This window comes from Strongylocentrotus purpuratus, unplaced genomic scaffold (genome assembly GCF_000002235.5).
Source record: "Strongylocentrotus purpuratus isolate Spur 01 unplaced genomic scaffold, Spur_5.0 spur5_scaffold_18, whole genome shotgun sequence".
Lineage (NCBI taxonomy): Eukaryota > Metazoa > Echinodermata > Echinoidea > Camarodonta > Strongylocentrotidae > Strongylocentrotus > Strongylocentrotus purpuratus.
This window is the reverse complement of record NW_022145603.1, coordinates 12,830,505-12,902,593: the sequence shown is the minus strand read 5'-3', so window position 1 is coordinate 12,902,593 and position 72,089 is coordinate 12,830,505. Positions and strand designations below refer to the sequence as shown.

The window sequence follows — 72,089 nt, the reverse complement described above, 5'->3', positions numbered from 1 at the left end:
GTTCTTGGACCTCGTCTCTTTCCTATATACATACATGACGTGCCAAATGGTCTAGCATCTAAAGTTCGCCTATTTGCCGATGAAGCGATTTCCTACACGACCATAGAAACCATCATCATGCAAACAATCTTCAACAAAACCTCAGCAGGGGACCGTTTCACAAAGCTTTTTTTCGATGACAAATGGTAAAAATCAGTGACAAGTCTGCTGATAACCAATCAGAAGCAAGGATTTCAGTAGCTCATAACAAAAACTGTAATTTGTCACTGATGGCAGGTTTTGTGAAACGCCCCCCAGGATTGGAGGCTGGGCTGAAAAATGGATGATGGTTTTGAACACAGACAAATGCAAGGTACTCACGATCTGCGGGAGAAGTAGTCCAGAATCTGGCCTATTTAATTTTGATCTCCACCACACCAACGTAACGCTACCTCTCCCTACTTACTTGCTACCAGCCGATGATGGCGTTATCATTAAACCGGCTGGGCTGGTGAGCAAAATTATGAGTTTGTTGATAACGTACGCCATCTTCGACGGCTTTCATCAAGTGTGTAGGAGATTATAAGGACCGGGCAGATTCTGGACTACGGGAGAAGAAGCAAGGTCCAACGTGTGTATCATCTGAACAAATCCCCCTTGAAACCGTTGAAGTATTTGGGTGTTACCAGTAATCTCAAGTGGACCCAACATAATTGCAATGACGACCTTCGTCATTGCCTTGTTTTCGTTCACATTCTGCCCCATTAATATTTTCCTTTTCCTTGTTTTCCTTATCGTCCAGAAATCCCATTCGTTTTGCACGTAGTGTTTGTTATTCCTAGTTAGGTGCTTTCCTCATGTCCTTTTCCTTTCAAATTTCATAGGCATAGTCTCTAACATCTCATCAAGGTCACTACATTCTTCGATTTTCGAAATCACTCATGCATAACCGTCCAGACGCCATTTTGTCTGTTTCTGGTCCATTTTAAGGCCTTTCTTTCTTCCTTCCTCTCTCCACTATCCTAGATCCTACAAACTTCTAACAAATTCCTCTAGATAGTCTAAGAGATGTTCTTTCATCTGCGACGTATAACTTGACCTTCAAAATGCCATCTTCGTACCCAAAATTCAAATCTGAAACTGACTCCGTCAAAAATCTCTCAAATTCTTGAAAAATTGACCCCTAAAAATCTAAAAACTGCCATAACTTTCTCATATAAATTCCGTTTTGTGTTTAAATCTCACATTATCTTTATCTCACAATTGCACATAGCCATGCCAAATTTCACGCTCCAATGGCTTTGCACAACATAAATAGCGCCCTCTAAAGTTCTGGGAATTGGCTTTCTCTCTGTGGCCGTATCTCCATAATGGCTTGGCAAACCCGTACCCTTTTTTGGATTTAGATACTTGAAGATATGCCCTTTCCAGCCATATACAAAATTATATACCCTATCACTGACCAAATTTGAGAAAATTGCCCTCCAAATTCGCCATTTTCAAGAAAATTGAGAAATAACTTCAACTTACTAAAATGTCGATCTTTATACCTACATCAATGAAACTTGGCAGACACATGTATCCATATACGTGACAACTGTCTGCTAAGTTTAGTAAATTGTAATGCCCTCTTCGCCAAGTTATCGCCCAACATGATGAATTTACTATGCTTTACCTACTAGCGCGTTTGATGCGTGCAGTACGTTTTGCGCAGATGACAATGGTTTCAAACTGACCGCACTGAAATGCCCTTTCGAATGATACCAAGTATGGTATATGTTCACGCAGAAAATTGTGAGTAAATCGCATTTGAACAAGGATCACTATACGAATTCCGCCGAGTTTCCGCCCTATAATAACACGTTTCGGCCATGACGTCATTTTTTAAGACTGTTATTTGGTTGTGTAAGTATGGGCGGCCGTTCGTGCCAAAGCACGCGTCGCAACATGTTCATCATGCACCAAGTCCTATTGGTTTTGCACGCAGTGCTTGCGAGCCCTTCTAGATCCCTTCCTTGACTCCAATTCCTTTCAAAATTCGTAGGCGTAGTCTCTAGCATTCCTTCAAGGTCACTACATTCTTCATTCTCCGGAAACCCTCATGCGTGACCGTCCAGGCACCATTTTTTCCGTTTCGGGCCGTTTTGATGACCTTTCTTTCGCCCTAACTATCTCCACTATCACAGAAGCTACAGACTTCTTACATATTGCTCTGGATAGTCCGAGAGTAGCTCCTTCGTTTGACACGTAGAAACATGGCGTCATTGCACGCACATCGTTGTGACATGATTGCATTTCTAGTTATCATTAATACTGTCAACAAAGCCAATAACGTCCTTGCCTTTCTAAGACGCAATCTACGCATAAAATCTTCTGACCTCGAAGTCACTGCCTACAAAACTTAAAATATTCTTCCTCTGTTTGGGACCCAGCTTCCAAGAACCTCATTCCAAAGTTGAAATGGTGCAGAGAAGAGCTGCAATATTCACTCTGAATCGTTACTATTATACCTCAAGTGTCAGCAGTATGCTGGAGAACTTGATTGGACCAATCTACGACATCGACAGCGCAGAGAAAATGACAGACTAACCATGATGTATGAAATACGCCACATTCTGGCTCATCTTCCGGCACATGAATATAATTTATCACACAAGTCACCAAGTTGACGAGAGCCACCAACCACGTTCCTATCAGATGCCATACGCGAGAATTGAATCGCATAACTCACGAAGATGGCGTTATCAACAGACTCATAATTATGCTCGCCAGCCCGCGTTTTTTTTCTTCTGCGGCACAGATTGGGGCATGGTGCGTGTTGAGCCTATGGGAAGTACGTTCTTTCCCTTCTGAATAGTGTCTGCATATACGTGAGACTAGTCGTGTTCGCTTGCGCATAGCGCTGCGAAGAAGTTTAAATATCCATCGCGAACTATGTGTTTAGATAATAATGACTAATTTTTTTTGACGTTCTCCTTATTGACGTGCTGCCTCCTCTTCAGATTTCCAATTTGATTTTAATTGTTGATGTTATGATTTTCCATACAGTAGTGGATTACATGTAACACTATTAAAAACAGACCTCTACTACTAGTACGCACACGACCACTGTTAGTCTGTATTAAAATCAAGACCCCTTTTTAAAAAAAGCCCCAATCTGTGCCGCAGAAAAAAATAACCCCACCAGCCCAGCCTGAGGACGCCGGGAGTCTTAATTTAATGATCACGCCATCATCGGCTGGTAGCAAGTAAGTAGGGAGAGGTAGCGTTGGTGTGGTGGAGATCAAAATTAAATAGACCAGATTCTGGACTAAACTCACATATCCCTGGACATACATGCATTCTTTCCGATAACAGTAAAGAATTGGAATTCACTGCCCTCAGAAATTGTTGCAGCGACATCTGTTGGAGCCTTCCGTAATCGACTGCAGACGGTCGGTGACAGTGGCTAGTCTTCCTCCATCCTATACACGAGCTTGTAAATATCTGTAAATAAACTTTATTATAACGAAATAGCACTCGAACTCTTACATGCAGGCCCCGCTAAACGTTTTTCAAAGTGGGTGGAGGAAGGCTAAATTATTTACGATCAGGTAGAGCGTAGCATGAATTGGCGTGGGGTCTAGGCGCAAAGCCCTGGCGGGGGTCAAGGGGCGGAGCCCCTGGAAGCTCAGGGGGTATGGGTATTTAATTACAGTCAGATGAGCATATTTTTGATACGTTATTCATGATACTGGCAGGTCACTAATTGGCGTGGGGTCCAGGGGGCTTAGCCCCCTGAAAGTCAGGAATTTGAGGCATTTTATAACATTTAGATAAGCATTCAAGGGCCGTCTTAGGCCCTTTGATGGGGTCGAGAGGGCGGAGCCCCCGGAAGCTCAGGGGCTTTTAAGCATTTAATCACGGTCAGATGAACATATTTTGATACCTTACTTGTGTCACTGGCAGGACACTAATTTACGTGGGGTCCAAGGGGCGGAGTCCCCAGAAGCTCAGGGGTTTTAGGGATTCAATAACCGTCAAATGAGCATCTAGGGGCACACCTTAGGGCCCTAGGTGGGGTCCTGGAAGCTAAGGGGTTTTAGGCAATAAATTACGGTCATATGAGCATTTTGGGGCTCGCCCTATGGCCATTTGGTTTGGTTCAGGGGGCAGAGCCCCCGGAAGCTCAGGGTTTTTAGGTGTTTGATTATGGTCAGATGAGCATATTTTAATACCTTAAAACATGCAGAACACTAATTGGCTTGGGGTCCAGGGGGCGGAGCCCCCAGAAGCTCAGGGGTTTAAGGCATTAAATTACCGTTAGATTAGCATCCAGGGGTCCGCCTTATAGGGCCCTAGGTGGGGTCCTGGGGAAGAGCCTGGAAGAGCCCCCGGAAGCTTTAGGGTTTTAGGAAATTTAATTACGGTCAGATATACATATGTTTTACCTTATTTGTGACACTGGCAGGTCACTTAATGGCGTGGGGTCCAGGGGGCGGAGACCCCGTAAGCTCAAGAGTTTTAGGCATTTCATCACGGTCAGATGATCATCTTTTGATACCTCATTATTTTGTGACACTGACGGGTCACTATTCTTTCTTTCCTTCTCTCTTATATTTATCTGTAATATACCGTTTCACAAAAATTGGGGATGGGGGAGGGGGCTCGAGGCCCCCGAGCCCCGCTGATCCGCGGGCTCTGACATGTAGGCCTCTTTTCAAGCATATTTGTTGCTTAAAACTTCTTACTTTAAAATTTAGGAATTTGTCATTTTCCAACAATCGTATAAAAAAGTATAATTTACTATAAAGTCAGGAAAAATATCGGAAAATTACGTAATTTCAGCAACATTTGTAAATCACCGGTATCGAAGCCCCCCCCCCCCCCCAGATCTACACCTTGTTGAAAAATTGCAACTGATCTCCCCTATCTTTCTTCTTTCTGGGGTAGGGGAAGGCTAGGGCCTTTCGGCCCCCACCATCCACACGTTGTTGGCGGGATTAATCGCAACTGATCTCCCCTTCTTTTCTTCTTCCTCCTTTTTTTGTTCCCTTTTAGCTATCCTCTTTCCCATTCCCTTCATTCTCTCTTTTGTTAGCGGGGGCGGGGTAGGGAGGCAATGGTATTTTGGCACCCCCCCCCCCCTCGATCCACATTCCCCCGTTTCTTTTCTTCTTCCTCTTCTTTCTTTCCCTTTCTCTCCTCTTTCCCTTTCCCTTTTCCTTGTTTTCCTTCTCTCTCTCTCTCTCTCTCTCTCTCTCTCTTTTTTGCGGTGGGGGGGGGGGGGGGGGGCAAGGCCCGATAGGCTCTCCTGCATCCGCGCCTGTCGACACCAAACCACAATTAGTCGTTCCTTCAGCCGTGTCTGACGACGACGGTTGTGATGACGACAGCTTGAGTTTTATCTCTGACTGGTCTTCGCTATTCGATGAGAGCGATGATGATGACGATATGTCGAGTTTTACTACCGTATCTATCTGAACTATCGGACTTCCCTAGGGATCTCTTCGAAGAGACCAGCAGCAGCACAATGAACTTGTCATTCTCCGAAGTTGATGACGACGGTAATGATACCATCGCCCAAATGATCCTCGAGCAGTTACTTAACGCAATCGTATGGTTAGTTTGTCATCTTTGAATACAAAATACAAATTGAATTCAGAAAGCCACTAGGCTCGTGTAAGGCTTGTGTGTTTGTTTATTCATTATCTTGAATTCTCGTAATCTCAAGTGTAAGAGAAAATTATTTTGCTTCCTCTCTCTTTAAGAGCATGAAAATAAAAATCAAAGTTCGACACGATGATGATTATGAAACACAATGCCATTATGACGATATAGGGCAATATAGAGATATTCAAACGGAGTATAGATATTGACGAGAAATACCAATTTGCTGGTGATGCATGCCAGACAGGCGTACGTAAAATGAAGCAATGGTCGCTGACTCCAAAATTTTTTTGTATAAAATCGAATGTTGTCTGCGGTAAATCTATACAAGAGTAGAAACTGTTTGGACATCAAATTCTTTCTGATTTGCTATTATGTACTTTAAAGAAGTAAGAAGATAAACCTCGCGACCAGATCAAGCAATGATGATCTCACAAAGATGGCGCTTTTATATGCCTCTAGACACAGTTCTCACAGTTATCTTGGTCTTGGTCATGCATAGATCCCTCTGACATCACGTTAGATGGCGATGATTATGCATGGTGAACAAGAAGCTAGATGGCGATGATTATGCATGATGAACAAGAAGCTAGATGGCGATGATTATGCATGATGAACAAGAAGCTAGATGGCGATGATTATGCATGATGAACAAGAAGCTAGATGGCGATGATTATGCATGATGAACAGGAAGCTAGATGGCGATGATTATGCATGATCAACAAGGAGCTAGATGCCGATGATTATGCATGATGAACAAGAAGCTAGATGGCGATGATTATGCATGATGAACAGGAAGCTAGATGCCGATGATTATGCATGATGAACAAGTAGCTAGATGGCGATGATTATGCATGATGAACAAGAAGCTAGATGCCGATGATTATGCATGATGAACAAGAAGCTAGATGGCGATGATTATGCATGATGAACAAGGAGCTAGATGGCGATGATTATGCATGATGAACAAGTAAGCTAGATGACGATGATTATGCATGATGAACAAGAAGCTAGATGGAGATGATTATGCATGATGAACAAGAAGCTAGATGGCGATGATTATGCATGATGAACAAGAAGCTAGATGGCGATGATTATGCATGATGAACAAGAAGCTAGATGGCGATGATTATGCATGATGAACAAGAAGCTAGACCCCGTTCCCTCCTAGATCGATCTAGACTAGTCCGATCCAGTGGATCGCTCAAAATGTTCGCTTTTTTCAGCCCATCCACAAGCTCTTCCTGAATGATCTAGGGAGATCGTATCGCATCCTCCATAGATATTCCTTGTCCAATGAAGCTATTGGTCATTAGTTGCTGGAAACTCCCAGTATATTCCAAGAATATGGGCAATCTTCTTCTCCGTGTACAAAAGGCTGCTCCAACATTATATCACTGGAGAGATGGATCAGTGAACTGCTTTCAATTAAAGGACGCAAGAAGATGTAAGCGACATGTGGATTATGTTGAACTTTTTCAAAAGTAATTTACAACATGCAGGGAGCCTCATTGATCATTTATTGGTACTAACTTTGTTTAACATGCTCGAGTGCATTTTCCCCAAATTTATATAGGCCTATTTTTAGTTTAATGCAGATAGACCGGAGCTTCAATAAATGTATGAAAACTGATGGATGCATATCATCTGCAATACCGTAGACCCTATCTATGGATACAGATCGGAGAGGGGATGGCCCCCTTAGGGTTGCTAGTCTGTACAATTTATGCATTTGCAATATTTAATTCTTTCTTTCAGCATATCTATACGATATTGTTTATAATGATACATGATTGCCAATTTATATTGCAATTTAGCAGGTTCCCCTTTGTGTACCCCTTTGCCATGGCTCATATTTAATGGATTGCGATAAAGACCATATTATGTAAGGATTTGGGTACTTTAAGAATTGTTTGAATACTGACATCAATTTTCTTGATATGTACACACTCAAAAGAAATAATGTGTCCTGTACCCATAAACCATGTTTATAGAGAATGATTCACCCGCATACTTGTGAATTAGTCTCTATAACTTTAGTCAACACGTACAGTTGTAAACAAATGATGAAATGGTTTATTCATTCTCAGTGAGTCATATTGTGTGCTTATGTATAGTTATAAAATATATTTAATACATTCAAGCATTTTAAATTGAAATTTCAAATGGTTAATACAATACCAGCGTGTATGGGAGCAACTTTTAAACCGCTTCATGAATAGTCTGCTATAACAGACACTAATAACTGTTTTTATTAAAACAGCTCGGGGTGATCACTGTCTATGGAAGGTTTCATCATCATTTATTACGTGCATTAATTCTAAATCTTTCAGGAGCCCGCCACCGCCCCCCCCCCCCAAAAAAAAAAAAATTAAATTAAAAAAATAAATAAATCACATGATAGAATGTCCCTGATTGCACTATGGTTATGAAAAGAGAAGGCTAGTAGTAGATAGTCTGTAGAATATGCCTGGCTATTAAAGGTATAGACCAGTTTTGGAAATGCCCCCATCTCAAAAATATGAAATGGAAGCTCAATCATGTAAAATAATTTTCTTTGACTAATAAGTGATGATACACATTTTGCCGGGAAACCGCCTACTAATTGAAATATTTGGTAAATTATTATATCTATCCGGACTGGATAGATATCGCGTTGTCCAATACACATCTTTCTGCGTACTGTGATTGTATCTTTACCAAGACTGGGCCAAATTTCATAACATTTTGATGATTCCAGAACCTTGCAGCTAGATGATCAACCTTTTCTGTTCGATTCCACAACGTTTTTGTAGGTCAGTCAAGATTAGACTCACCTGAACTTGATTTAGGTTAGTCAATAAGATTGTATTGACCTGAACTGGATTTAGGTTAGTCCGCAAGTCTTGCCTCCCTTGAATCTGAACTTCTTGGATCTGAATCTCTGGCATTTCCTAAGAGTTCCAGAGAAGACCCAATGGAAGAGGAAGTCAATCCGAAACCTGGGTCGTCTCGATTAGACATGTGTAGGTCAACCCTCCAAGACAGGGAGGGTAGTCAGGGTTCTGATTTGCAAATGGAATAGCCTTATGTTATTCCATCTTTCAAAACAAATGGTTTGTAATGACAATGTGTATGGCCATAAATGAATCAACTGTAGCTATTAAGTTGTTTGTAATATATTAAACGATGTGTTATGAGAGACAAACATGTACAACGTCATAATGCGTCAAAAACTGGCATCTGATCTATTGTTGCATTGTCTAGATTATTGATTATCAAGATGCGTTTCAAGGGGTAAACAGAAAAGCACAGCAATATTCAATTTTCAGTCCACGTATCACGAGTTACAACTGTGTGCTGTCATATTGAACAAGGTGGCGACTAAGTGAAGTCGGCTTGTTGCACTAGACGTAGCTCAACCAAATAAGTAAGTTCTCCTGATAATTATTACAGAACTTGCCTGATATTTCCTTGTTTAATCTAAGTTGTTTATTTTGACACTAAAATGTGCAGAAGTTTCGTAACAATATTTTGATTTGTGATTTGTAAACAGTTGTTTATGTCGAGGATTATGTTTTTTAAACTGCAGTCGGTACTAGTTGCATTCAATGTTTAGTAATAGAACTTACGGTGCATGTGTACATACACTTCGTTTCTTTAGTTCAAGTACAGGTGTTTAACTTTAATTCAAATTCTTAAAACTGCATATAAACCATGCATTTCGTTATAGAATGTAATCAAAACAAATTCTCTGCAATGAAAATCATGATTTCAATATGAATTTCATCACAAATAGGCAGTGAAAGTGAAAACAAAAAACTGCATACTTTTGTTTATAGAACGAGTTGCATCCGATACTCATCGTGGTAAGTTGAAAGTCACCCGGGGAACATAACTTTTTGGTTGAGTATAGTATTTATTCAGTAGATAATTGTTCTGTATACAGGCGGTTTCAGACATACAATTGCACGATCGAACACCGATTATAATCAGGATGTCTTCGCCAGGGTTTCTCTGGTTTACGCCCCGTCGTCTCTGGGTGGTAAAGTTCCTTCTCCTGGTCCTCTGGGTCTCTGGAACACTTCAGGATTCGGGTAATGTGACTTTTATTTAATCTTTCAAACTGTTGTTACAATTATGACTTTAGATAATATTCTGGTGGTATTTACCTCGGGTAGCCACTGTCAGATTTAATACCACCCTTCATGTTGGCCTTGCAAATATCATGAGAAAAGCATTACCATGTAACTAATTATATATTGTGGAGGGGGAAAAAATAAGGTGGGCAAAACACCTTGTCCCGGGATGGAAGCACCGAGGCGAGTATTGAACCCAGAACCCAGTTGTATGATAGTCAAGAGCCTTCATCAATTTATTACAGCACTCCCAAAGTGTCGTCATTAAATAGTGATTTGGCTAAAGTCGTCCTAAGTTGAGGGAACCACAAGACAAAAAGGCTCCAACATCCTATGCGGGTGTCGTCGTCTAGGAAATATTTTGCCGGACTGTTGATGACATGGTTCGCGATTCGAGTCCCGCGGCGGCACTAATGTCCTTTAGCCAGACATTAATCTACATTTGCAACTCTCCACCAAGGCGCAGTAAATAGTAACCTGGTCGAAATTTAATCTTTGAAAGCTTTTAGCGCCTTCGGGTAGCTGGGCTAAAATCAGTGTAATGATAGTACCCCAGATGTAGATACTTGCGTAATATGAATGTTATTATTTGTTTTTGTCGTTTAAATCTGTTGAACATTACGTTACAAAACGGAAACACATTTGATTTTTTATCATGATTTTATCTTCTTCAGCATTCATGTAAGTATATAGTTTTTTTTCTCGATAACAATAATAGTATAAATTTCAATGAGTATTTATCTGACAACGAATCATAAATAAGCAAATACAAAACTGTCATTTTCAAAAACGAAATGATTAACTGTCTCAAATACTAAATTTCCTCAAACATTATAAAATTATTTTCGGAAGAACGACTGTCATTGTTAGCAAATTGCTTGATAATAAGACAGCCCCAGACAAAACTCGTGTAATAGATTAACACATTTATTAAGCAGAAACGGATAGGTAATTGGAAATACAAATGTTGATGATGGTTATATTGACAATGCAGCTGAGGATGATGATGGAGATGATGATAATGCTGCTGATGATGACGGTGATGATAATGATTCGAATGAAAGAAGAGATGACATTATTATAAAGACTAAAGAGTTGACAAAGAAATTTTACCTTGAATATTCTGATAACATCGTTTTAACTTTGGACTTAAACGAGTAGAGGGAGCAACATGATTTGAGAGAGTTTAATTGGTCAGGACCATGGTGTATTATGGATATATGGTCAATAAGTAATTTCGGCTTCACTAGATGAAAATTTGAGGAATTACGGGTGGGTAAGAGTGAATGGCTTTATTCATAGTGAAAAAGTTTGAAATGAAAAAGGGAGCATATTATTTAAATACTTAAACATGATCAGTAAACTTTGTAGCGAATTCATGTCGAATAATGTTAGGGTTTTCAATTGGTAAAATACTGGACTTGTGTGAGATAACTATGGTGAACCAGTACATATACGAAGGGCTTTTTTCCAATAATTAAATAGAGTTGATATTGGTTTTGGCGCTGGTGGCCCATTCTAAATTGCAATCAGTTATATTTGGTATAAATATCAATGAATTGTAAAGCATGGACTTAAGTTCTTCATTTTATTTAATATACCAACATTCCTAGAAATAGAAGTAGTGATATGACGTATATGTTCATTCCCAATGAGATTTTCATCGATAATGACACCCCAAAAGGTTATTGTTCTCCTTCTTTCAAGAGGAACATTATCTATAAAAATGTTGCAAGGAAAGTCAATGACATGAGAATTTGCGTGCTTGAAATACATGAAATTTGTTTATTTATATTAAGGGATAACTTATTGCATTGAAACCACAGAGATAATTTTGGCAACTCATTATTTAAAGTGTATTTACTAAAGTGTTTAAATTATGATGTGAACAGCAGATGTTCGTGTCATCAGCAAATAGGACAAATGGTAATAAAGGTTGTATTGGTTAAATCATTAATATGTAATAGAAAAAAGCTGCTATGTGGGCAAGCGTTTTGAATATTATAAAGGTTAAGTAGGAATGAAAGGTTGTGTTTTATATTGTTCTTTCTTTTGGCCAGATGCCTGTTCTTTATTTTCCTTTTTTTCTCACGAGCATTGTTTATCTCTCGTTGTCTCTTGTAATCTAATATAATCTCTTAATACCAGCAATGGACAACTAGTAGTTTGATTGTTGTTGTTTTTGTGTATGTTAGACAGGTTTACATTTCACGTCATTTATTGAGTTCGGGAACATCCCCTTGTTTAACCAATATTGAAACTTAGTTTTAATCTTTCATCTTCTATTGACTTATCTTTATAAACATCTAAATTCTATTTCACCTGCATGGACATTTTGAAGCTCTATTTCTTCGTTATTTGTACGAAGCTATGAACCTGCATATCTTATATGTTTTGAAATCACAATCTGTATATCAGCCTTCGTGGGCTACCTTCTCCGTCATTGTTGCAATAACCCTTTGAATTCTAAATGTTCCAAATTCTATTATACTCAAAAGAACCGGTAATTTTATATCATCAATGAAACTTGTTAATCGTATTTGAATATACACAGTACACTGGTTAAGTTTTTCAATATCGTTTAATGTATTATTATTGTACCTTTATGCCATGAACTCTTTACTCTGTAAATTAAACAATTACAGCTATCAGCTGCATGTACGATGATTTTTTTTTCTCCCAATAACCAATACAATACCATACAATAAAATCACATCTTTTCTAAAAAATAAGTATATTTGGACCAATATTGCGCTGTAGCATAAATAGAACAAATCAGACAACACATCTTTAGATATAAAAACGTATACGCTTCCCATCTTTCAAAACAAATGGTTTGTAATGAAAATTTGTATGGCCAAAAATGGATCAAGTGTAGCTATTAAAGGGATAGTTGAGTTCTGTTTTCAGACCGCAAATGCCTTCAAAGTGCATAGTTATTGCTCTTATTCTTATCTATGACACTTATAGTGCCCTTTTAGATCCTAAAACTGCTATGAAGGTAATTTTAGACCCCAAAATTAGACCGTGGGCCGAGCGCGATTTTAGGACTTAGTTTTCTTTTTTTGGACTGACTTTGTGGTACATAGTTTTTGGTAACCAGAAATTAGGATAAAAATACTCAAGTCCCAAATCAGCTTATTCCTGCGAATGAATCCTTGTCGTTAGTATAAAACATAAGTTTCATTGACAAGCTATTTAAGAGAAATGTGCGTGAACGAGACCGCCAACTCTCCGTTCGTACACGTGTATAAACTCACCGTGCGACGAGAGTGAAACAGCACATTCTCCGTCTCCGTCGTACGAAGAAATTATGTAATCCATTCGAATATTTCACAAAGCCAATCACATTTGCTGATGTGAATAATATGATTTTGCAAATATGAACTGCGAAAACTAATGAAAACCTCGTCAGGGTGAAAATATTTCGAAAATGAGGGGTCATAGCTACCATGAAACAGACGAGAAATAACGCGTTGCCAATTTGATATTATTGTAAGGATCGTATGCAATTCTCTTGAATGTACACTGATCTGTGTAGAGATCAGTGGCTCCGTACTGACAAGACTCGAGTAAGTTTTGTGTAATTAAAACTTTTGATGAAAACATTTCTTGTATTAGCAATGCAATGGTAGTTTGAGAATAGGCCTACAGAATTAGAGTCCCTAAATATTCATTGTAATTATAAAAAAAGAAATATGTCTTTTTGTATTTCCAGTCTTGTAGTAGTTTTTACATGTTTTCAAATGTTTGATTTTTTTTTTTTTGGGGGGGGGGGGGACACGCTTAATAAGGTATACGGGATGTGGGTGACTTTTCTTTCCTGGAGGAAGAAAAATGACAATGTTTATTCAAAATTACGCTGCATTCACTGGCTTAAAAATTGATAACAAATACATGCTGAGGTATTATATGTGAAGTGTACAGAATGATGATGTATAATTTTATGTCGTCTGGATTTTGAAATCATGTGATGTTATTATAGTTTGTTATGTTTTGATGAACGGAATGCCCATCTTCATGAATGTGTGAAGAACCATTTACTGGATGAGAATGTGAAATGGAAGATAATGTCTGTATGCAAAAGCTTCCACTTAACCCAAAATATATAAATATACTTGTATATATGAGACATTCATTTGAAGAAAAAAAATCCTCCTCCAAAGGGGATGGGCCGGGAAAATTCATTAAACACCTGAAAAGGCCAAGGACCTTTTATGTCGGGTTTATCCTTGATGTTTTCGGCTTGCTCGTCAGTGAATTTCTTCGATGCCTCTCCCCCCCCCCCTTGGATCCACAGCTGCCAAATGATAAATTTATTGAAGTGTATATTCATTGAAGTGTTTCGGAAGTGATCCATATTCCACTTCAGGAAAGTAAAAAGAAAAACAAAATGAGTGGAACTAAAACGTTTTTTGGTGACATGTGACAATTTATTTCTTCAATCATTTATTCATGTTCATCTTTAATAAATTGATTGGTTTCTTCCATTATAAAATATTTTATTTTTGGTTAACAAATTATGCCATGGGGTGGGGGTACTCACATTTTGGTTCCGACTGGGGTGTGCCGCTAACAACTGACACCTTGTCACCATTTTTTCAGTCAAAAATGTCATAAGTCCTGACAAAATGTATAAGGCCGACAACTAACCCGTACCTATATTTAATGGTCATTTAGGCAGAACGGGGGCCATTATTTAAAAGTTTTTTTTTTTTTGTATACTCCAGCGAAAAAATGAGCTAAAATATCCGATCTGAATTAGGCCTACAAAACCCTAACCCTTGTCAAGTGATTTTTTGGTGAAAAAATCACGCATTCCGGCGGCACATGATTCCCGTCCCGGATCCCCGTAAACCTTTATAAATATATTTACTTATATTCATTTATTTTTGGTTAAGTGGAAGCCTTCACATACCGACATTTATCTTTCATTTCACATTCTCATCCAGTAAATGGTTCTTCGCACATATGTAGATGGGCATTCAATTCATCAAAACATAACAAAACTAACAGAAAATATGCTCTTAAATCTGTGTATTTTACTTATTAAACAATATTATTGAGTGTTTCTTGTAAGTATCGGCTTCTGGTATACAGATCTGACAGGAAGAGGGGAAAACATGGAAAAGGATATAAAACCTTGTTACCATTTGTTTAGTCAAAAATGTATAAGTCCTGACAAATAAAATTTCTGTAAAACAAACATGTATGAAAACATTCTGTATAACTATAATAACATCACATGATTTCAAAATCCAGACGACACAAAAATATACATTATCATTCTGTACACTTCACATATATACCTCAGCATGTATCTGTATCAATTTTTAAGCCAGTGAATGCAGTGTAATTTTGAATAAACATTGTCATATTTCTTCCTCCAGGAAAGAAAAGTCACCCACATCCCGTATACCTTATTAAGCGTGTCCCCCCCCCCCCAAAAAAAAAAAAAAAATTCTAAAACTTCTAAAAAATTCAAACATTTGAAAACATGTAAAAACTACTACAGGACTGGAAATAAAAAAGACATATATCTTTTTTTATAATTACAATGAATATTTAGGAACTCTAATTCTGTAGGCCTATTCTTAAACTACCATTGCATTGCTAATACAAGAAATGTTTTCATCAAAAGTTTTAATTACACAAAACTTACTCGAGTCTTGTCAGTACGGAGCCACTGATCTCTACACAGATCAGTGTACATTCAAGAGAATTGCATACGATCCTTACAATAATATCAAATTGGCAACGCGCTATTTCTCGTCTGTTTCATGGTAGCTATGACCCCTCATTTTCGAAATATTTTCACCCTGACGAGGTTTTCATTAGTTTTCGCAGTTAATATTTGCAAAATCATATTATTTACATAAGCAAATGTGATTGGCTTTGGGAAATATTCGAATGGATTACATAATTTCTTCGTACGACGGAGACGGAGAATGTGCTGTTTCACTCTCGTCGCACGGTGAGTTAATACACGTGTACGAACGGAGAGTTGGCGGTCTCGTTCACGCACATTTCTCTTAAATAACTTGTCAATTAAACTTATGTTTTATCCAAACGACAAGGACTCATTCGCAGGAATAAGCTGATTTGGGATTTGTGTATTTTTATCTTTTTATTAACATTATCTAAATCTTGTACCGGAATCTATGCAACGAACTGGAAGGAAAATCGCGCTCGGCCCACGGTCTAAATGTGTGAAATTTAGCCAATACGATCATACCAATTCAGCTCCACTTTAAAAAAAACATGGTGTCCGTTAATTAATTATTTAATTAAAATAACAATACATGAGCCGGCTAATTGTGGGTAATATAAGCAACACAAAAATGCAAACAAAAAAGCCAGCATTGGCATTGGCTAAAATACGACGTAAAAGGCGTTATTTCGTTTTTTTTCAACGGTTTTTTCAAATTTTCCAAAATATCTAATATTTGTGGTGGTACAAAAGTATTAGAAATCGTTATATTTCAGCCGTTTCTGAACCGATTTTGATCAAACAAAGATGATTTTGTTATTTAAATATATTGTTCTTTCAAATTTGACACTCAGTTTTTCATTATCTCACAAAAAATTATTTTGTGTAGCGCCCTCTGCAACAGAAACTGTCCCTTTAAGCGATGTGTTATGACAGACAAAAAGATGTACAACGTCATAATGCGTCAAAAACTAGCATCTGCTCTATTGTTGCATTGTCTAGATTATTGATTATTAAGATGCGTTTCAAGGGGTAAACAGAAAAGCACAGCAATATTCAATTTTCAGTCCACGTATCACGAGTTCCAACGGTGTGCTGTCATATTGAACAAGGTGGCGACTAAGTGAAGTCGGCATGTTGCACTAGACCTAGCTCAACCAAATAAGTAAGTTCTCCTGATAATTATTACAGAACTTGCCTAATATTTCCTTGTTTAATCTAAGTTGTTTATTTGAACACCAAAGTGTGCAGGAGTTTCGTAACAATATTTTGATTTGTGATTTGTAAACAGTTGTTTATGTCGAGGATTATGTTTTTTTAAACTGCAGTCGGTACTAATTGCATTCAATGTTTAGTAATAGAATTTACGGTGCATGTGTACATACACTTCGTTTTTTTAGTTCAAGTACAGGTGTTTAACTTTAATTCAAATTCTTAAAACTGCATATAAACCATGCATTTCGTTATAGAATGTAATCAAAACAAATTCTCTGCAATGAAAATTATGATTTCAATATGAATTTCATCACAAATAGGCAGTGAAAGTGAAAACAAAAAACTGCATACTTTTGTTTATAGAACGAGTTGCATCCGATATTCTTCGTGGTAAATTGAAAGTCGCCCGGGTAACATAACTTTTTGGTTGAGTATAGTATTTATTCAGTAGATAATTGTTCTGTATACAGGCGGTTTCAGACATACAATTGCACGATCGAACACCGATTATAATCAGGATGTCTTCGCCAGGGTTTCTCTGGTGTATGCCCCGCCGTCTCGGGGCGGTAAAGTTCCTTCTCCTGGTCCTCTGGGTCTCTGGAACACTTCAGGATTTGGGTAATGTGACTTTTATTCAATCTTTCAAAGTGTTGTTACAATTATGACTTTAAATAATATTCTGGTTGTATTTACCTAGGGTAGCCACTGTCAGATTTAATACCACTCTTCCTGTGGGCCCTGCAAATATCATGACACCAATATAACCATGTAACTAATTAAATCTTGTGGAGGGGGACATAATACGGTGGGCAAAACACCTTGTTCCGGGATGGAAACACCGACTCGAGTATTGAACCCAGAACCCAGTTGTATGATAGTCAAGAGCCTTCATCAATGTATTACAGCACTCCCAAAGTGTCGTCATTAAATAGTGATTAGGCTAAAGTCGTCCTAAGTTGAGGGAACCACAAGACAAAAAGGCTCCAACATCCTATGCGGGTGTCGTCGTCTAGTGAATATGTTACCGGACTGTTAATGGCATGGTTCGCGATTCGAGTCCCGCCGCGGCCCTAATGTCCTTTAGCCAGACATTAATTTACATTTGCCACTCTCCACCAAGGCGCATTAAATGGGTACCTGATAGAAATGTATTACTTGAATGCTTTACCCGGTTTCGGGTAGCTGGGCTAAAGTCAGTGCAATGATAGTACTTGGTAGGCGCCTTGAGCATCCCCTGAAACGGATACGTTCGCAACATTGATGAATTAATTTTATTTTGTAGTTTGAATCTGTTGAACATTACGTTGCAAAACGAAAACACAAACTAGTCATCTATTCTGCGAAGTGGGCAAGCGTTTTGAATATCATAAAGGGTATTAGGAATGAAAGGTTGTGTTTTATATTGTTCTTTCATTTGGCCAGATGCCTGCTCTTTATATTACCTTTCTTTCTGATGAACATTGTTTATCTCTCGTTGTCTCTTGTACTCTATTGTAAATCTCGTAATAACAGCAATCGACAACTAGTTGTTTGATTGTTGTTGTTTTTGTGTTTGTTAGACAGGTTTACATTTCATGTCATTTATTGAGTTCGGGAACATCACCTTGTTTAACCAATATTGCAACTTGGTATTAATCTTTAATCTTCTATTCTACTTATCCTTTTAACCATCTGAATTATATTTCACCTGCGGCGGCTTGGAGCATGGGGTCAAATGAGAGCGGCTTGATTCAACTCCTTCTCTATCAACTCCCTGGTCTTCATAAACATTTGCAGTGTACGTATAGTGCACACATCTAGGGAAATCTCGGAGACGCGTACGTTGCGTGCTCGCTAAACGTGATCTAATTAACAACGCCCGGACATTGACCATAAGACATAGCATAATCCTCGAATTCCCATCAAATATCAAATACAACTTGCAAGACTAAATTGTAAATAAATATATTTTAAAGAACTATAACCATGTGCATTTTTATACGTATTCAATTAATCACATATCAATAAATTTGATATTTTAAAACTAAATTTCAAACAGTCAATCGAAACTCCGGATAAATGGGGCGCGCGAGACTAGACTCGGTCGTTCGTGAAGTAGGCTATTTGGCGATCACTACATGACACTGATCCAACCGGTAATACGCTCCCGTACGTAAAAAAAGCTCGCAAGACGGTATAGATGCTGCTTGTAAGTATCGGCTTGCCCGGTGATGTAGATATACAGTATGCTTGCGGATGCACCCTGTGTGTGAGAGAGAGAGAGAGAGAGAGAGGGAGGATTGAGGAGTATAGGTATCGCACTTCCGTATGCTGCCCTCTATATACCCAAGCTTGAACATCTTTAACCGTGGTGTCATGAAAGACAAACAAGTTCAATGTCATTATGCGGCAAAAAAATAACATCTGCTCTATTGTTGCATTGTCTAGATTATAGATTATTTGGGTGTGTTTAAGGGATAAACAGAAAAATACTCAATCCTCCCTCGCTCTCACATGGCGCATCCGCAAACCTTCTGCATATGTATCGCACATCCGTGTGCTGCCCTCTATATACCCAAGCTTGAACATCTTTAACCGTGGTGTTATGAAAGACAAACAAGTTCAATTTCATTATGCGGCAAAAAATAACATCTGCTCTATTGTTGCATTGTCTAGATTATAGATTATTTGGGTGTGTTTCAAGGGATAAACAGAAAAACACTCAATTCTCCCTCGCTCTCACATGGCGCATCCGCAAACCTTCTGCATAGGTATCGCACATCCGTGTGCTGCCCTCTATATACCCAAGCTTGAATATCTTTAACCGTTGTGTCATGATAGACAAACAAGTTCAATGTCATTATGCGGTGAAACTGGCATCTGCTCTATTGTTGCATTGTCTAGATTATTGATTATTTGGTGTGTTTCAACTTTCAGTTTGTTGTACTAGATCTAGCTCAACCAAACAAGTAAGTTTCCCTGATATTTATAACAGAACCAAAGTGATATTTGATTTTCAAACAAATTTGATTATTTCAGGGTGTCTCTTGTCCCTTTGTAATTTTGTTATACCAGCACTCGACATCTCATCGCTTGATTGTGTTTTAACGTTTGTAAGACAAGTGTACATTTCACATTATTTTTTAAAACCATATGATGATCCACTATAATTCATGTTGATACTACGTGATTCTTAATTTGAAATGAATAGGATCAATAAAACATGAAATGCATGTTCTACTAAAAATAACCCACTAGGATTATCATTATTATTTTCAACACACGAGACCAACAATATAGTGAACCTTCTGACACGTTGTTAGTTGGTCCAGTTTATTGGGACTTCTGACAACCTTCAACATTTCAACGGACCGATATTTTGGTTTCCAGCCTTTGGGGGGCGTCAGGCTTCTGGGATGTCCCGGAATTCCGAGATGTCCAGAATCCTTTTATGGCAAATATTTGCACCACTTAGGGTACACGTATGTTCCCTCTAGGGTGCTGTTTTGTAGCAGAGGTGTGCACCCCCTAAGGGTGCAAATTGGTACCTTATTTTCTAAGTGTGTACTGCGCGAATACGATGTTCGAAAGAAGATAACTACCTTCATCCCACACTGCGCAGGTCAGCACATACGAGCCCAGATACGATACTGGGAAAGACGACAACTTCTTTCCAGTTTTCGACCCATTGTATTTGTATCGGAACCGGAAGTGCCTTTACTAAATATACTCACGACTGGTGCTGCCCTATATGGCCAAGTACCATAGTTGCAGTAGCGAGAATTGTAGGTCTTTAATGAGCTGTCGGTATCGTGGGATGTCGGTTGTTGTAGTTCTTCAGCCTCGTTGACTGTAGCCACCCTAAGCTGAAGAAAATATCGGTATAATCAGGGGTCTGTGGCTGGACCATTGAAACTACGATTTCTAATTGTCTTAATGTTAATATTAAAGGAAAAGCCCTTGTTTCAGAACGCAATTGCCTTCAAAGTGCATGGTTATTGCTTTTATTCTTATTCATGACATTTCTAGTGCCCTTTAAGGACCTAAAACTGCTATGAAGGTAATTTTAGACTCCAAAATGTGTGAAATTTAGCCAATACGATCATACCAATTCAGCTCTACTTTCCCAAAAATACGGTGATCGTTAATAACTAATTAATTAATAATAAAAATACATGGGCTGGCTGGTTTTGCGTATTATAACCAACACGAACAAGCCAACAAAAAGCCAACATCGGCATTGGCTAGAATAAAACGTATTAGGCTTTTTTGTTTTTTCAACTGCTGGTTCAAATGATCTATATATTTGTTGTGGTACACAAATATTATAAATGGTTAATATTTATGGATATTTCGGCCGTCTCTGAACCGATTTTGATCAAACAAAGATGAATTGGTCATAACTTGTATGTTCTTTCAAATCAATGTTCCATTATCTCACAAAAAAATATTTTGTGTAGCGCCCTCTGCAACAGAACTCAACTATCCCTTTAACATATTGCTCCGATTGTCGCGTGAACATTGCCAGCACAAACCACTGACCTCTACCTCCTGTACGGATCATCGCCCATTCCCATTCATTATACGTTACGTACTAAAAGGCTGTATTGTCTGACCATTCATGAATATTCATGTTTTTGCTTACCTCGGCTAAATGTTTGCTTTTACTAAATTGAAAAATTACGGTGGGGGGTTGGATGAAATGGACATAATGAAATAGGCAGAAGTGATCTATGATAATTCATGCTTTTTATGTTTCGTGTGCTCGACCTATAATCTTCAAATCGCTTGGCAAACTGAGTCCAAAGTTAGACTTGTTTCACATGTGTATTATAGGCAATGACGAGCTTGCAACCTATTTTGAAAAATTACGGTGGGTGAACTTTCAAAAGTCAATGAGACATGAGGGCTCCAATGAAAGAGCTAGTAATAACGTACGTCGGGGTGGATTTGCTATTCGTTTAAACAAAAAATGAATTTTTAACGATTAAAAAAAAAAACGTCCATAGGCTAACATGTTAGGCTGCTGACTCTGACCATGCTCTGACGATAGGGGGCGTTGTGAAATGAGACTAAACGGAGCAATATGTATGTTATATGACATGCAGTTTGTTCAGCATTGAGAGCGTCTGTAAAATGGCTCCTGGATGGAATGCCCATCACCCATGGAATGGGAAATGTGCATGCATTATGTGCGGGCAAGCTTGAATCTGATGGCCGGGGTAATAGCCTGTAAAGCGCTTTGAGATATCGTCGATGTAATAACCAGGGTAATAGTCTGTATAGCCCAATAAAACATTGTCGATGTAATAAGCGCTTTATAAACCCAGAAATTTATCATAAGCGATCATTGTTATGTATAGATATCTTTTTCTTTTCAGTTCTTTTCGACACTGGAAATCGAGGAATATCCCTTGATGATGTTTCCAACCCCAACGGACCATGGTCTGGCTACTTTGTAACTAACAGCTCTTTCCAATATGTTGGCAAAGAGTACAACGCCGTTGGTGTAAGTTTAAAGGAAAAGTCCACCCTCTCATTTAGTTGGGTTTAATAAATGCGGAAAAAATGACAAATTAGACCGGGCTTTATCGTGTTTGGGAAACCACTCGATCGTCCGCACGCTCGGGCTTGTGATAAGAGTCTACGGGGGGGGGGGGGGGGGGGGGGGGGGGGGGGGGGGGGGGGACTAGAGCGGTTCGAAACTTCGGAAAATCGAGAACAGGAACATTTCTTCGAAAACGGGGAATAACGCACAGTGAATATAGAGCCCTCATCGTTCAATGCAAGGCAGTATTATACTAAAGGCAAGGGAAAATCAACGTGCTGTTGATATATACTGTTTGAAAATAGTGCTATGGATATACCATTCTTTTTCCCCCAAATGCTTGTCATTTAAAAGGTACTTTATAACACTAAGCATCACTGATTTTTGTAGCTAATTGAGGTTTTTTTCGAAGAATTTTTTCCGTTCTCGGTTTTTCGAAGTTGTATCTGAATGATGTTGGTTTTCTGTTTCACGATAACGCCGAGATGGGTAAAGATTGGAGCAAAATTGTATCTAAATAATAGTGTTATTGATTTTTGAAGCTGTAAACAATGAAACAAAATTGGCAACTCTGTGTCGTATCCTTCGAAAACCCATCCCTTCGGCTCTTAATTGAAAATTCCATAGATTTCCATTCATAGTTTTTGAGGATCGAATAAATATTGGTTTCATTCAAGGGTTGTGTAAAACGAATTGACAATGATCATAAATAGGGAAATGTATGACTGAAAATTGTCTTTATACAAATTAATGTCGAAAATTATTTAAAAAAATTGGTATAGATAATAGGGACCTCGCACGGTAGGTCACATTGTTGCCAATTTGTGTTTGATACATTACAACCTTTAATCAAAAAATCAAATCTTGTTTATTCTGAATAGGATTCTGCTCAAACTTTCACTGATCTTGTCCTGCTTCTATGAAAACCAAACACTAATATCAGAGTGAACTCATTTATAGAACACCTCTGGTTACGCAATCATTAATAATCATTAGACTGGATAGCACAAAGGTGGGTTGTTTTCTGAAAAGAAATGAAAAAGGGATAACAGGAAGAGAAAACCATGGTCTATAAAGATGATAATATACCAGGCGCGGATCCAGGGGGGCCGAGCGGGCCTTGCCCCCCCCCCCCCCGCCCCCGAAAAAAAAGGCGAGAGAGAGAAGGAAAAGAAGAGAAAGGGAAAGAGGAGAGAAAGGGGAAAAAGGAGAGGAAGAAGAAAAGAAAAGAAAAGAGGGAAGAAGGAGATCGGGGGCGGGGTCAAAAGGACTTGCCTCCCCCCCCCCCAATCAAAAAAACTAAAAGAGAAGGAAGGAAAGGGAAAGAAAAAAGGAAAAGAGGAGATAAAGGGAAGGAAAAAAGAGGAAGAAGAAAAGAAAAGAAGGGGGATATCAGTTGCAATTTTCCCGCTAACAACTTGTGGATCGGGGGGGGGGTGGCAAAAGGCCCTTGCCTCTCCCCCCCCCCCTCCCGTCCCCGCTAAAAAAAGAGAGAAGGAAGGAAAAGGAAAAAAGGGAGAGCTAAAAGGGAACAAAAAAGAGGAAGAAGAAAAGAAAAGGGAGAAAAGAAGGGGAGATCAGTTGCGGTTAATCCTGCCAACAACATGTGGAGCGGGGGGGGGGGGGCAAAATGACCTTGCCCCCCCCCCCCCAGCAAACCTAAACGAGAGAGAAGGAAGGGAAGGGAAAGGGAAAGAGGAGAGAAAGGGAAAGAAAAAAAAGAATGAAGAAAGGTAAGGGATATCAGTTGCAATTTTCCCGCCAACAAGGTGTAGATCGGGGGGGGGGGGGGGCACTGGCGTACTGATAGGGGAGGGGGGGGGGGGGCTTAGGGGAAACAAAAACCGAACGTGGTTTATTTTTAATTCCATAACGGTAGTTTACAAATAATGCTGAAATGACATAATTTTCCGAGATTTTTCCTCACTTTTCAGTAAATTAAACTTTTTTATGCGTTTGTTGGAAAATGACAAATTCCTAAATTTACAGCCAGGCAAGAAAATGCTTCTTGACATGCCTACATGTCAGGGCCCGCGGAACGGCGGGGATCGGGATCCTCGAGCCCCCCCCCCCCCCCACTTTTTTTAAAAAAGTATATTAAAGAGAAATAGAAAGAAAGAGAGTAAGAATTAAAAAATAGTTAACTGCCAGTGTCACATTATAATGAGGTATCTACATATGCTCATCTGACCATGATTAAATGCCTAAAACCCCGACGGCTCTGCCACCTGGATTCCACCTAGGGCCCTAAGGCGGGCCCTTAGATGCTCATCTGACGGTAATTTAATGCCTAAAACCCCTGATTTCTGGGGCTCTGCCCCCTGGACCCCACGCCAAATAGTGTCCTGCCAGTGTCACAAAATAATAAGGTATCAAAAAATGCTCATCTGACCGTAATTAAACGCCTAAAACCCCTGAGCTTCCAGGGCTCTGCCCCCTGGACCCAACCAAGAGCCCTAAGGCGGGCCCCTTGATACTCATCTGACCGTAATTGAGTGCCTAAAACCCTGAGCTTCCGGGGGCGGACAACGTATGAACATAATGTTCATCTGACCGCAGGCGCGTAGCCAGGGGGGTGGTGGGGTGAAAGTGAAAAGGAAGAGGACGTAGGAAGAAAAGGGAGTAGACAAAGAACATTTTTGAAATTCAGACAAGGATTAAGAGTCGAGAACGGTACAACGAATCGTCTTCTTTCTCTAATAATTTAATAAAACGTCAAAGCTTCCGCGCTTCGCGCAGGAGGGAGTGGCACTGAATTCAGACCAGGATTAAGAGTCGAGAATGGTAATAAGAATAGTCTTCTTTCTCTAATGAATTAATGAAACGTAAAAGCTTCCGCGCTTCGCGCGAAGGGGGGAAACTAAATTAAGACGATGATTATTTTCGTGAGCGGTACAACGAATCATCTACTTTCTCTAACAATGTAATGAAACGTCAAAGCTTCCGCGCTTCGCGCAGGAGGGTCGGCACTGAATTCAGACCAGGATTAAGAGTCGAGAATTGTAATAAGAATCGTCTTCTTTCTCTAATGAATTAATGAAACGGAAGGGGGGAAACTAAATTAACCCTAATCCCATTGTTTTTGCCGTGCATCTAGACCGATTAAAATTTCACGTTGAAACTTTATGACTTTTTTCTCTCAAGTTTCCCACATATTTTGATATAAAATTCACCCCGGTCGGACATGTAGAACTGATTTTAGAGGTCGATAATCGCTTGACCGTCACAAAAACCTGCAGATTTTGTACACGTTTCTATGTGATTCATACATCCAATGCCATGTAAACTCCAGATCTGTTATAATTGTTACATTGAATTATAATTTTGATTATTTCTTTGTTATAAGTTTATTTCAAACACTTCAGAGACAAATTCTTCTAAAATAAACAAAAACAAAAACAAATCAAAGCAATAAAATACATAAGAATAAAAACAATGAAGTACAAAAGAAATAAGGAAATATCCTGATTCTCGAGCTTTTCTAAAAACACAATGATACGAAACTTCATATTTATCATCATGTATATTACTATCAAAACATGGATATGAATGAACTACATCATTTGAAAGTATTTTTACAGAAAACCTGAATAAATCCTGTCATTTCTCCTGATTTCAGATGATAATCCCAATTTTTTACCAAAGTTCGTCAAAAATTTGCATATTCAAAATTTGAATAAATTATAAAAAAATATAAAAAAGTCATTTAAAAAAAAAATTTAAACATTTTTATTCTACCCAACTTGTTTTACGACTGTGCCAATCTTCAAGTCAATTGGTCCATTATTTGCCGAGATCCGAGGGGGGGGGGGGGCAAAAAGGCCCCCCCCCCCCCAATGGACTCAAGTGATCAAAATAACCCAATGGGATTAGGGTTAAGACGAGAATTATTTTCGAGAGCGGTACAACGAATCGTCTTCTTTCTCTAATAATTTAATGAAACGTCGAAGCTTCCGCGCTTTGCGCGGGAGGGGGAACTGAATTTAGACAAAGATTAAGAGTCGATAACGACACAACGAATCGTCTTCTTTCTCTAATGATTTATTGAAATGTAAAAGCTTCCGCGCTTCGCGCGGGAAGGGGGAAACTAAATTCAGAAGAGGATTATTTTCGAGAGCGGTACAACGAATCGTCTTTTTTCTCTTATAATTTAAAGAAACGTCGAAGCTTCCGCGCTTTGCGCGGGAGGGGGGAACTGAATTTAGACAAGGATTAAGAGTCGAGAACGGTACAACGAATCGACTTCTTTCTCTAATGATTTAATGAAACGTAAAAGCTTCCGCGCTTCGCTCGGGAGGGGGGAACTGAATTTAGACAAAGATTAAGAGTCGATAACGATACAACGAATCGTCTTCTTTCTCTAATGATTTAATGAAACGTAAAAGCTTCCGCGCTTCGCGCGGGAGGGGGAAACTAAATTCAGACGAGGATTATTTTCGAGAGCGGTACAACGAATTGTCTTCTTTCTCTAATCATTTATTGAAATGTCAAGCTTCCGCGCTTCGCGGAGGAGGGAGGGGAAAAACTCGCTCCTACCTGCACCCACCCTCCACCCCCCAATTACGTCACTGCTGGTCACCATTACGTACCAATATTTGGCTCGCATAATTTCAAATTTGCCCCCCCCCCCCTAAGAAACCCTGGATCCGCGCCTGTAATATATAACCCTAAATAGTATAGTGAAGTCCAAATAAATAGTAGTTTGAACTTCCACGGATATTAAATGCAAAAAGTATTAACAAAAACGACGCTCGGTCGATTTGCTCGAGTTATTATTTTCGAATCATTTGTGGTTGGATAGGTCTCTTCGCTAGGACAGATATACTTCGGAACGGGGAGGACGCTTAGCCTTAGAGGCATCTTTACAGCCGCTGCTCCGTTGCTGCAGGCCAATCTAGTTGGCGGGGTAAAGTACTTGGAGATTCCCATAACTAAAACTGATGAGCTACTTTCGGTCCTGGACACCGCCCTCGCCGAATTCCTGACTGGTCTTTTCGTAGAGTGGTTCTTCGTGGTCACGTGGAGAAACGTTACGCCATTTATGTCTCAGGAGGTAAGTCAAAGCGTATCGACAGAGGTAGTTTTGTCATTTGGCAAGACGGTGATCTATATTTGCCACTCTATACCCAGGATTGTGATAGAAATTGCCATATTCCCTCAAGGTAGGAATACATCCAGGGAATGAAAATAGTTTTTACTGTTTGCGTGAATGAATCCGCTGAGAGACGGTATTCAGTAATAAGCGCTATATAAATTCAGAAATATTACTAATAGTAAGCTCATTCCGTGGGTGCAAATTCATGACTTATATGGTATCATTTTAAAGAGGATCAAACCATTTTCCTAATAGTAATACAAAAGCGATAATTATTTCAATGTCAAGAGAGATATGATCAATCAAACTTGGATTTCCACACTTTTTAAGAGATTTATTTCGGCGCTCACAAGCAGTCGCGTTATAACACATACTATTAACCTAATAATGAAATCCCTACTCCTTGTCAAACAACTGTTTAACCTCTACATTCGAGGCCATTGGTGATCTTTGTATTTTAGTGGTAAAGTCAGTGAATGTGATAAATACATAGAATGGTGTGTGTGCGAACGGCTGATTGCAACTTTTTTTCATTTTGACCACGACGTTTTTAAATACTTTGGAAATCGTTAATTTATTCATAGGGCTGTGTGCTATACGCTACAACTTTCGGGTTTGCGGAGTGAACTTGGAAGTTGCAAATGAGCCTCATATAAACGCAGAAGCGTGTTTACTTAATGCTGTGCTTTCCTCAAGCTAAAGTTCAAGCCCTCGTTAAAATATGGTGCAGTAAACAGAGTAAAACAAATATCATTTGGAAACAAAAATGCAAATAATGATTAAGATGATGATGATAATGATGATGACCTACCTTGACCTAAGCCTTCCACATCATATGGGAGATGTGTGATGGCTTCTGCTTCATGACCTCAAGCTAGATCCTCCTATCTTGTGATGTTCTGGTCGCTTCTGTTAGACATCTAGTAGTACAATCAGCCTTTACACAATCTTAGCTTATGATGATGATGATGATGGTAGTAATAATAATAATGATAATAATGATAATAACAATAATAATAATATTAATAATTATCACAGTAATATTATTATTATATTACGAGCAGAAGTAGTAGTAAAGTAATAGTAGTAGTAGTGTTTTTATTTCCTCCCCTAACCAAAATGATGATGATAGTCAGTCTCCATGTTCTTATTATAATCATTACGGTTACAATTATAGTTTAGTAATGATGATTATCATAATGACATTGATAATAACAACAGCAATAATGATAACAATAATATTACTTATAACACTATACCTCTCTTGCGATAAGCCTATATAAATGACCATTTTCATTCTGACTAATCCGGTCTGGGGCTGTATTTTTCATTGTTTGTTTTATTTTTTGTTTAGGAGAGGAACAGTTTTCAGATAGTCTTCGCAGTGACCGGGGAAAAGACTTTTGCCATTTTGAACTACGAGTCTATTGGTTATGCGGGTTCTTTGATTCGACCGGTGCGGCATTAATCAGACTGTTACTTAAAATCATCGGATCATCGCGTCGGGTCGGGTGGTCGCATTACCCGACCTATTGTGAAAACATGCCCCTTTATTCAAGAAATATCGGGGTAATGTTTGTGAAATAAACCCCTCCAATCTACAAATGGTCTGGTCGAATTTTCGCGACACTTTGTGAAAACCTTACAGCAAATCTACGAAAGGTCGCTTCCTTAACGTGCATCTCCACATGAGTTTCACGAAGTGTCGTGTAAAGCGACCACACGACCGGACGCGATGATCCGACGATTCGAAATAAGCCAATCAGACAATCTTTCACTCAATAGTGTACCAAAGTGTTAAACTATTCGCATGTTTTCCAGGTTTCTAGTTCCAAATTTTTGCATGGGGCTAGCGTGGTCCAATGATGTTGATCCACAGGGGTTCGGTACAACCTCGTCAAAGAGTTACTCTGAAGAAAACCTGAAATTAATAGGAATAGAATAGTACTGGGATCAGGGGCGGCCGAGCGACTTCCAAAGTGGGGGGAGGGGGGGGGGCACCAACAAAAAAGGGCACTTTCTGGAAAAAAAGTGCACCTACAGTGGGAAATCTCAAAGCGAAAATATACCATTTTTTTAGACATTGGTATATACCCCTACATTGTGATTACATTATCAGGGATGATTTCAATATTTGTTTCTCTTCATACATCATACAAGATATCGCTTAAGCATCATACTTTACAGTTGGGTGTGATGTCTGAATATTACGAGCGAGCGAAGCGAGCGAGAAACATTTTAAAGATCTGTGAGGTCGCAGTGCGAAAAATTACATCTTATAAAGAGGAAAAAAGCCAATCGTGATGGGGTTATAAGCACATTCTCATAACGGAAGACTGAAAAGACCTTTGATAAGTAACATAATTATATCATCTTTAAATGCGAGCGAGCGCAGCGAGCGAACTTTCGGGGAAATTGCTCTTAGTCGCTTTAAATAAGGGGCACGTTTAATGATTACATGAAAAGGGGACAATTATCGAAAGGGATAAGACACTTATTAGAAAAGAAAAGGAGCACGTGTCAAAGTACAAAGGATAATTATAAGAGGTGAAAATGAGGCATTTTTTCACCTGAAAAGAGGCACTCACCAGTGATGAAAAAGAGGCGTTTACGAAAATGGTAAATAGGCATTTGTTGACGGAAAAGGGGCATCCATCAGATGTTGATAGGGGCATTTATAAGAGGTGAAAAGCGGATAGGTCCCTTATTAGAAAGGAAAAGGGGCACTTATCATTATTAAAAGGGGAATTATCAGAGGTGAAAAGGGGCACTGACCAGATATGAAAAGGGGCACTTATGAAAATGTAAAAGGGGCACTTATAATAAAGGAAAATGTGCATTTGTTGAATGAAAAGGGGGCACCGTTCAGATTTTTAAAAGGGGCAGTTATGAGAAGGGGAAGGAGCTCTTTTTTTTTAATGGGGGCACTTATCATAAGGAAAAGGGGCACTTATTAGAAAGGGAAAGGGGTTGTTATGAGAAGGGGAAGAAGCTCTCTCTCTTTTTAATGGGGGCACCGAAAGGAAAAGGGGCATTTATTAGAAAATAAAAGGGGCACATGTTAAAATGAAAGCTGTGCTCATCCGAGTTTAAAAAAGGGGTAGTTATTAAAAGGAGAAGGGGCACTACTTACAAAGGAAAAAAGGGGCAGTTGTCAAAGAAAAAGGAGCACCTCTCAGTTTTGAATAGGGCAATTATCAGAGGTGAAGGGGCACTTATCAAAAGTGAAAAGGGGCACTTCTCGTACCTGAAAAGAGGCACTTACTAGAGATTAAAAAGGGCACTTATTCAAGATAATTTCAAGATTTATGAGAATGGAAAATGGACACTTATTGCAAAGGTAAATGGGAACATGTCGAAGGAAAAGGGGCACGTGTCAAAAATAAAAAAAAGGCACTCGTCAGAGGTGAAAAGGGGGAAGGGGCATTTTTACTAAGTAATAGGGGCACTTGTCAAATTAAAAGGGGCACTTCTTACAAAATAAAAGGGGCACTTTTCTTATGTAAAAAGGGGCACTTTTGGGGTATCTGAAAAAGTGGGGGGGGGGGGCACTGTGCCCCCCTGCCCCCTTGCAATTTCTGGAATAAATTTAGCTTTGAAAATTAACATGAAAATGACAGCCTTCTTGACGGTAACGTAAACTACCCATGTGCATGTGCAGTAGCAGCAGACTTCATCTCCATGCCAACTTAACTCTAGTTTAACTTAGACTGGATGTTACGAAACGGTAAAAACACGTTGCTGTAATAAATGACGACTTGTGACACAGTCATGGGTAGGTCATCATTTTGTACCATGGGGTTTATTCAACTATTGTGTTGTATACAAGCTGGTTGGATATCCTAAATATAAGGCTTTTAAATACCTTCACATCATAATAGGAAAAATATACCGATAAGAACCAATTCTGTTATTCATTAGTTCTCCCTGAAACCAGATATCCTATTAAATTCTTTACCTTATATTGTACGTCCTTTGCAACTGCAAGCACACTAAAATTATTTAATCAATCTTAGTACCCATTATGTAAAGTTTCTACTCAATTTTCTGATTCTGATCAGACTTCACCATTTCCATATAACCCAGAACACAAACAGCTAAACTCGGGATTCAATCATGCCTTCCCTCTTTCTAAATTCCCAATTTAGACTCCATAATAAAGATGAACCATGTCATAATCAATCTACTTTTTTTGTTAAACTCTTGAAATAAAAGTAGCCAAAGTGCCCTGTCACTATCTCGCGAAACATTATTCATCCGCGCCATGAAACTTACGTACGTGCACGAGCCCTTTCGTTGCTAAAAAAAAACTTTCACAATATGCATACGCATTCCAAAAATTAGTTCGATCTTAATTTCGCAAAGAACCAATAATTCTAATCAACTATGCTAAATTAACTTAATTACTCCTTCCATATGACTACACACAAACTTTGTCTAAATTTACTTGTGACGTAATTTCCTTTAAAAAAGTATATACTTATGTTTGAACGTCTACATCTGTAAAACAAATCTCTTTAGAGAGTCACCACAGTACCCCACGTGTACAATCTACCATACATCATGCTATGAAAACGTAAGTGATATTATATTTTCGGAACTTCTCTTACTTGCTTCAAAATCGTTTTACTCTCTATCTCTAAAGGCGAAGACAATAATAATAAAGGTAAACCTACTTTAGGAATAGTTAGATAACTTCAAATCAACGGCTATAACTGTAAGCAAACTGCTGATGGACGAAAAAACCTGGTGGTTTTCGGAACTTCTTTCCTTGATCTTTTCCCAAGTCCTTAAATAAAATAAAAAGCATGTCATCCTGTGACACTGGACTTAAGCTCTGGTTTGACTAAACCAGAGTTTCAAAAAGAAATAACCCGACTTCAAAATACGGGCCATAATCATAATGATTGCAAATTTTTCTAAGAAATAAAATTTATGAAATGGACAATTTTCTTAATGTAATCAGATTCAATGCATAAATATTTGTTAAGTGACACGTTACACATGATCTCATTCACCTGTTGTGATTAATTGTATTTCAATAGTCAGAATGCGAATTACATACTTTAATTACTGCTAGGCAGGACAAACTGTATGGCTTGCCCCAGTGTTTTTTCAACATTTTTATGGGCGCGGCCCCCTTTTGAGAAATAAAAAGTTTCGCGTCAGTCTTCCAATTAATTAAAATAGATGTCGGCACTCCGGATGAAAAACGCTGGATTGCCCTATCTATCAACACGGAATGTATGCAATTTGTATTCTGACTAAAATAGTCGTGACAGGTGAATGGAATCATTCATTGTGGCACTTCACAAAAGCCGTGTTCACCCGATGTCGTCTTTAGAGCTTTTCGGCGTAAAAATGGTAAGGTTGACGTAAAGGTCGGCGTAGTGAACATCAGAACGATAGTCGTGTAAGCTTAGCCGGCCGACTGATTTACTCCTGGAAAATTTCCTGGACTAATGTACTAGCACGACTGGAGGATAGCGTAAGTTGACCGTGAGAATGCTCTCACTTGGCACTCTGAGTATATGTGACCTTTCACAATGGTTGTTTGTTTACAATCGAAATGAAATTAGATTTCGCGCGGTTTCGATGCGGAAGCTGGGTTGAGGTCAACTAGTGCGTGCGCCACCACCGGGTCGGTGGAAGGTCGTGTTAACTTAATCGTGGCAAGTTGGTCCGAGTAAGAACGTATGCACAACTGTATAAGTCAAATATTTATGGAATATTTATTGCTGCAGATAAAAACTTACGCCGACTAGGAAGCCACGTCTGAACATGGCTTATTTGATTCACCTGACAGGGGCGGCGATTCTTGTCATGACCGTGGGGACGAAATGCGAGGGATGAGGGAGCATAGTGAACGAGAGGGGCGAAGATGACGGAAGTGATTACCCCCTCACAACGAAATACAGATTTTCTTAAATATTTACCTGTATAATTATTTTGAAGGATATCTTGCGAGGGAGCGTAGCGACCGAGCAAAATTCTGCATTTGTTATTAGTCTAAACACTGCACTCTTGGGCCCTCCAGAGCCTAAAAGTGTTTTGCAGTCTTTAGTAAGTATTTGCTATACATCTTTTGTTTACACTTTTCAAATTTCACGGGGGGGGGGGGGGTGACTTGTCCCACCACCCCCGGGATTGCCGCCCCTGTCTATAGATGGAATTCACTCAGCATATTTTTTCTATAGCCATGCTCAAATACGACCTTTACGTCGACGAAAATTGCCATCGTGTGAACACGGCTTATGTCGGGCAAGCATGTGACAAGCTTTTCATTCTTCAGGAGAAACGTTTGTTAAAAAGGGTATTCAGGAATACAGTGCATCGTTTCACCAAACTGTCTGTCAAATCAAGTTCACCTCGTTCACCGAGATCCCGTTGTTAATGGCAATAAATGCGTTTCAATTGATTGTCGGTGAGCTTGTTTCTATGACGGTATTATGAAACGCTGCCTTGGTTTCTTGCCATCGACTTTATTTCTTAAAAGTATTTGCCATTGTCTTTATTGTCGTTTTTTTCTATTTATCCGTGTCTTTAGCCTGGTTTCACCGATGGCAATAGCAGTACTGAATTTAATCTACCGGTAACAGAGCCGATTAATCTCGACACTGAGAGTAATGTAGGCGTCAATGGGCGCTGGATTTATGATGTCACCGACTTCTTGCCAGGCGTGAACGGTAAAGAGAGTAAAGACGTGTGACGTCATACTGGTCAAGTTGTCTAGGTTGCTGGTTCCAATGAATAATCCGACCGGTTCAATAACGTATTCATGGGGATACTAGTGCCGAGTAATTCCATTAAACTGTTATAAATGAATGAACAGCAATACTTGGAATCCGGTGTGCATATATTACTTGTTGCTATGTCAGGCATGCCCCGGGCAAGCTTTCAGGCTGTCAAGAATTACATTTCTTTAAAAAGTATCCAAACAATTTGAATAGGTTAGTAAACCGGTGTATTTTATGCTAAACAATGGTGTGGTGATCACACCAGCCCTAAACACTGAATTTGGCCTGATCCAGGCCGTTGCTTGAACGACTCCGCGGTGAACCTCATACGCAGGCTCTGTTTAGAACCAGTAACCTGGACGACAAACGAATATGACGTTAGATTTTCGGTATCTCACAGGTTTTCGGATTATTCGTCTGTGATTGGATGATACAGCCTGGTTCAGATATGACGTGGTAAAACGCGGTGTTTTCTTGTTTTTGTTTTTTGTTTTTGTTATGTAATGACGTAAAGTAGTACGCTTCACATTTCGGTATCTTGTAACAAATAAGTAGAAACGCGTAGGACATTTTGCCGAGCGCAGTTGCCATTTGTGTTCACCTTTGAAACATAAACCGCCGCGGTTATCCTTTTCAATTTTTTCGAGCCTTTCGAATAAGAATTGACAATTAATATCGAATGAAGGTAAATTGGCTACTCGGATTCCAATAAGGGGTATACTTTAACGTCTTCAGGCTTGTTCAAATATGGCGCGGTAAACCGCCCTAAAAAGCCGCCGCGGTTTTTTCTTCTACATCTTCTTCTGAAGAAGTACAAGTACGTGTATATCAATGGCCACTGCACGTAACAAAGGCCCGGCCCGGTTGCGAAATTAGCGGCCCGGTTCCCAATCCCAACTTTTCGCGCGACAAAGTCCGGCCCGAGAATTGTATATAAATAGGGGGTATATTTGATATTTTACCCGGGGAGTTCTTTAAAAGGGGGTGTGTTTTTTCCTCTCTCTCTCTCTTGGGACTCATGAGCATTTTAAAAAGGGGGTTAGAAGATATTCCGTATACCATAAATATGGGGTACATTGAGCAGTGTTCCGGATTTAGGGGGGTCGCCATGGCTGGAAAAGCCCGCGAAAAGCCCGCGAAAGGGGGGTTCAGAAATATTGGTAGGCCTGAGATGGGGGGTGCTTTCAAGGGCGGGAACGAGCATATGCGTACCCTAAATAGCACTGAGTGGGGGGGGGGGCATATGTCTTTGGTGTATTAACTGAGCTCCCTGCTATAAGATACAGAAATGTGAATCGTACTCAACTTTAAGTCATCATAAAATACAAAATATTTAAAAACGTCGTGGATATGCTGCGTGATATCCGAACAACGCTTTCAAGATTCTTTATCCCTTTTGCAGCCAACATCGAATTCTGTAAAAGTTTGCATGAATTGTGAATATGTCATGTATGTTCTATCTGAGGAATTTAAACATTATTTAGTGTCTCGTATTCAAAATATGGGTACTAGACAGTGACTGACTGACATCTGACATAAAATGAGCTGTAACAGGTACATTGTCTACTTCAATAACCCACTATTTGTAATGGCCCCCAAAAACCTGATTGAATCTTTTTGCAGCACAAAACGTACACCCATTCGGTAAAATGGTCTAAAAGTAGACTATTGCTGTAGTTGATTGCAATCACTTCAGTCGATTTGACAACTGATGGTTTTTATTTTCCCACTAAAAGCCATTTTCTAGTCCTTTCGTTTTGAGGGAAGTTCTAAATTAGTATTGTCTTTCAAATGCCGTTGGAATTCAACCTTTTCGGTTTTTCGGCCTGCAAATGGGACAAAGTAGGCCTACCTTTAAGAAGGCTTTTGCTTTAAAGTAGGGTGGGTTTAGTGAAAGACTCTAAAGTAACGGAAACCGATGTGCAACAAAAAAATTATTGTATTGACCTGAAAGTCATCCAATATAATTATAAGAATTGATACATCGTTTGTACGGGCTTTAACCGTGAACAAAATAGGATACTCGCTAACAAGGACCATTATTTATCTGGCAGGCGGAGTTCCCTGCGACCGGAGTCCCTGTAAGAATAACGGAACGTGTGCAGAAGAACAATGTACTTGCCCTTTAGGATACGGAGGCACGACTTGCGAAGAAAAGTGTGAGTATGCAATCTGAACTAATAATAATTCGTCGAAATTGTCCCATAATGCACCTGTTTTAATTAAGTTGCATTGCTTGCCTATAAGGCATAGAAGTGCGTTCAAAATACGTTTGCTCGTTTACAAAGCATTAAAAGGTCACGCCCCAACTTATTTGTCTGAATTATGATCTTTTAAATCACATCCATATGCACGTTGTACTTGCGGTGTACACAAAACAAAAGTAACTCTTGCAGATCGCGCTTTCAGTTGCGCCGCTCCGAACTTTAGAATGACCTACCACTAGACATATGAAAAGCCTCATCTGTTGCTGTCTTCAAAGTTTTGTTGAAGACGCATTTGTTTTCAGGAGCTTTTAAATATTTTGTATTGTGTGTCTGCAAAGTAGCACTGTTTATAGGAGTTTTGTTCTCATCGCATCGCAGTAGAGTATATTTATAGAGTAGCTTCGCTATAATTGATATGATTGTTATTACTAATTATTATGGACCTGATGACAAAGATTTTCGAGGAAAAAAAATCAACTGATGGTAATTTCAATAACCTTGCCCATCACTCATTAGTCTTGACACTGACACATTACGTAGTCCGGATATTATTTCAATTGGATATATAAATGAAAGAATGGATAAATGAAATACATTACCAAAACTTAATCATAAGTAAAGTCCACAATGGGAATATAATTCTGTGGTAACATAACATCAATACTTCTGTAAGGGTACGGCGTCGTAGCCCTGTTTCAATAAACTTGTTATCAATAAGGAGTAACGATAATACACCAGTATACAGTTGTATCAATTCGCATGCGCAGACAGTTGACCTCGGGTCATTGGCCCCGGAAGCGGGGCCAATAACCTTTGACCAGTGGTATTTATGCGTAAATTAAGATTGCGCCCATGCAAATGATGATTTGCGCGCACAACGCAGCGCGTAGGCAGTGATATCATCATAATGTGCATGGGCGCAATCTTAATTTACGCATAAATACATGACCTCTAGGACACTGGCCTTGTTTGAAATGGCGCACACAACTGTAAACTGGTGTATTGTTATAAGCTACTGAAATTCTTGCATTTGATTGGCTGTGAGCAGATTTGTCATAGGTCCATGAGTTATTGATCACAAGGTTTATGAAACGGAGCCCTTGTTTTATTTCCTCAAAAATACATCAAACAAACTTATTAAAGGGATCCGGTAACTTTGTCTCAGATTCTGAAACAAAATTCTGGATTTAGCTCATGATGCAATGATAATTACAAACCTTTAGGTCAGTCAGGAACCCCGTGACTTTTACAAGCCGATCACCTGTCTGATTATCAAGATATTTATGATTGGAATTACAAATTTTGAAAACCGTTCGCCTGACGGTTTTCATAACATTACAGTCTATTGGGGAAAACGAGTATGGTAAAACCGGTCACTCAAAGATTTTTACTTTTTTGAGGCACTTCTTGATCATTTTGAAGCGCAATTTTTTTAGGGCTTCAATATTACACCATATCACAGACACTGATATCACGTAGGGCCGTGTATCTCAGATTTAACATTGTTAAACGATCCCTTTAAAATTGAATACATCCCTTGTAAGAAAGAATATTGAGGTAGTCTTTGAGTTGATTTAAGAAAGTGTTTTCCAGAACAACGGCTATTAACAACTTGTAGTAGTTGCTGTAGTAGTAATAATAGAAGTAGTAAAAGTAGAAGTAATAGTAGTAGTAGCAGTAGTAGTAAAAGTTGTGGTACTACTAGTAGTAGTAGATGCTATATCAGTAGTAGTAGTAGTAGTAGTAATAGTAGTATCAGCAGTAGTTGTAGTACTAAAAGCAGTGGCACTAGTAGTATACATGTATTAAGTAGTAGTACAGTCAAACCTGCTTTAGTGACCACCTGTCTACAAAGACCACCTGTCTTCAAAGGCCACATTTGTTGTTTCCCTTGAAAATGGTTTCACGTTGAATCATGCATTAAAGGAACCTGTCTACAAAGACCACCTGTCTATAAAGGCCACTTTTTGTGTTTCCCTTGGGTGGTCGCTATAGACAGGTTTGACTGTAGTAGTAATACCAGTATAGTCGTCGTCGTAGTTGATAGTCTCAACCGTAAATGTATGTATCTATGTTTATATTTGCTGGCTATAGTATCAGAAGTTCGATGTGACAGTACCTCAATGACTGTGGTGTTGGATCAACGTCTATTACCAGAGGGGAGTGAGCCGTCAAGTGTCCATTTTCTCTCCCAAGAAAATGACTGTGTTGCTTATGTCTATGATACCTTCAAAATCGAGATGTCCACAACATACGATAGATGCGGCACCACTATCAAGGTTTGTGGAGGATTACGGTTTAGTGAACAATAATATTTACTGGTTTGACTGTTCTGGGGGGTGTTTCACAAAGATACTAAGTAGAACTTAACACTAAGTGGGACTTAAAATTTATGGGAAGCCATTAGCATCCTTGAAAATATTTTGTAATTTTTTTTTTAGAAGGCATAAAATGTTGATTCAAATCATTCATATTTTCTATTATGGGAGATTTCATGTTCTTGATGTGGAATTGATGAAAAGTCTAAAATACTCCAATTTTTGCTTTTGAATATATTTCATTTTAAGGCTCCAATGGCTGTCCATACTTTTTAAGTCCAACTTACTTTCTACTTAGGATCTTTGTGAAACACTCCCCAGGTTTCTTTTACATGACTGCTATTAAAGAAAGCATATTTATGCATTTCAATAAGCAACCATGGGACCGACGGCTCTAAGTCCTCTCCAGGGGGACTATGGTAATGCCGATTAAGGCCTTACCAAAGGGCACTAGCGCATCGACTTGGTTTCGAAACCGGGACCTCCCGGTTACGAGATTGCTTTGCTAGATATAAATTACTTTGTTAATAAATATCAACTAAAATTTCTTTTACATATCTTTAAACCATCATTGATATTTAATAATTCATGAGTAAAAGAAACATACCAAACTATATAATGATATGAAGTACTTGGTGGCAATTAGGGGAGTTTGACATGATGACCGATTGCACCCCTCTGTTAATAACCGAATAGTCCATGGTGTGTCATGAATATTCATGTTTTTGCTTACCTCGGTTAAATGTTTGCTTTTACTAAATGGAAAAATTACGGTGGGGGGTTGGATGAAATGGACATAATGAACATAGCAGAAGTGATAATTGATAATTCATGCTTCTTATCCTTCGTGTGCTTGACCTATAATCTTACAATCGCTTGGCAGACTGAGTCCAAAGTTCGACTTATTTCACATGTGTATTATAGGCAATGGCGAGCTTGCAACCTATTTTGAAAAATTACGGTGGGTGAATTTTCAAAAGTCAATGAGACATGAGGGCCCCAATGAAAGAGCTAGTGATAACGTACGTCGGGGTGGATGTGCTTTTCGTTTAAACAAAAAAAATGAATTTTTAACGATTTAAAAAAAAACACGTCCATACGCTAACATGTTAGGCTGCTGACTCTGACGATAGGGGGCGTTGTGAAATGAGACTAAACGGAGCAATATGAACGAGTGATAGTGGTTCTCTCCCCAACATCGCCTGGGTTTAGTGCACATGCAGATATCATTGGTCCTCTCTTTAAAAAAAAGAATTACATTTCAAATTTGATCCATTTCATGGTAAGTACATGTACATGTTGTGTTTACAAAACTACACAATGTACAATGAACAGTTACTATTCTACTATGCAAAACAAAATGTAAGCGACCGGCTATAGGCGTGAGACTTGGTAGGTCTGGGGCGGTATCTTGGGCATAATTATGATTTTGATCTACTGAAGATATAAAGACCGTCAAGTGCAGGCGCCGCCAGTAGTCTAACCAATGGGCATTATTACCCCCCCTTTTTTGGGGGGGGGGGGGGGGGAGGGTTCCCCGGTTGGTTTGGCACTGAGGGATAGAAAAAAATACCCCTTAGCGCGTATACCGGCGCATACAGCAAGATATTGAACCATTTTGAAAAAATTCTCTTTTTCTTGAAAATGGCCCCAAAAGGACGTTTTTTTAAAACCGCTTAATAAGGCACCGCACGGACCCCATCCAATCTATAAAAAAGGACCCTTTTATACACGTTTTCTTGCAGTATTTATATTTGACTGAGCTCCTCGGGAGTTGACTACACAAAAAAGTCCAGTTTTTTCTTACGGTTATCATTATTTAGAACCTAAATCCAAGGTAATGTCTCTTTAGATTTTCATATCTTATGTAATTACCATCTTAATTTGTTAAAATCGGGACGATGAACTTTGAATGAAGTCATATACTGCATTTAAAGTAACAAGATGATTCTAGCTGGGTTGCTTAGCCAATGAGAATCAATATGGACTTCCCACTAACACCTAAACTAGTGTTTCATCGCAGCTATAGTCTCGCACAGCCGATGAGGGGCGCTTAGACCATTTGCCACCATGAGGCACTGCATGTTGTAACAATGGAAAACTCCCTCTTGATTACAATTCAATTTATGCGCCCCTTGTTGGCAATGTTAAACCAATATCCCAAAATCGCTACTTCAGGTGATATTGGAAAGTCATCATCAAACCAGGCTCCAGACTTGTCATCCGATACTTATGGTGTCTTTTTGTGCCTCCGTTCTCTCAAAAATGGTGGGCACATGCACTAATTTCTTGGACTTGAGTACTAGAGTTATGCTATTGAGGTTTCACAAGGGCGCCCGGTTCAACCCCCTCCCTCTTAAAATGACGTTGACTATCATGTTACTCTGAAGTCCCTCTCTGTTTATCTACACTGCAGGAAGATGAGGACAACATAATCTTCCAGAACGTGATCACCTTCGCCAAGCCAGGGGCGGGTGATACCGGTGCCATCATCACCCGGGAATACCACCAACAAATCCAAGTCGAATGCTGCCTGAAGAAAGCCTCAGTCCTGACCGGAAATTTCAAGCCCCAAATCGGCAAAATCGACATCAATGATAAAGAGCACGGCAAGTTCACTCTCAAGATTACCCGCTTTACTAACGATGAGTTTGACACCGAGGAGATGGTTAATGTCGAGGATGGTCGGGTGATGCTGGGCACCAAGCTCTATTTCGGCGTGGTATTGGACTCCACAACCACTGTCGGTGTCTTCATCAAGGCGTGCTGGGCTACAGAGGAGGGTCCTGATCATGATCCCAAAGAAGATCTCATCAAAGACCAGTAAGTTTTACTCTAGACGTCCACATTATGTCTGATACACACGAGGCGTTATTTCGATTTAGTACGTAAATATCCGCGATATTGAAGCACTTGAAGGCAATCAGCCCATACGCCAGAAATCCAATACAGCGTTTCCACTATTCAATTTCCATGAGGTTTATGTATGGTACGGGGTTAAGGGGGTACGCCTACGCTCCATCAAATGGCGAAAAAGATATTAGGCCGGAATGTACTATACATGCTAAAGAGAGGGAAGAAAACGTGGATATAGTATAAACTTTAAACGCGTTTACCACCTTCCTCCCCCACATATGACCCAATTCCTCGCATTTTGCATCATCAGGTATATCTGAGTCGTTCAGCTATAACGCGGTAAACTGCAGTAAAAAAAAAAAAAGGCGAAATGTTCTTTTCCCAGTAAATTTATGGCAACTGCAAGCGAAACAAAGGTCCCGCGCTATGTGTTATCTACGTCATAACGCCGTATTAGGGCGAATTAGAGCGTTGCAACGCGGTAATTTAGGGCATTATAAGGCCGTATTAGGGCGTAAGACGCCGTAATAGGATGTCATACGTAAGGCCAAACAAAAAAAAATTGTTGTATTGCCCACGAGGTGCCAAAATATGAGACGGTCGGTCGGAAATCTTTTTAAAAATTCATACTTTTAGGGTCGGTGTCAAAGCGCAATACAACATCTTTTTAAACGCCTAATATGACGTTATAACGCCCCATTTTAGGGCGTCATAAAACGCCGTATTAGGGCGTTATTACGCCGTAATAGAGCGTTATAACGCCGTAAAAAATAAATATTGGGGTAAATCAGCCACCGTAGTTATCCGATAGGAAGTGTGAAGCGAATTTCACTTACGTTTTCAGAAATAAACACCGCCGAGGTTTTGTCGCGTCATATCAGTACGAGGCTGACGTTAGGCGCTCTACCCCCCCCCCCCCCACCACCACCACACCACCTCCCCCATGACACCAGTTTTCCCTCGATAACTAGATATACGCTACACCAGTGAACTAGATTTTAGAATGCCATGCTATACCCTGTATCACATTACAAAAGGCCAATCATTATTTGATTGTTATCTTTCTAGGTGCCCTGCAGAAGATACAGTCACAGTGAACCACGCCCTTCCACTGGATCGTGAAGGATTTTCTTTTGATGCGTTCCGCTTTGTCAACGAGTTCTCTGGGGTCGCTGAGGTAAAAAAAATGTATATTGTTTCCTAAAGACCTCTTCACGATCTGCATTTCTATTTCTCTTTGACCCCCTCTACGTCTTTAGGTATTACAATTTCTTATGATCTCTATAAGCCTTTTATTTTCTAATTACCATTCTACTTCCTTTATCTCATATTTGTTATTATCCTCGTCTTCTAAAGGGTCTCCTTGTATACACTTGGTCCATTAGTTCGTACATGCTATATTCCATTTGTCTCCTCCCACTTTTTTTAGGGGGTGGGGGTCCTCGTTTTTCCGAAGGTTCATAATTCCGAAACACAATTTTCCCATACCAGGGGTTCATCATTCCGAACGTAAGGTATAGACACTACTGAAAATGAAAAAAAGGGTTCGTAATTCCGGAAATTAACCATCGTCCAGAAAACCGAAAATGAAATAGGATTCATAGCTCCGAAGTTTCGTAATTCCGAAAACAATCGAGTGTTCGAATTTTTATTTTCGGAATCAAGAACCTTCGGGTAAACGAACATTAGGAATCGTGAGTCTTCAGAAAAACGACATGTAACACGCCATTAATCGTACATTCTGTTAAGTGTGAATCATTTTGATTGTACACCCTTATTCATGCTCTTAACTTTTGTTTAGTTTCCTCTGTGTATATTTAATAACGGTCGCTTAGACTTTGGAAAAAAAACAACTAAAATGCAATTTCAATACGCTATCGTATATCCTATTAAAACAAAATATTGCATGGACTACGAAATAAGTATAATAAAGGTTGAGTGTCTGGACACAAAACAAATATAAAGACTTCTATTTAACTTTCAGATTTAAAGGAAAACATCCATCAAACAGCACTTACCATCATCAATATTTGTTCTGTATAATATTGTCCAATATGAATCTTCGAAGATTTATGAAATATTGCTTGTAAACTTCTTCAAATTACTGTTTTAAATCAGCTGTCTGGATTCACAACCTGTCGTATATTTGTAATGTTCGCTAATTTCAATAGGTAATAGACAAGGCTTTGAAATTTGCCTTGGGTTGATTTTCGGAAGCCTTTGCAATCGTTTATGATTTAATTTGAAAATAATAATTTAAAAAAAATCATCTTGGAAAATAATTTTTATTTTGAATTTGAATACCTAGATTTACATACAAATGAAGTGCTCGTAAATTATTAAATTTAGTCCCTCGGAGGGGACTTTAAGCCAATGATCCCATGGTTGCTTCTTAACAAGCATAGGCCTACAAAAGTTTTCTAAGCAGTCAGGTAAATTAAAGAACTATGTATAATAATGACTGTGGATGCATTATGTAATTTGAGTATTTTGTAAAATATGAATGAAAAGGATATGGTCCAAGATAAATTTTCCTTTGAATTTGAATACCCAGATTTACGTATACTGCGACGTTGTAGTATGCAGGTCTGACGAAGCTGAGGCTGCTAGGTCAAATGCAGAATGTGGGGAGGCTGCTTCTCGTCTACGACGTCGTGATGTCAGCTCAGGCACCATACACACCCTCAGATATGGCCCACTGGCCATCTACAGTTTGGACGCCAGTTATGCTGCCTCGTCCAAAGGTAGGTGTCATCTATAACAGTCAGACACAACTTCGATAAAACGAGAACAGACAAAATCTACGAAAATGGGGGATAACGCACAGCGTTGTGAGATAAATAGTTGTGACACACGCATATGCAAGCGGTCGAAAGTCAATTCATGGAGCTTCAAATAGTTCCTTCCAGAGGCGGCCCTCCCGGGGGGGGGGGGGGGGCACAGTGCCCCCCACTTTTTCAGATACCCCAAAAGTGCCCCTTTTTACATAGGAAAAGTGCCCCTTTTATTTTGTAAGAAGTGCCCCTTTTACATAGGAAAGGTGCCTCTTTTACTTTGACAAGTGCCCCTATTACTTAGTAAAAGTGCCCCTTTCCCCTTTTCACCTCTGACGAGTGTCCTTTTTATTTTTGACACGTGCCCCTTTTTCTTCGACATGTTCCCATTTTCCTTTGCAATAAGTGTCCATTTTCCATTCTCATAAATCTTGAAATTATCTTGAATAAGTGCCCTTTTTAATCTCTAGTAAGTGCCTCTTTTCAGGTACGGGAAGTGCCACCTTCACCTCTGATAATTGCCCTAATCAAAACTGAGAGGTGCTCCTTTTACTTTGACAACTTCCCCTTTTTCCTTTGTAAGAAGTGCCCCTTCTCCTTTTAATAACTACCCCTTTTTTAAACTCGGATGAGCACACCTTTCATTTTAACATGTGCTCCTCTTATTTTCTAATAAGTGCCCCTTTTCCTTATGATAAGTGCCCCCATTAAAAAGAGAGAGCTCCTTCCCCTTCTCATAACTACCCCTTTCCCTTTCTAATAAGTGCCCCTTTCCCTTATGATAAGTGCCCCCATTAAAAAGAAAGAGCTCCTTCCCCTTCTCATAACTGCCCCTTTTAAAAATCTGAACGGTGCCCCCTTTTCATTCAACAATTGCACATTTTCCTTTGTTATAAGTGCCCCTTTTACATTTTCATAAGTGCCCCTTTTCATATCTCCTCAGTGCCCCTTTTCAACTCTGATAATTCCCCTTTTAATAATAATACGTGCCCCTTTTCCTTTCTATTAAGGGACCTATCCCCTTTTCACCTATTATAAATGCCCCTATCAAAATCTGATGGGTGCCCCTTTTCCGTCAACAAATGCCTATTTCCCATTTTCGTAAACGCCTCTTTTTCATCACTGGTGAGTGCCTTTTTTCATGTGAAAAAATGCCTCATTTTCACCTCTTATAATTATCCTTTTTACTTTGACACATGCTCATTTTCTTTTCTAATAAGTGTCTTATCCCTTTCGATAATTGTTCCCTTTTCATGTAATCATTAAATGTGCCCCTTATTTAAATCGACTAAGAGCAATTTCCCCCAAAGTTCGCTCGCTGCGCTCGCTCGCATTTAAAGATGATATAATTATATTACTTATCAAAGGCCTTTTCAGTCTTCCGTTATGAGAATGTGCTTATAATCCCATCACGATTGGCTTTTTTCCTCTTTATAAGATGTAATTTTTCACACTGCGGCCTCACAGATCTTTAAAAATTTTCTCGCTCGCTTCGCTCGCTCGTAAATGCATATTCAGACATCACATCCAACTGTAAAGTATGATGCTTAAGTGATATCTTGTATGATGTATGAAGAGAAAAAAATATTGAAATCATCCCTGATAATGTAATCACAATGTAGGGGTATATACCAATGTCTAAAAAAATTGTATATTTTCGCTTTGAGATTTCCCAATGTAGGTGCCCCTTTTTTTCCAGAAAGTGCCCTTTTTTGTTGGTGCCCCTGCCCAACTTTGGAAGTCGCTCGGCCGCCCCTGGTTCCTTCCCACATACAAGCTCAATAAGGGAGTAAACTGTTTGGAGCTCCGTGAATTGACCTTTGATCGCATGCATGTGCGCGTGTTACAACTGTCTCTCTCAGAGCGCTATGGCACAGCGAATATAATGCCCCCATCGTTCAGTGCAAGGCAGTGTGTACAGAAGGTCTGGTGAAAGTTAACTTGCTATACATCTCAACAGCAGGTTGACGAGATCACTAGCAACCGATATTTTCATTTAGTGCACAAGAAATAATAACAGAATTATAATATGTATAATATCAAAAGATATTGAAGTTACATTACTTGAACACAAATTAAATATATGATAACAAATTGCACCTTTCCATTTTTTTTTTAAATGTCGTTATCAAACTATAACAAATGCATAACAAATCATATTTACGTTTAGTTACTAATTATTAAACAAGTAATAACTTAAAACTGTAAATGATTCTGTTATGTTTCTGTGATAATTAGTAACTAAACGTAAACATGATTTGTTATGCATTTGTTATAGTTTGATAACGACATTTAAAAAAAATGGAAAGGTGCAATTTGTTATCATATATTTAATTTGTGTTCAAGTAATGTAACTTCAATATCTTTTGATATTATTATTTGTTGTGCATTGAATGAACAATAAATATCTTTAAAAACAAAAAGACCGGTGCGGAAGTTGCGCAGTCTTCTCATCATCCAAAGGCCTAGACAAATAGGCAACTCTAGTGTCGGGTGAATAGTGTGTACTAATGGGTGTATTTTGATTGAGTATCTATAATCTTAACTTTTGTTATGCCTCCAACAGTTGTCACTACAAGTTATCTTGCATGAATAGTCACGTATTTGGGCGTATTTCATGTATAGCGCCCTCTGGCTTCAGAAAGTTTCTGATCACGATGGGAATTATATCGAAGCAAGCTAATTTACAAGATGATCAAAATACTAATGGTCATGATTAATGAATGATAATAACCAGCTAGATGGCGATTATTATGCATGATGAACAAGATGGTATCATTTCATGATGATCGATGTTGATAGGAGTTTTATATGAGAACTATGATTGGTTCGCACCAAATGCAGTTTTAATGGCAACTACGATGCCATGGTGCATTCTACATTATGTTTTTTTATGAAGCAATACAAAAATCAACTTCGTTCAGTATTTCAATTTAACCGAAATAAACTAACATGATTATCGTGTCATTAATTTTGTAATCATCGACATTTTATTCGGCCCCAACCCTTTTCTCTCCCCCCCCCCCTCTCTCTCTCTCTCTCTATCACTCTCTCTCTCTCTCTCTCTATCTCTCTCCATCTCTCTCCCTCTTTCTCTATTCCTCTCACCCCCTCTCTCCCCTCTCTCTCCCTCTCTCTCTCTTCCCCCTCTCTCAAATAGAATCTCGTGGAATGTTCGGCACGAGGGTGTATGTGATGGGCATAGTGGCGCTCGTTTCCATGGTGACCATTTGGGGCGTGGTCAAAGGCTGCAGCTTCAAAATCAAAAATCATGAGGCTAAACACGCCCTTCTAGTTAATATTAACTAGAATCACGATTAAGACTTCGTCCAAATCTGTAACAGTTAAAGGAAACCTCACCTCAAAGAACAAGTGTAGGTATATTCTGAAAAATTAGATGTATTCCTGCCCTTTGATGTACAATATCCCTTACTAAAAATATGTAATGTACAAGAGATATATAAATTAAGATATTCTCGGCATGGTTTGAGGTCTTTTAGCATGACCTGAGCGCAGATATTTCTTGAAAATGTGACGTACCACTTAAAGTTGTATATATATATATGTATGATACACACACAAGTAGTCAAATCCATTCACATGAATTGTATTGTATTACTAATATTTTATTTTGTTGTTTTTAAGCTATTAAACTTGTTAATTAATTATACTAAGTTAGACAGCACCACCTGTGCGCTAAGAAACACCTGTATAAAGCGCCCTATAAATGTAATTATTATTATTAATATACACCAATCTTTAGCTGAAAAGACTTTCTAAATCAATAACAAACCTTTACTTGAGAAGAAATTAAATTTGGTAAAAAAATATCTAACAAGGGAACACTGCAACTAATTCATTGAAATATACGAAAATATAGCAGTTAACAAATCTATTTCATTCATGAGAAATCTTCACCCCAGAAAAGCACCAACTTATTTATACAATTTGCGTTCTGGCAGTTGTAGTACAAAAGGTAATAGCAGGTGAATGAAATGCTTCATCACCACACACACCTGGGAAGGAAGTATCCATAAATTTGAATACATTTACTTGATAAACGACTTCACATAGCACGTCTCGTAGTCCAGCCTCTGTACCGTTTTCGTTTAGCGCACCCAATCAGCTGATAAAATAACACACCCTCAACGTTGAAAGTAGACCTAGCCATTCCTCTAAATCTGGGTCCTGAATACGTGCGGACGGAAATTTGGGGATTGCGCGATCAGTGGAGAGACGCGCTGTGTGTGGGGGATAAAAAGAACGAACGGACTGAATCTGGACTACACGTCTCGTTATGAAGAAAATGGCGATAACCATGTCGTGCTGAGAAATGTGTACAATATTCTTGTTTTATGAATCTCTCATACACTTGTGGGGAATGTTGTAGATTAAATGGATTAGGTATCTTTGCCCCATATTCTAAACAAAATCATGGATTTAGCTCATGCTGCAATAATAATTATAAACCTTTAGGTCAGTCATGAATCCCATGAATTTTACAATTTGTCTGTTTGATTATCAAGATATTTATGATTGAAATTCGAAATTTCAAAAACCGTTTTCCTAACGGTTTTTATAACACTACAGTATATGTGGGAAAATAAGTACGGCAAAACCGGTCACTCAAAGAATTTTACTTTTTTGAGGCACGTTATGATAATTTTTAAAGCGCAATTTGTTAAGGGCTTCATTCATTAATAAATTAATTAATTTATGATATTTACACAGGGTGAATCATTATCACCAATGAATGGAGACCCTCATAAACATAATGAGGAACAATAATTTTTTATAAATATTATAATAACAAAATCATGAACATTAACTCATAACAGCAACAAAGAAAAGGTTAGAACATGTACAAACATATATACAAGCATTTGTTATCCTTGTAATGAAAGAAGTTTGCTTGTTTTTGCTTTGCCTTGCTTTTTCCTTTAAGAAAACATTGTTGCATATTTATAATATTCTGATACAACATTATAGTAAAGACGGTAATTAGTTTTTAAATCCGATGAACAGTAACAATTAGCACATTTCGGTATCTATTAAACAAAGTATTCGGTATTATATTAAAGAAAAACAATATTTCGGTATGTATTACACTTTGAAAAAAAAGCAATATATACTTTTTAGAGTTCATAAACAAAGTATATAAACTACTTAGGCTCATTATTCCACCATATCACAGACACTGATGCATCTCAGATGTGTACAACCAAGAAGTTACTGGTAACTTCTTGGTACAACTGGAGCATAGTTAAATAATGCTTTTAATGATCAAGAATATGAAAAATCTCCCAGAATAAGTAAAAGTTATTTCTCGAGGTTTCCTTTAAACACTGTCTTAGTCGTAGGCACACTTTATTCCCAAGTCTGATGCCATTTGTGTATGAATGAATAACGTTTTGCATGGGCAGATTTGGGATAGCCGAGTCGGTTAATATTTATTTAAATATATAAAGTGTACAAGAAACGAATAAAAGAGACGAATGTCAAAACAAAAATGTTCCTGTATAATGTTGTACCGAAAAGTAGGTTTAATTATATGAGGTGTTGCAAGACCGATAGAGGGAGGCAAAGACGCGGTCAAAAAGCAAATTTTGAAAGGGAGAGAGAGGGAGAGAGAGGAGGGGGGGGGGGGGGGGGGGGGAGAGAGAGAGAGAGAGAGAGAAAAAAAATGGACGGAGACAGAGACAAACAGACATAGACAGGGAGAGAGAGAGAGAGAGAGAGAGAGAAAGAGACGAAGAAGAGCAATACAAAGGAAAAATGGGAAATGTACACAGTAAGAATGAAAGAGAGAAAAAAGAGAGACAGAGATAGAGAAAGAAAGAGACGGAGAAAAAAAGAGAAAGAGACGGAGAGACAGAAAGTCAGACAGTCGGAAAGAGAGACGGAGAGAGAGAGAGAGAGAGAGAGAGAGAGAGAAAGAGAGACAGAGAGATAGACAATTTCATCATTATGAAAGTTATTATGAGATTTCCATACATATACAACTTTCCCCCCAAAATCAGATATTTCTTATTCGGCAGACATTTCAAAAGTGTGTAACTTTTTGGGACGCACGGTAATTGTCCGTTTTCACTCAAACTTTCAGATTATCTTTATTTGTACAAAACTAGCATTGAGGTCACTACCTTAGCACCATTTGCTCTCATCTGAACAATATTACAAAGGGCCTTTCATCTATCCCATTGACTAGTTATGTTTGAAGAAAATGTCTTGTTGCTTACATATTTTTCTACCATGCCCCAACTTCAAAAATAGTTCGAGTCTTAAAGGGCTGGTAAGAAAACACGGTGGACTTACTTTATTCAAGGTAATAACTCCTTGATTTATTGCAGCCCGCCCCATCCACCGCCCCATCTTTCTTCTCCACATGCAGCCCCCCTCCATCACCACCATTACCACCATCTTCATCCCCACCACTACACCCGACCACTACCACCACCATTACCATCAGTACCACCACACCGTCACCACCACTTTAACATCACCACCACCGCTACTATCCTTACAACCATTACCACTACCATCATCAACATCACCACCAACAACATCACTTTTACCATCACCACCACATTCAACATTATCATCATCACAACCACTGCTACCACCAACATCACCACCATCACTGCCTCCGCCACTACCACCGCCATCACTACCCCTAATACTACTATCACCACCATCGCCACCACCACCACCACCATCACCACTACCATCACCACCACCACCACCACCACCACCACCACCACTGCCACCACCACTACCACCACCATCACTACCACAAATACTACTATCACCACCATCGCCACCACCACCACCACCACCATCCAGGGGCGTCGGTAGACCTTTTTCAGTGGTGGGGGGGGGGGGGGTGTAGAGGCCAACGATTACCGACAAAATGAAATGTCCCAATATCTACAAATTTAACCCTATAAACGCGGAGCTGAAAGCTGAATTGTTTTTCCTATGGACTATCTATAGTACTTGCGTATACACAAATGGTCAATTTCCTTGACGACATAAATATACGAATTATTTCGTCAACTTAGTCAGCAACATAGCTATATATTTTAATGCAGGCGCAGAGATAGGATCTTAATTTAGGGAGGGGCGGTAGTGAGCAAGCGAATCACTTGGGGTGGGAGACAGGCCTCCCGCGCGAAGCGCGGAAGCTTAGACGTTTCCTTTAATTATTAGGAAAAGAAGACGATATATTGTACCGTTCTCGACTGTTAATCCTTGTCTGAATGAAGTTTCGCCCCCTCCCGCGCGAAGCGCGGAAGCGGAAGTTTTGGCGTTTTATGAAATTATTAGAGAAATTAAACGATTCGTTGAACCGTGCTCGACTCTTAATCCATGTCTGAATTCAGTTTCTCCCCCTCCCGCGCAAAGCGCGGAAGCTTTGACGTTTCATTAAATAATGAGAAAAGCAGACAATTCGGTGTACTGTTCTCGACTCTTAATCCTTATCTGAATTAAGTTCTTACCCCTCCTGCGCGAATTGTGGAAGCTTCCTTGAATTATTAGATAAAGAAGTCGATTCGAAGTACCGTTCTCGACTCGTCTAAATGAAGTCTCCCCCTACCGCGCAAAGCGCGGAATTTTTGGCGTTTCATCAAAATATAGAGAAAGGAAGACGACTCGTCGTACCGTTGTTGACTCTTAATTCTTGTTTGAATTTAGTTTCCTCAAAAATTTTAAACCTCTGCTGGTTTCTTTAGCTGAAATTACAGGAAAGTGAAACTTCGAGAAAATACAAGAACTGTAGTCGTAGTCACTCGAAGTCGTCACAGTGGATAAAAAGTCACATTTCCTCCTCCTCCTTTTCCCTTTTTCCCGACGGCAGCGCAATTTAACCGACAATATCCTGACAGGTGGGGAGTGTCGCACCCCACACCCCCCCTTTGGAGACGCCCCTGCCACCATCGCCACCACCATCACCAGCATCACCACCAACATCTTCACCACTACCATTATGTCAATCCTGGATGATTGTGCAGTGAGGCGTGAGACGAGGCATTCTGGGCACACAACTAAAAGATGTACCTATTACCTATATTGATTGATCCCTTGAGTGAAGCCGTTAATCCTCTTCGTCCCATTGTTAAAGCTAACAATAGGAGCAAACAAAGGGTAATAGGATTGTTTATAACGGTCTCTATAGGATGATAAGGCGTGACCCTATGAGGACAAGGTGATGGGTGGGGCCAGTTTCTTTAAACCGTTATAGGTCTAAGTTTTTGATTATCCCATTGAAACGTGTGTTATAGAATTAACATGCGTTTTAATGGGATAGTCAAGAAGTTAGACTTATATGACGGTTTCGAGAAACTGGGGAGAAACGGGCCCCAGTTTCTCGAGGCCGTCATAATAGTCTAAGTTCAAGGAAAATCCACAGAAACGCGTGTTAATTCCATAACACACGTTTCATTCTGATGTCCAAAAAGATAAACTTGCGACATTTTCGAAAAACGACCGCCTGTTTTTCCATGTTCCTAGTAACTGCAAAGTTGATGGGTATATCAATGGGATACCCCCCCCGATATATAGATAGATGTATAGATACAGAATTAATACTAGAATGAAAATAAGATTGAAGTGAATCAATGGAGTGAATGAATAAGAATAGATAGAAAGGTATATGATGAATGATTGAATCAATGAAGAAATAAATAAATAAATAAAGAAATACTTTGTTGCCAATAAAGTTGGTATAAATTCTCGTAATACCTTGTCATGACATGATTGTAGCAGTATAATTTGTTTTGCATAGACAATGATTGTATTTTATAGAGCTTTATTGATAAATTAAGTTCTTGAAATATATCAACTTTATCTCTCAAGAATCACTTTGTCACAACTATTCCATGCAGAGAGGTGAGAAAAAATTATTCAAACTCATAGAAAACAGTGATGATAAATAAATAATAAGATGAAAATAAGTACATGTATGTAGTTAAGCACAATTGTACAAACAGGGAACTACATGAAATAGATAAAGATATGAATAAAATCCAGCAGACAACTATTTTGGTAAGAAGAGGATATCTGGCTAAAATCATCGGCGTAATCAAATATTCAGATGGATACAAAACAATCTGCGATTCGTAAAAATAGGAGTGAAATGCTTCCCGAAGTACTAACGGGGTGGCACGTCAATTGAATGAATATATGATCATAATCATAAACATGTTTTGCTTTCAGTGTCATTGAAAACTAGCCGGCTAAGTACTAGCAACGCTACGGCTCATACATATTACGATTATTGTTACCGAATATACAACCAGGCTGCATTGTTATGAAACATAAATAATATTCAACGAACGTAGTGGTCTTTTAGCCAGATGTCAATTTGGAGACCAATATATTTAAAAGATTCTGATAAGAACTTCAAAAGAATTATGAAATGCATATGAAGATTACAATTACTTGAACAGCCCGTAAAAAATTATATTGACCTATTTTTAAATATGATTAAGAAATATTAAATAAAAGTACTAACATAATTATTATATGGCAAACATGATGGTAATAAAAATGAAATCATTGTAGTGTACTATTAAGGTTGTAAGTTGTCAATATTACCCAGGTATTTACTTTCCTTCCCCTTGCACATGTAGGTTTCGCACACTGCACTTGCTAAAGGGAGGCGTGTACCTAGCTCGGGTACCAGTGTGTGTGCAATTTCGTACGTACCTCGATTGTGCATGTGTACATTTACTATATAGCGCGTATATTGTATTTAGCTTATAAACATGAATATAATGCAAAGGCATTCGTGAGTGGAAAATTGCGTCGACAGAAAATCGTTTATCTACCTCAATTTAACTCTTTTCCCAAGATTGTCTTACGATTGGGCGGTGGAAAGCTGTGGAAATCGAAAAGCAGTTGCAAACTGGTGGACATTCCAGAATTCTGTGAGGCTGACATTGAAGATACAACGATATTTGGTAAGATTTGGAAGAAGCGATGTGTGTGTGACTGTGAGTGTGCTTGATTATGAATTGTGTCTTCGTCCCGGTGTTCCTGGCCTAGCCGAGCGCCTGGGCAGCTAGCTGCAGCTGTAGTTGGCTGCCCGAATGCCATGGCGCGGTCGCGTCGGTCGAAAGTCAACCACTCATATTAAACCATGGAGTAGACCAATAGATTCTAGTTAAAATATAGAATGTAACCACACATGACTGACTTGGTGGTGGTGGTTATTTTACCTGACTGCTAAGAAAGCATAAATGCTTGTATTTGTAAGCAGGGCTCAAATTAATTTTTTGTCCACGGGGGCTCTTCCAAAAAGAAGAGGGCCCCCTGAGCCTTCTCACGGGGGCTCTTTTAGTGCTGACGGGGGCTCTTATTTTAATACAAATTTCCTTTGAATTGGTACCCATGATACTCCTAAATTCCATGGTATTTTCTCATTATCATTTATTTAAGTCGGCATTTTCCCTCTTAAAAATTTACTTGTTACATAGCTGTTATTGACTTTTATCCCCGTGATGACATCCTCTCCATTTCTTCCCGTTCTGCACATATATGTCCTCCTCATTATTCGGAGCAACCTTAGTTACATTCTTTCTTTACTTTTAATCTTTACCATATCCTTCCAAAACACGGGCGGATCTAGCTTTTTGCTAAGGGTGGGTAACCCAAATACGATGTGGAGCATCGTCCACGAGCCGCATAGCGGCGAGGCGATTTTTGTTGTTGCTATTTTGAACCCTCGTTCTATGTTTCGTGGCATCTACTAACATGCGGAGCATCGATCGTCCACGATCCACGAAGCGGCGTGGCGATTTTGGGGTGCTATTTTGAACCCCCGTTAGTGATGTTTGCCTGGCATCTACTGACATTTACTACTGATCTGGACACATGGTAGCATTTTTCTATGCACATCAAATTTTCACTTGGCAGTCCAAGGTAGAGGGGGGGGGGGGGTTAATAATTAACCCCTGGGCCCCTAAACTGCCTAGATCCGCCCCGGCAACATCTTTGCTGATCTTCTTCTCAATATTCATTTACTGGTCGAGTTGCTGGTCTTTTAGAATAACCAGATTTCAGAGGATTCACACTTTCACAGTGCGAAAAACTTCTCCATGTTTCAGTCCTTGCGCGATCGTCTCCAGCTCCAGCAGATATTGAGCGTCAGTGTGCACACCGGTACTACCGGCGCAGTATAGCCACTGCTGACGGCCACATTAGCTGCACTGCGAGCTTCCGTTGTAATACTCATAGAGATGGGAGAGAAAGCGCCATCTAAGTTCCATTTAATTGGTTTAAGGTTTGAAAATAGATACTCAATATTGTGTTAAAGTTATGAGAAAAGATAATCTTTATTTTTATAATTCCACGGGGGCGATTTTTAGTTTTGAAATCGCCCCCGTGAGCAACATGACAGGCGATTATGGAGCTCACGGGGGCGAATCGCCCATCGCCCCCGTGTATTTTGAGCGCTGCTTGTAAGTAAGCAACCAGACGGCCGGCGGTTGTAGGTCCTCTCCGATGGACCTGGTAATGAGGATTAATGCCCTACCAAAACAAAGGGCACTAGCGCGTATAGCGCAGTGCCTTGGTTTCGAACCCATTACCGGATTACGAGACCGACTGAGCTATCGCGCCTCCTCGGGAACCCCATGTGAAGACTTGGAATCGCCTCCTCTAATGATTTCTGACAGGATGAAAGACTCTTTCTTTCAAACATATTTTGAGGAATCTTCTTCTTCAAGATAATCTGCCGCGCCTCCTTCAATACTCAAGATTCTTGATGCCGTAGGCCTATACTCGGCCTGATTGGGGTGTGCAGATGGACCACTACACTAGGGTTATTCCCTACTCTTATATGAATAGTGCAGTGGGTTCTTAATGTGCAAGGGTGGTGACACTCCTGTACACTTGGCCTCCATTTAATGTCCTATCCGAGGGACGGAGTGTTTTCCACTTAACATAGCCTGCATCTATGAAACAAGTGAAGGGGCACGTTAACACATAATGTAGGCTTCAATCATCCGCCTGGGTGGGATTCGAACCCGAGATCTGACAGGCAGACGCTTTACCGACTGAGCCAACTCGCCTCCCCTTGTAACTATATAAGTGTATTAATTACAACAACTTAACTGAAACAAGGTCCTGGATTATACATTGAGCATTCAATTTGTTAACAAGGCCAGTAGGGGCGCTGGTCCGTGAATGAAGATCGTTCGCATATACGAGGATGTCCTTGAAAACACGGACAAATCGCGTCCTAAAAAATAAAAATTATCTATATTTTCGTTGGTGATTCTGCGATGATGCTCCATGATGCATTTCTCACTTACGCAGCACAGAGGCTTTCATGTTAATACAATAAATCTTTGGGAAGACTGACAACCATTAAAAGTAGACGGTGAGCTGGGGGTATTTTATTACGCGGAATCCGGTTTTTCGCATTGCCAGCACGCTGATCGTGAACCCTTCACCCGCAGATCGCCAAAGAAAAAAATGTTTGTGAAAAATGTGGACGATCTTTATATATTTTGATCTTTGAAATTGATAATATTAGTCTAAGACTAGAGGCAAAACATGCGAGCTGCCATCTTGGATTTTAATGACAATGAACACAAAATCTGTGCCTACATTATAATCCAAGATGGTGGCTCGCATGTTTTGCCTCTTCTTTATGACTATATTATTAATTTCAAAGTCATGAAAAGGCCCTAGATATTAACAAATATGGTCTACAACAACTCCAAATGACAAAATAATCCAAGCTATGCATGTTTTTTTAAGCATTTGATAGCTCAAAACTTGAACATTTTCGGCATAAAAAAAAATAAAAAAATCAGCAATTTTTTTTCCCAATCATTTTCATTGATCGGCGGTCAGAATTTTATTATCTGAATTCACCTGAGCGGCCAATGTTCGGCCACGATCCAATGATGGGTTACAGGGTTGACTTTTGATCATCTGTAGAGGATGGCTCAAATTTAATTTTAGAAAGAAAACTTGGGTTAAAAAATACCCCCAAATAGCATTTTAAAGTGTGGGGAAAATGTCTAAATAGCAGACAAATTCAGAAACCCACCCTCATTATTTAAAGGTAGGGAAGAAACCAGGAATCTTGTTACTCTACTTGATTTTTATCTGAAACATATGAATTTTGAGAAAGAATTTTTTTTTGTGGAAACAGTAAAACCATTCAGTTCAAAACTCCACAAAGTCCAGGTGTTGTTTAGAACAGGATTTTATCCAAGTGATCAATGACTCTCAAGTGGTAGCAATACTGCCGGGAAAAAAATTGCATACAACTATACACTGATCAGTTATACTCTGTAGCAAACAAGCAAATAAAAATCAACATAATGGCAATGAAAATATTGGATTTCATGATGTGATATAATAGTCAAACCATCTCTCATACAAAAGTCCTTTTGAAGTCATATTATGCTTCACAATTTAAAAAAGTTTTGCTGGTAGTTTTGAAGCCACCTTTAAGCCCAGCTGTGATCCTCATTAACTCTTTTCTTCCTTTGGTCAACTTAAAGAACATGCAATGGGCTGCTTTGTTTGTTCTTTGTCGCACAATAGCTGCATTTTCACTGCAACCAAAAGTCCACCTCTGGAGTATTTTTCTGGTGTCATTATGTATTCACAATTCCATAGTATACAAATAATGAATGGTTATGACTATGAGTTCAATAGTGCGAATATTTTCATGAGTTGAAAGATTAACATTCTATTCAACTCGGCTGACGCCTCGTTGAATAAAATTAATGTTAATCTTTCAACTCATGAAAATATTCGCACCATTGAACGAATGAAAAACATTCATTATTTGTTTTATACAACATCGAAGAAGATCTAATAGAACGTTAATCAACAAATTATGCTTTACTCCTTATATTAAAGATAAATTCGAGTTGGATTCAAGCCTTCTCGATAACATTCAGATTGCCTTCACGTCAGATACATGCAGGGATAAGCGCACACGGCAGAGAGATACGCAGTCTGCATATAACCAAAAATGCACGGCGCATATGACCAAAAATGCACGACCGTGCAATATACCATCTATTGAATATCATGTGACCAACAATCCTCCAATCAAATGACAGGGATCCACGTAGGTGTTGTATAATGCTTGTTATTACTGTACAATGTACATGGGATAACGACAGACCGACTTACTAATATATAAATTCAAATTTATGGAATTTTCTTTCCCTTGACCTTGTGACGAGATATACAATTAACCTGTTATTAATGAATGAACTATTATACTCAAAATCCAGTCTGTACGCAGTGCTTGTTGATATGTCGGGCAAGCCTCGGACAAGCTTTTGGGGTTGTCAAGAACAACCTTTCTTTTAATAAACAGTATGCTTAAAAGATTTTAATATATTAGTAGTAGGCCCGTTTCAAGTACCGTAAACGTTTAATCGTATACCCGCCCGGTAAAGCCAGTAGTCGAATAATGAACCTGATAACAGAATACTCGATGACTCATTGGGAACCCAAGAACATCGCCTAAAAAGAATCTAAATGGATGTGAAATAGAAATCTGTCACAATAAGAAATGTTAGGGCTTTCCTATATTCACCTTACAGTCACACGAGGGCCTAATGGAAAGGGGAGGGGTAGTAATTAATGATAATAATAGTCAAGTGTTATAGCTAGAGACTTGTTAGTGGTGGGCGCAACTTCACCGACGCTATTGAAATCCCAAATGCTGACCTCTGCAACACCACGATCACAAGCTATAAACACGAATACACGTGGGTACTAGGCGCTGATCAAAACAATTTGGCTCAAACCCAATCAATGAAAAAATGAATACTTTAATTGTGATAATATCAGACAAATTTTACAATATAAATGATGAAATAAAATATATTATAGTATTTTTATTTATTTCTTTTGGAAAATTACGATCTTTTTTATTTACTTTATTAAAATTAAACATTTACAAGAACGGTAATTGAACGAGGCTGGGCGCCCATATTGAATTTACCCATGTATACATATAAAACGTACCGGTATACATCGGTACGTGCGGGAAATTCATAATGGCAGTTTTTGTGAATCGTAACATATTTACTGTAGACAAACAACACTCGGCAAATCTTTAAAAATTGTACCGGTAATTTATTGTCGAATTGAAAACAGGAATCTTGTACAATTGCAAATAAAACACGATTAAAGACGGAAATATAAATGTAAGTACTTCTTTTCTTCACAAATAGTTACGTTTAAAGCAGGTTTTATGTGAAATTAGAGCTGGGCGGAAGCAGTGGTTTTTCATCAGGAGTGGTGGGCAGAAATCCCCCGTGCTGGGCGGGCGCACTTAGCGCCGCCCATCAGCTTACACCTGCATTACCGACTAGCCGATTAATCGTCTAAAAAATCACTGTTTAGACGACTACCAAAAAGGGGCTTTCAAAACAGGCCTAGTTAGTAGTCCTGTTTATTCCTTGCCCACATTCAACCTGGATGTTCATGATTTTGTAAATGGTGGGGGGGGGGGGGGGGGGGGTGGCACTTCTTTGCAGAAAATTATCTTTTCATTCTCCTCTCTTTTTTCGACAGATATTTCTTTGAGGGGGTCATCATTGTTCCCTCCATCAGGCCCTATGGCCGCTGTAGCCGTGACAACGGAAATGACAGGTAAGACTTATTATTTATCAGGGGAGTGTTTTAAAAAGACTAAGATCGACTTTCAAGCCCAACTGCACTACTTATACATGTAGCTACTTGCGCCCTCTATATAGCAAAAAATGCCTAATCGGTGCCTGTTGGTCCCCCATGATCCCCTTTTTATTATGTTAATTAAGAGCTGATTTGATGAGATAACCACTTGTCATTGAACTTGCAGGGAGGTCTAATCCCCTCTGGCCAAACTAGTACAGACGGGCTTTAATTCGGACTGAACTATGGCAGGCTATTCATGCCACTGGTAGTTCTCCCTATTGGTTTCTCAATCATGATCTTTAGATAATAGTTTTTCCTTCTTTTCCTTTCCTTCAATAATGAACTACTGTATATCAAAGAATGTAAATTCTGTAGATTTGGGACCATGGTTTGTCCCTTGAGGGACCAATGCCAGTAAACAGTGAGAGCAACCAGTGGCATAAATTGTCTGCCATAGTTACATGTAAGTCCAACTTAAAGTCGGTCTTGCCCCGTGTCCACACACAACACTTTCTGTGATTAGGGGTGATTAGTTATACCGTTTCAGAATAGTTACCGGTATACAATGAAATTGTGACGTATACTAACGATACGCGGGTTTGGGCATCGTTTCGAACTAGAACTCAATAAAGAATCACGCCTAATCACAGAATGTGTTGTGTGTGGACGTAACGTACTAGTATAACAAGAACGGTATAACTGGGCGGAGCTTAACGTGACCTCGCGCGAAAGGACACCTGACCTTTAATTTCTGCTTTCATTTCATGATCGCCGTAGCAAACTGCGCACTTATACAACGTTTCGCTGTAGAGTTTCGGGATTACTTTCTTGTGTGTGTGGACACCCTGAAATTTATACTATGATTCCTTATACATGTACATGTACAACGTTTCTTGTGTGTGGACACCTTGGAATTTATACGATGATTCTTTATACGACGTTTCGTTATAGAGTTTCGGGATAAATTGTTTTTTGTGTGGACACGCTGATAGTCTTTGTTTGTTGATTAGACCTCACTCATTTTCATTTTTGTGTGATAACTCTATGGTCATAGTGGCATACTGCAGTAGGATGGAGATTCAGCAATGATTTTGAACAAATTTGAATTTTTAAAATTATTTAGAACACATCATATTAGTGAAAGTAGAGTAAAGGAGGGTTTTTTTTCGGCCAATTTAGACAAAATCCAATATTTTAGACTCTTTACTTCCTATTTATTATCATTTCTTGTTGAAATCATGAAGCAAATACTATTATTATTTAAACAAAAAAGAATCCCAGAAAAGAATCATGAATTGCCATGACAATATTCATTTCCATTTTCACTGTTTCGGAGGTAGTTTTCGGCCTCATGTACAAAGTCAATAGAAAGCAAGCGTGCATGCCGTGCGTTCGCCCGCTGGTCTAAAGCACTAGCGGCCGGAGCAGGTATCCCACGCCGGAGCTCGCCATGCCGAAAAACTACCTCTGCGGTGATCAGAAATTGGAATCTGAATAAGACAGAGATATCGTGTGTGTGCTGCGGTATCTGGCTGCATTGATTAATTAGTGTTTTTACTTCCAAGTAATTCATATAGAAAACTAGATGGAATTTTGACTGCGCGCAGTCGAAAATGATGCCTCCGCCATAGAGCAATTTAAACAAGTTTGGAGTTTAAATCTCCAGTGGTTCTTGAGATATCATGATAACAATCTCAATGTATGGAATTTCATGTTGACCTCTGTGACCCTTGACCTTTGACCTACGTGCTCCAAAATCTAATCAGATTGTCTTCCTATGGTGATACACACTATCATTAAGTTTGAAGTTTAAATCTCCAGTGGTTCTTGAGATATTATGATAACAATCTCAATGTATGGAATTTCATAAGTTGACCTCTGTGACCCTTGACCTTTGACCTACGTGCTCCAAAATCTAGTCAGATCGTCTTCCTATGGTGATACATACTATCCTTAATTTTGAAGTTTTTACATCTCCAGTGGTTCTTGAGATATCATGATAACAATCTCAATGTATGGAATTTCATAAGTTGACCTCTATGACCCTTGACCTTTGACCTACGTGCTCCAAAATGTAATCAGATTGTTTTCCTATAGTGATACACACTATCACTAAGTTTGAAGTTTAAATCTCCAGTGGTTCTTGAGATATCATGATAACAATCTCAATGTATGGAATTTCATAAGTTGACCTCTGTGACCCTTGACCTTTGACATACGTGCTCCAAAATCTAATCAGATCGTCTTCCTATGGTGATACATACTATCCTTAAGTTTGAAGTTTAAATCTCAAATGGTTCTTGAGATATCGCGCTAACAAACTCAATACAAGGAATTTCATAAGTTGACCTCTGTGACCTGTGACCTTTGACCTACGTACTCCAAAATCTAATCAGATCGTCTTCCTATGGTGATAAATACTATTCCCGAGTCTTAAGTTTAAATCTTAAATGGTTCTTGAGATATTGTGATAACGGTCAAACGGGACGGACGGACGGACGGACGGACGGACGGACGTACGGACGGACGGACGTACGGACGGACGGACGTACGGACGGACAACCCGAAAACATGATGCCTCCGGCACCACCTTCGGTGGCGGAGGCATAAAAAGGGTACCCTTTTAAGAACCCTAAAAGCATTCATGTACTGTCTGTAGTATATCCAGGCAAGATTCACTTCGTTTCTGTTCTACGCTTCCAACGACCTGGGGGGTATTTCACAAAGATCCTAACTTAACTCTAAGTTGGACTTAAAAATGATGGAGAGCCATTTGTAGCCTTAAAATAAAATATATTCAAATGCCCAAAAATCAAGTATTTTAGACTTTTCATAAATTCCACATCAAGAACATGAAATCTCCTTGATAATAGATGATATGAATGATTTGAATCAACATTTAATGCCTTTTAATATAACTTTTACAAAATATTTTAAAAGATACTAACAGCTTTCCATAATTGTTAAGTCTAACTTAAATAGAGATAAGTTCAACATACTGAAGGATCTTTGTGAAACACCCCCCTGGTAAAGTGATACGTCAAAAGTATGACATCATTGAATGGTGACATACTTGCACTTTTCCTGAAGAGCACTCTACAATGTCATAAATCTCCAGGACCATTCCGAGGACCCCTCCCCCCCCTTATCCTCTTTCCTCTTTGATGACTAATGCAAGAAGCATGTAAATTTATGAGAAATATGATTCAATTTTTGCGTGAATTATTCAACTCTCTTTTCTTCCACTCCCTCCCCTATTTTGCTTGCTTCTTCTACACCTTTCGTTCATTAAACTGAAAAGGAAAGAAAAGTAGGTTAATAGATTATTAGAGTGATGTGCCTGAACTTGTAAGGAGGGCAACATCTTCTTGTATTCTATGTGAAACTCTTGTTTTATTTGTACTTGCATTTAAAGAGAAGGTTGAGTTCTGGGAAGAGGTGAAAAATAATTTGTGAGCATTATCATTGTATTTTGCAAGCGTGGAAGAACATCAGAGAAAAAAAAAATGATCCCTGAAAATGCCTTGATATTCTAAATATGGCATGTAACATCATAAAAATTGAGACATATTTTTTATGCCACATGTTCGTGTACATTCAAATTATGCAAGGATACCTGTTAACCTTGTAGACTTCACTGTCAGACACTATAGAGTGACTGACTGACATCTTTTTTTCTTTGGTAACAACATACATGAAATGAGCTGTAACAATTACATGTACATGAGCATTTGTCTACATCAATAACCCACTACCGGTAATAGCCAAAATTAAACTGATTGAATCTTTGTGCAGCACAAAACGTACGACCATTCTGTAAAAGGGTCTGAAAATCAGACTATTACTTAGGTGATTGCAATCACTGTATGTCGATTTGACAACTAATGGTCATTATTTTCCCATTAAAAGAAATTTTCAAGCCCTTTCATTTTGAGGGAAGTTCTAAGTTAGTATTGTCTTTCAAATGCCGTTGGAGTTTAACCTTTTCATTTTTATGGCCTGCAAATGGGACATAGTACCTTTAAATGGGCATGCTAAAGCTAATGCAAATTCAAAGTCTTTATGAAGCACCTACAGAAAATATGAAGTTTCTCTTTCACTTAACAATTGTTTTCCTTGAAAGTCTTACAGGGAAAGTCCACCCCCAAAATAAGTTTGTTTCGATAGAGGCAGAATAATAAGAAAATCAGGTGAGTGAAAGTTTGAGCAAATTCTGAATGAAAATAAGAAAGTTATGAATCATTGAAGTTGTGATCAATCAAACACAAATTGGCAACTCTATGATGTATCATGCGAGCTCAACTTCCATTTGCTCAGTACTAAAAAAATCTAAAATTTTCATTTTCCCTCAAGAAAAATTTCAACCATACATGCACCCTAAATATAATAATTGCAAATATGTTTCTATACTCCCCCTGCAAGGAACAAATATATATTCCGTCATCAATAACGAAGAAAATATGATTTTATGGAATATAGCAAATGAAGGAGAGCTCGTATAATAAGTCACAGAGTTGCCAAATTTGTATTTGATTGATCACAACTTCAATAATTCATAACTTTCTTATTTCATTCAGAATTTGCTCAAACTTTCACTCACCTGATTTTCTTATTATTCTGCCTCTATCGAAACAAACTAATTTTGGGGGTGGACTTTCCCTTTAAACATTACTGCTTTGACTGGACAGTTAACCACTTCAAAACAAACTTATTAATAATGATAATAATGTTTTTGTATAGCGCATATTAAAACACATACCGGTAGGCATAATTCTTACTGTTTGTCTCTCTGCCCTTTTAAGATAGTGCACTGGGTTCGTAATTGTTAGATCTTACAAGGTGCTAATATACACATATTCTCAAATCACTTCTGAACTTTTCATATCAATAAATAATAATATTCTGAAGTTTTAAAAGAAAGTCATGGGGAACAAAAGGGTCTGCTTTCTCAGACTAGTCAATGACCATGTGCAGTCAATTAAAGAGAGTTCAATGTCTTGTGGAAGGTGGACCCTCACCTCAGTGTGACGCCTGATACCATTCTCTCATGGTCAGTTTAGGACCGTTTTCACAAAATTCCCTGATGTGTTAAAATCTCAATTCAAACATGAATGTTTTTTTATTTGTTTATTATTTGGTATGGCTGTCTTAAAAGCTTTGGATGGCCATACAGTGTTAAATTAAAAGACAGACAAGGTCATCAATTTCAGTTAATGGCAACTTATGGCAAAAGGAAAACAAAAATTACCTTTAGGTCAGTCAGGAACCCCTGGACTTTTACAAGCCGATCGCCTGTCTTATTATCAAGATATTTATGATTGGAAATCAAAATTTCAACACTACAGTCTTTTTGGGAAAATGAGTATGGTAAAACCGGTCACTCAAAGATTTTTACTTTTTTGACGCACTTCATTATCATTTTGAAAATTTAGAATATTCAGATTTTTATTTTTTAAATATTTTGTTTGGAGGTGCTAAAGCCAAATTAAGTTTGTTTTATTTGAGAGTTCACGATTTGCGTGCGTCGAATGGCTGCATGATGGAGCAGCAAATTTGTATTCGCTTTTTGGTACAGCAAGTGCAATTTCTTATTTTCGAAGGCATACCGTGCTAAAAAATCCTAATTCTTATTTTCAAATGTTGGCAGGTATGGACGTATCGTGAGCAAGCATACACACACACAATTTCATTGTATAACTATCCCGAAACGGTACCGTTTCGTTTCAAAATGATCAAAAGTGCCTCAAAAAAGTAAAAATATTTAAGTGACCGTTTTTACCATACCCGTATATCTCTGTGAATAAGAAGCACCTGTCTTGAGACGCACCCCTATTTTTCCACTGCCTGGGAATACATTCAGATTGCAATATTTCTAGTTGAGTTATGGTATAGCGACATGGAAACCCTAATAATAATATCCAGAGCAAAATATGTTTTGATGGTTAATACACTTCAAAACCAACTTAATATCAGGGTAGACTTGCCCTTTAATACTTCTGTCTCTCCAGATATGTATAGCCCTAAGGATGAACAGAACGGATGAACGAGTAATAATATTTGCTCTACTTATGCTCATTGTATAATCCCATAGAAATTGGATTTTGATTATGAATGAACGGAATGGATAGCTGTGTATATAAGCAGGGAATAGTCACAGAAGGCCTGTCGTCATCAGCTCGAGATTGGCAAATAACCCGCTATTTTAAATATCCCGATCGCAAATTATCCAGCTAATTTCCGTCTTCATCAGCCCGCAGTTGCAATTACATGTAGCAGGATATTTGTTTGAGATAATGATCCCAAGATATCTTGGGCTAGTTTGCAAAATATCCCGCATCTTCACCCGCCCGAAGACTTGCACTATGGGCGAACGCTGAGCAAAATATCTCGAGCTTGAGTTTTAAGGTCGAGTCTCAAGCTGATGACGACAGGATTTGTAACTTCAGGCTTATTTCCCTGATCAGAAATAGCGGGCTATTTGGCAATCTTAAGCTGATGAAGACATACGGTACTTAGAGATAGCCACTGAAACATTTGGGCATGCATGCTTTGCAGTATGCCATACCAGAACTACATGTATGGAACAATCTTCCAGAGTCTCTAATGTGGGGTCCCCCATTGCATCAGTTTAAATCTGACTGTTTTGATCATGCTGGTCTTAAAGTAATTAACATGGGAATTTTGTAATTGATTTGATGATTTTAAGTGATCAACGTTGAAAGCTTAATATTTTTCATGTCTTTCCTGTTCTCTCTCTCTCTCTCTCTCTCTCTCTCTCTCTCGTATCTAATGTACATATACTGAAGAGACAAGTATTTAATATGCACTATATAAAAATTGAACATTATTATTATCTACAGTAGGCTTTAACGGCTTATGCCGAAAGGGTGGGTAGCGTCGCGGCGCGTTGACTTGAACGCGACCATTCGTCCAAAGCCCCCCCCCCCGGTTTGGTCGAGAGGGTGCGTTGGGAGTGTCATGTCGCGTCGAAAGGGACTATTCGTCCAAAGCCCCCCCGGTTTGGCCGAAAGGGTGCATTGACTAGTCTTCCACATCAGTCGTTTATAATAGAATTTAGTAAATTAAGTCGATAAAATTCAAATAATCAAGATGGAAACAGCTTAAAAATTAAATGAAACTAGTTTTAACGTAGTCTTGCAGATCAGGCGTTTAAAAGAATAACATCAATTAATGAATTAAATAAATATTTTAAAAAGGCCAAATAAGAATAATATCCATTTCTTTCTCTCATTTTTTGATGTAAACTAGTCATGCTTAACAGTCTTTACAAATTTAATGACAAGTAAATGAATATATAACGGAGTAGATCTACCACCTTAATGCACCCTTTCGCAGGCACGTACATGTAGCCAGAGGTTGATGTTTGGGGGGGGGGGGGTCATATACATGTAATCGATCAACGTCCTGGGGAGGGGTCTCAAAAAGTTTAACTGATCTTGGAAATTTTGGGGGGCATGTGCCCTCCCCATGCCCCCCCCCCCCCCCCCCCCCCCCGTGGCTACGTGCCTGCCCTTTCAGGATTAAGGTTTATAATTATGATTGCAGCATAAGCTAAATTCAGGATTTAGTTTTAGAATCTGAGGCAATGTTATCAAGTCACTTTAAAATGCTTGAAGTCCTTTATTTGACATGTTTCCTACAGCATGCTGGGCAGGGTGGGAGACGCGAGTTCCATGGACGGTTAGCAGATGGAAAGAACTTCTGTCTAGGATACATTAGCGCACCATTCATTGATCTGGGGGGTACGTGTTTCACAAAGACTAAGGTCCACTTAAGTAAGGCAGGCAATTTATGCCCTTAAAATGTCTTGATGTCTCCTGCCAAAATATGCAGTTTTTATCTGAAATTTTTGATAATTGATGAACAATTGATTTTAGATCTTGACTGTGATTATGTCATTGATTGTTGTCATGAACATTTTCTAGAATATATTTATTAGTATTGTCTGTTAGGAGCCAGAGGAGTATGAATGATACAAATAATTCCGCTGGCTCTCAACAGAGAGATTAAATTACATTACATTGTTATGTGATTTGTAGTTATTTGTTTGTGACATATGTTAATGTATTGTTATATTGTATACAAATGTGAGTCGTAAGACAATTTTTATGCCTTCCTTTAATTTTGTGCATTACAATTAAAAAATTCAATTCAATGATCTGAATGTAAAATTAGAAGAAAAAACCTTATAAATTATAATCTTTAGATACTTTGTTTCCTTCAACAATAGACTTATAAAAAAAAGGTATTCTGTATATCTGTGACGTCCCTTGAGAGATCAATGGTCACAGCAACCAGTGGCATGAATGGCCTGCCATAGCTCAAGTCCAACTTAAGTCTATCTTAATCTTTGTGAAACAGCTCCCTGTATATTTCTTGAAGTATTTGCTGTCATGTTTGACCAAACTGTACCCTCCTTTAGTTACCATCCATACAAATTGTCCTTGTAAATAGGAGAAATGGTGCATTTTTAACATGAAGAGAACCTAATGATTAAACTCAATCTTTGACAGATATCCCTCTAAGCAAATTTGTTCAATCCTGCATTCATATCAAAGAATACATAATTCCTGGACTTTGTATCCCAACAAACATATTGGAGGTTTTATAACAGTCTTAAAGGTAATACAAAGTTTTGGTATGGGTTCATGAATTTGGTTCAAATGAACATATTGGAAGCATGTATGCGATCCTACAATATTCAGTGATTGTTGTCGCGGTTGAAATCAAGTGGAAAGTGATGAAATTGTAAATAATAAACTCTATGTTGTATAGCACCCTCTCAAGGTCAAATAATAATTTAGCTATGAAACAGTGCTTCTGTACTAAAATCGACCGATTGGCTATTCCCGTTTGGAAATTATGTACATTATCACAACTACATATTCTGATGAATGTTTGAAGTATGAGATCGCTATTCTATGCGAATCTCAAATTGGTAGTTTGGTCAGTGGATTGTGACGTAGAACGTGGATAACTCTCCCGTTTGCTATGTACAAAAACATCATTAATTTCTGTTTTTCCCACAAGTTCCTTCTCCCTTGGGGCACCACTCAAAATATAGGTCCTCTACAAAGAATAGACCCTCCCCCTGAGCAACGAGTATTTGAAAAATTTAAATTTTAGTCATTTTATATGTTGGAACAGATTTGGAAAGTAGCCAGGCACATCACATTCAGGCACAGCGGAGCACCCCAATTACCGTGCGATCGACTCTCGTCCAGTAAACATCATTTGCATAAAATCAACAATTGTGTACCGATCGATGCGAAAAAAAGTAAACAAATTTCGAAGACAAATTCTTCATTAATGTGATGAATATCACCAATCAAAGCTACTAAATCGAGTATTTAATAAATTTGCAAGACACTCATGTGTATAAAAGGAGTTATTGATGCACAGAAAATGTGAAATTTAAGGGATAGTTTTGACGAACAAAAACGAAAAAAATGAGATACAAAATCACCGTAAAATTCACCATTTCTTTTAGAGCGAGAAAGAATTGCCTCGTATGAACAGAAAGAAAATTTAATAATCTCAATCCTTGTGAAATATCTCTTTTCATAGTTGCTTGATAGGGTCGTCTCAGAGAAAAACATACCCCAATGTCCGAATCTCATCGAACAAAAATAATCCTTCGTTGTCGCAAAATTGTTTGACCAGTCCCATACATTCAAATGTGTGTCATGTCTGAACCTCGCGTGTGCGTTGGCTATACATGTCTTGCCAGCCGACTGCACACGTGCACGCTAATGGCTCAGCTGTTTCGATCTGGCATGCACTGGGCCTAAGACGCATGCGCAGTACATCGCTGAGATCGATGACGTCATGTTCAATGAGTTCGCTGACTACAACTTTTAAAAATGAAGCCCCATGAAAAAGAACGTTATAACCAAAAAAAATACAGCGGAGAAGCGAAAATTTCGCCCATGTATGGATTTAACCCTAATGAATATTCATACCAAGTCTCTACTTCGTGCATTGCTTGATAGGGTCATCGCATTATAAAGTAGACGTCGTGTTTTTCGAGGGGCGAAGCTCAAAACACATTAATATCTCGAGTTTTATTCCATGGAATTTCGTATTTATTTCACTGACATAAAATTCATAATAATTTTAGTTAGTATGGAAAGTTTCATAGCGATATTGGCAGTAATAAAGGCGCAACGCGAATTTTAAGATTTGACATTCTAGCACACACATGTTCGGATTCACGCAGATGTCCGTTGGTTATTCAAATAGAACGGGCCGCTAATGATATGCAAATTGGGGTGCTCCGCTGTGCCTGCATTGACATTACCGCTTTATCCAATTTGAATTGTCCATACATGTACATACTGTATTGATTACAACTTTTAAAAATTCATAACTTTCTTATATTTAGTCAGATTTGATTGAAACTTTCATCAGTTTGCTTCTCTGAATTTTCTGCTTTCTTTTAGAGTAGTTGTCTATTTGGGTAGGATTTCCCCTTAAAGATAAAAACCAGTTCTGGTCATGCGATTACATTGTGAAAGAAACGTTGTGGAATCGATCAGAAAAGGTTGATCATCTAGCATATAAGTATTGGTGTGTACTGCAAGGTTCTGGAATCATCAAAATGATTAGAATTTTGGCACAGTCTTGGTAAATTAAGTTTCAAGCACTGTACACAGAAAGATTTATATGGGACTACGGGACACTTGTGTGATATAATAATTTACCAAATATATCAATTAGTAGGCGGTTTCGTGGCAAAACTTGTATCGTCACGCATTAGTCAAATAATTTTCTTTCACATGATTGGCAATAAGAGCTTCCATTTCATTTTTTGAGAGGGGGGGGGGGGGCATTTTCAAAACTCTTCTTTACCTTTAATAAAAGAAATCAAATTGTACAATATCATGTTAGTGGTGTCCGCTGGTCTGAATTTGGATGTCAACATTGACCAGCATTGATCTCCTTTTATGTTGCTAGAGTAAACATTACCATTTCCAAGAATTGATAATGATTTTGCTTTAATCATTTCATCCTACATGCTTTTCGTAGTCCCAACAATTATGTTCTTATATGAGACAAGGTAATAATTTGTCTTGTTGTACTACGGTGTACAGCGTACATTTATGAAAACTCCAAGGAAATCAAATTGTAGAATACCATTTTTGTAGTGGGATCTGTCTTGGGGACATACTTCTTACATTTTGACTTTCAATGTCAACATGGCCCAGTAATGGCCAGTATTAAATCTTTTATGTCACCAGAGTAAACAGTCCCATTGCCAATTATTGATAATAGGTTTGCAGATTCTATCCCAGTTCAACACTGGTGTTCTTTTCTGAGGACACAGCTATGAATACATGTATGTCTGGTTGTATGCTACGGTGCACAAATGTGAATGAAAATCTTGAGGAGACAATATTCATATAATATTGGATGGCTTTGAGTGTGGTACGAGAATATATTTTTCTTTCGTGTCCATCATCTGAGCTCAAATGTGCTGCCAGGCTCTTGCACATAAACGCGACATCCCGCAAATCACTTTCGTATAGTGGGTCGGCGATAGTGGGGTATGATAGTGGGGTACGATATGTACATATCTAGTGGCAAGACCCAATAAACGCACCCTATGACACCTCTACATATACATGGACTGCACATTGCATTTTGCAGGCATAAAAAACCCTGAAGATTTTAAAGGTAATAGTTTTGGTATGGGGTCATGAATTTGGTTCAAATGAACATATTAGAAGCATATGCGATCCTACAATATTCAGTGATCGTTGTCGTGATTGAAATCGAGCCTAAAGTTATGAAATTGTAAATAATAAACTCTTTATGTTGTATAGCTCCCTCTCAAGGTCAAGATATTAATTAAGCTATAAAACAATGTTTCTTGGCTAAAATCGACCGATCAGCTATTCCCGTTTGAAAATTATATATCACAACTACATATTCTGAGATTTTCATGGTCGCAGCTACCATTGTACAGCCATAGGCGCGATTTGAAATTCATCAAAATTTACCGGGAGCACCGGTAAATTTTTATATTCAATTTTTCTCAAAAGCAAAAGCGTTTTAGGGGCTAAATTTTTTAGTGGTTATATAATACATTCACTGGGGCATCCAAATATATCAAAATTGTAAAAAATCACTATCCACCCGATTTTGAAAATTTCCCAAAACTTTGTATTACCTTTAATTCCATGTTAAAGTATCCATCCAGCCATCTAAACATTAA

General features: G+C 38.7%; 1 protein-coding gene across 1 annotated transcript; it reads left to right on the top strand.

Moving 5' to 3' along the window:
- The first annotated feature begins 16,505 nt into the window (after positions 1–16,505).
- Positions 16,506–48,175, top strand: LOC593588. Its single transcript, XM_030989228.1, has 12 exons — positions 16,506–16,621; positions 17,142–17,289; positions 22,032–22,159; positions 27,000–27,251; positions 28,648–28,749; positions 33,841–33,979; positions 36,085–36,189; positions 38,332–38,516; positions 40,972–41,378; positions 42,480–42,588; positions 43,966–44,155; positions 47,346–48,175. The coding sequence occupies exons 2-12, from the start codon at positions 17,190–17,192 to the stop codon at positions 47,492–47,494; spliced, it is 1,866 nt and encodes a 621-aa protein (XP_030845088.1). The 5' UTR covers positions 16,506–16,621; positions 17,142–17,189; the 3' UTR covers positions 47,495–48,175.
- The last annotated feature ends 23,914 nt before the right edge of the window (positions 48,176–72,089 follow it).

Coding starts and splice junctions, on each gene's coding strand:
- LOC593588 (XM_030989228.1), top strand. CDS start 17,190: ATGTCTTCGCCAGGGTTTCTCTGGTGTATGCCCCGCCGTCTCGGGGCG. Junction 22,160..26,999: donor AAGAGTACAACGCCGTTGGT/GTAAGTTTAAAG, acceptor GTGGTTGGATAG/GTCTCTTCGCTAGGACAGAT. Junction 44,156..47,345: donor TTATGCTGCCTCGTCCAAAG/GTAGGTGTCATC, acceptor TCTCTCAAATAG/AATCTCGTGGAATGTTCGGC.